Source organism: Hydra vulgaris, chromosome 11 (genome assembly GCF_038396675.1).
Source record: "Hydra vulgaris chromosome 11, alternate assembly HydraT2T_AEP".
Lineage (NCBI taxonomy): Eukaryota > Metazoa > Cnidaria > Hydrozoa > Anthoathecata > Hydridae > Hydra > Hydra vulgaris.
Genome location: NC_088930.1, coordinates 2,541,474 through 2,613,562, shown reverse-complemented (window position 1 = coordinate 2,613,562; position 72,089 = coordinate 2,541,474). Strand labels below are relative to the sequence as shown.

General features: G+C 27.7%; 2 protein-coding genes and 1 long non-coding RNA gene across 3 annotated transcripts in view; 1 reads left to right on the top strand and 2 right to left on the bottom strand.

Annotated features, from left to right (window-relative positions):
- The window catches only part of LOC100202574 (mitochondrial glutathione transporter SLC25A40), a 40,080-nt gene extending 29,892 nt beyond the window's left edge, over positions 1-10,188 (bottom strand). Inside the window, exon 1 of the mRNA XM_065809802.1 lies at positions 9,981-10,188. Coding sequence (XP_065665874.1) covers positions 9,981-10,059 — 79 coding nt within the window. The 5' untranslated portion in view covers positions 10,060-10,188. The remainder of the gene's footprint in view (positions 1-9,980) is intronic.
- Positions 10,189-28,750: 18,562 nt separating this feature from the next.
- LOC100203341 (acid-sensing ion channel 1-like) lies at positions 28,751-67,544 on the bottom strand. The gene is given in 6 exon segments (NM_001309727.1): positions 28,751-28,896; positions 29,640-29,731; positions 47,696-47,882; positions 47,956-48,012; positions 62,315-62,462; positions 66,801-67,544. Coding segments are annotated over 6 exon segments (1,374 nt in total).
- On the top strand, positions 55,155-56,254 carry LOC136087164 (uncharacterized). Its single transcript, XR_010641593.1, has 2 exons — positions 55,155-55,637; positions 55,759-56,254. It is a non-coding gene; the product is annotated as an uncharacterized LOC136087164 (long non-coding RNA).
- Positions 67,545-72,089: the final 4,545 nt, after the last annotated feature.

Sequence of the window (72,089 nt, the reverse complement as noted above, 5' to 3'; positions counted from 1 at the left end):
TAAAACTAATTTAAAATGGTTTGTTTTAGTTATTATAAGTTATTATTTTCAATTTTTTTCTTGATCATAACTCCCCCTCCCCCTCTTTTTTTTCAATCGAAGAAACCCCAGGCCCTCCCAATATCAAAATTGTGGTTACGACTCTGTATATATATAATATGTAAATACAACAAGCATAGGTAGGAAAATAAATGCTCTCAAAATATTAAAAGATAAATTATCACTTGCATTTTTGATAATATTGCATCCAGCTATTCTAAGTGAATTATGTAAAAATGAAATTAATAATTAAAACAAAACAATAATAATAATAATAGAAATTATATTATTTATGAAAAATAATTCGTTCAATAAAACATATTCGTTAAAGTAATTTAAATATAATCAAAATATAATTAAAATATACAAAATATAATTAAAAAATAAATATAATTAAAAAAACAACAAAACTCTTATATTAGTAATGTAACTGAAGGAAAATAAAAATAGAAAAATAAAAATAGAAAAATAAAAATAGCCAGAGAAAAATATTATCATAGAAAATATATTCCTTATAAATATTATCATAGAAAATATATTCCTTATAAATATTATCATAGAAAATATATTCCTTATAAATATTTTTTTTTTTCATAATATGGACACAGTGAGTGCCTTTTATATTATTAAACCAAAAGGGGCTAGCTACTTTTAAGTCTAACTAAAAGTTAAAATGTTTTATTTGGCAAGATATTATAGAAGTCCAGACCAATTGAGATTATATTTGATATTATTAAAAAACTTTCTAAAACCACATTTACCTAAATCTTATGGTAAGCCATATAAATGATAATAAAGTTTTTTATTTTAGTAAAAATTTACCAGCTAATGCAAGCTGTAAAAAAGTGGATATGACATACAAGATTGGGTGCTTGTTTAAAGCAACCAAAAATATGCAGATAGAAAACAAATAAGAACATGGATAGAACTTTTTGATAATATTATTAGTTAGTGGAAACAACAAATGAGTCTAGTCAACCCGAAACAATATTTTTATCATTTGATAGTGCAATGAAACAAGAAAAAATTTATTCACCTCCCCTGAAAGCCTAGCTGAAAGGGCTGCTACAGTCAAGAAGGCTACTTTATTGTGGTAACAATCCTCTCTCTTTAATTGTTGACGAAAAAGATTGCTATGCTAAGAAACAAGTTGAACACTGTACTACCCAGGAATAATATAATAATGTTTGTTTAAAATATTTATTCTTATTTTATATATATATATATATATATATATATATATATATATATATATATATATATATATATATATATATTTATATATATATATATATGTATATATACACATATATATATATATACATATATATATATATATATATATATATATATATATATATATATATATATATATATATATATATATATATATATATACATATATATATATATATATATATATATTATGGTGCTCACTAATTATTGAAGCTGAAAATATTTTGATAGGGTGTATTTATAGACCACCAAATCATCTGAAAAAAACTATACAATTAACCATATAATAAGTAATGCAAAAAATGATATCGACTGCAACAAGTACTCAAAACTTATTAGCAAAGGGGATTTTAATTATCCAGAGATACAATAGAATGATAATGGATCAACATTACTTAAATTGAACTGTGAACAGAGTACTATTTTTATAGACAACTTGAACGATATCGGTTTGGAATGTTGGTTTATATACAAACTGTTGAATTTAATTCAGCAGTTTGTATACAAAGCAACATTCCAAACCGATATCTTTAAACCAACAAATACATTGGATTAAATTCTATCCAGCAATTGTGAAAATTTGCCTGACTTGAAAATACACCCACAATTGGGCAAAATAAAACAAGCTCATTATGTATTATTATTGAAAATGGATATTTTGATAATAAATCAGCAAGGTCTAAGATATAATGGAAAAATATTCAAGTATGCTAATGGAGATTATAAATAACTAAACCTAATCTTTTCTAATATTGATTGGAGTTTTATTTCAGATAATAGTACTATGGACAAATGCTAAAAAAAAAATTCCTAATAAAGTATGATGATTTATGCAATACTTTTATACCTAAAAAGTCTTGGGTTCCAAAAAAAAAAAAATTTCAGACTCTTTCCAAACATACTTAAAAATATTTAAAAATTATCAAATTAAAAATTGCTGCCTTGTAGGATATGCATTTTTAGGCAATAGCTAGGAGAAGGCAACTCCAATTTAAAACACCCCCTGCCTTGAGGCTCTTGGTTGAGTAAAGGCTAAAGATGGTGTCTCGATAAAAATACTCATCTTGGGCAGATGTTAAACGCATCCGGCTACTGTCTTGTAGAAGGCCTCCTAGGCAAAGACTTAATGGGTAAACAGATTTTATCTGTTGACCAGCCCTGCACCCCTTCTTCATCTATTAGGCTGGCGCAGATGTATTTATAATATATTGTTTCCAGGTTAGGATGTTAAATGCTAAATCTTCTTGTAAGCAAAACTCAATAAATGGGTTTTGCTTGTGTCTCTGTTTTTATGACAAGGCAACACATTCAATCATTTCCTAATGAGGGTACAGCTCTAAAACTCAGTTTAATGGTTCTGAGGCTGGCTGGTAGTCAGGTTTCCCTGATTACCAGCCAGTCTCTGTGGTAGCTCTCAGAAAGGCTGATTCCATTGACAGCTTTAAAAATCAGAGTACTAACAGTGTCATGTTGCGCATGGATGGTACCCCTGTATATACTTTTGGTGTACAATGTTTGGAGCCCTTTGTTACAGCTTAATTCGGAGCCCTTTGTTACAGCTTAGGGTTTATTAATAGTAATGAGGCAATTGCTTGGACTATTACAGAGTGTACTAAGTACTATCTATGCTTCAAGTCAAGTTCTTTAATAAATTTAAAAATGACCAAAGTACTATTTTAAAACATAAATCACAAAGCTCTCTAAATCTATCTTTCACTAATATAGATGGTCTTCGAAGTAACTTTCCTTCTGTTTAGTCTAATCTCTTGTAAAGTTCACCAGACCTACTCGTTCTTTGTGAGACTAGTTTGAGTTCGAGTCATCTTGTGATCTTAGTGTTGATGGCTATCTTCCTTCAACTTGTAAAGACTTTAATTGTCACATGCTTGGCCTGGCCATTTATAATCGTAAGATTTCACTTATTTGTCGCAAAACTACTTTTGAATCCACAGACTATTCTTTTATGTTCTTTCGTTTAGCACCACTTCACTCTATCGTCTTTCTTTTCGTTCTATATCGCTCTGGTTCATCTCCAGACTGCACTCTTTTCGATGTTATTTCTGATTAAATTGATCAACCCTCTCTCTTTATACATCAGCCAATATATTATTGTTGGTGACTTTAATGCTCATCTCACTGAATAGATTGGTTCTATTCTCAGGGACTATGCAGGCATTAAAACCCACAACTTTTGCCTTTTTCAATCTTTAACGTAAATAGTTAACTTTCCAACTCACTTTCCAGACAATCCAAATCATTTACCTTCTCTACATGACTTGTTTCTGATCCTATTTTTTATTTCTGATCCTAACCAGTGCTCAGTTTCTCCACATTCATCCTTAGGCGCTTCTGATCATGGTTTGATCTCTCTAAAACTATCATCTCATTCTTCTTCATCACCAGAATCCTTCTATCATTGTACCTCTTACAACTACCATAAAGCTGATTGGGACTTTTTCCATGATTTTCTTCATGATGGCCATGGGTTAAAATATGTTATCTTCCTGCTGACAAATGTGTTATATGATTATTATGTTAAAATCTGTTATCTTCTTGCTGACAAATGTGCTTCTTACATAACTTCTTGGATTTAGGCTGACATAGTATCTTTTATTCCCTCTCAACAATTTTAAGTCAAACCTCACTCTTCTCCATGGTTTTCCTCACATTGTGCTGCTGCAATTTCCAATTGAAACCATTAATTCTATATCTATTAGCAAAACAATTCTCCGAAAACAGACGTCTGTTTACTATTGCTAGAAACCATTGTAAAAAGGTTTTATCTAACGCCAAAACCCGCTATTCTCAGGCTATGAAATCTCGTACTTTATCTAAAAAATTAGGCTCTTGAGACTTCTGGACCAACAGGCTTTATCGTGCATTAGATAAAGGTGGAGTGGCTAAGGCTATCGCTCTTGACATTTCTAAAGCTTTTGACAAAAAGCTGCTCTTCTCCCTAAGCTTTTCTCTTACAGTGTATTAGGTAACATCTTTATATTTTTTGAATCCTTCCTTACCAATTGTAGTACAAAAGTTGACCTCAATGGACAGTACTCTTCTTCATACTCTGTAACTTCAGGGACTCCTCAAGGTTTAATCCTTGGCCCTATACTTTTTTTAATTTACATTAACGATCTTCCAGATATTCTCACATCTAAGGTGGCAATGTTCGCTGATGATACTACCATATATTCTTGTCTTGATAAAAAACCAACACTCTCTGATTGCTTGGAGTGGCATCTGAGCTTGAAAAAGATCTCACATTTGCCACAGAAAGGGGCTCACAGTGACTGGTGAACTTTATTTCAGATAAAACACAACTTTTTTTAGCCAATCATTATTGCAATAATTTAAATCTTCCTATATTTATAAATGATAATATACTCAATGAGTGATCTATCCTTCATCTTCTAGGATTAACTCTTACTTCCAATCTTTCTTGGAAACTTTATATCAAATCCATTGCAAATATAACATCTGCTAAGGTTGCATCTTTTTATCATGCTCAACACTTTTTTACTTTGGTTTACATTCTTTATCTCTATAAATCTCAAATTTGCCCTTATGTATGAAATACTGTTGCAAATATTCCAAATATGAAATATTGTAGCCAACCTCCAACCATTATCACATCAGCGTAATATTGCTTTTCTATATTTTTTTTATTTTCAGCGTAATTTGCTTTTTCTCTTTTCTATAAATAGTATAATGTGCTCTGCTCTAAAGAGCTAGTGTCTCTTGTGTTATCTACTAAAATTCATTCTTATGTTACTCATCATTCAATTTAGTTTCATCCTTTTACTAGGACTGTTCATAAGTGCTCTAAAAATTCTCATTCATCTTGCTTTTTTCTCAAACATAAGTTTTTTAGAATTCACTTCCTTCATCTTGCTTTGCTGACCAATATAATTTGCAATCTTTTAAGTTGTCTGTCAATTGTTATCTTGCTCTACTAACTAAATCTTTCCTCTTCCAGTACCTTCCAACTCTAATAGTAGTTGCTATCAGCCTTGTTGAAAGCAAAGATTTTAGAAAAATAAAAGGATAATCTTTGTCATAGGCTGCGAGCAACAAATTATAAAAATACTAAATGAACGTAAAATGATTAGAAAGATGATACCAAGATCTCGCCAATTGCTATATCTGGAAACATTTCTAGTCATTAAATTTTTAGTTTATAAAAAACCATGAATAGTGTTTTAACGAAATGGTTTATTTATCATATTGCAAAAATTAATGGAAAAAAAACAACAATAAATTTACTACTGCAAAAAAAAAAAAACAGTCAAAACCTTCATATTTTTAATTACTGTTTTTTAACACAAGGTAATTTAAGGATTATAAATAAAAAAAAAAAGTTGTTAAAAAAATGTGCGATAGTTTAAAAATCAACGGATAAAAAATTATGCTAAGGCTATTTCCGCATCATATGTAAAATTAACCAATAACAAATAATGTTAAAGCTATTTGCGCATTGCATGAAACATTAATATTGATTTTAGTTTAGGAAGAAAGTTTAAGGAATTATTTATCTAAAATTAACTAATTGATGTTTCAAATTATAAATTAACTAATTGATAATAAAAATAATAATAAAAAAGATTTTAAAATAAGTTATTAAAGTTTTTTTGTTCGTAACTATAAAAAGTTGAAATTAATTTTTATATATTTTTAAACTCCTGTCTTTTAATTTTGTATACATAAATGCAACGAGCATTTAACTTATAAGAAAATATTGAATAAGATTTAAATAAAATATAAAAGTATATTATATCTTATTTAACGATTCCTTTATTTAAAATATTCCATCACTGCTACATTGCTTTAGACTGTTGTGAATAGCGGTTGTTTTTCAATAATTATATCATACCATATTGTGTTTTTTTTTTTCTTTTTTTATCTGATGATTTATAAAATGAATTAAAATATTAAAATTTAAATCATAATCTTTAATTATAATAAAATAATAGTAATAAAATGGATTTTTAATAAGATTTTATACTATAATTTAAGATCAACATAAATATTTTTTATTGAATAACAGCTATTGAGTTTAGTAATGAAAACAGTTTTACGGTTTTTAAAAAGCTAAAAATTTAAGGACCGGAAGCGTTTCTAGATATCGCAATTCGCGATCACCTAATTTGAGCACAAGATCTATAAAAAAATTTTAATTCAATAGGAAAATCAAATAAAATCAAAACTAATCCAAATTTATTTTTATTCATAAATCAAAACAAAATATAGAACATTACCCAAAATACAATCAATAAAAGACAACAATAACATTGTTACTGATAAAAAAAGTCATTGCAAATTTATTTAACAACTACTTTCATAGTAAATGACCAGGGCTGGTATTTGACTTTGGCCAAGGCCGGTTCTACGGAGTGGACTGCATAAATATTGATGCATATTGACTTATTTTTATATATCATGTCAGTATGCACCAATATTTATACAGCCCCAGCAATAAACCTGGCTTTGGCCCTAGTCAAATACCAGCCCTGGTCGTATACTAAATTTTCAATCAGTTTTTGTGAAAGAAGATAGCAATGCAATGAGTTATTTTAGAATTAAGTAGTCTTAATGAAAATAAATCTCTAGGACCTGACAGAGTTAGTCCATATGTTCTAAAAAATTGTGAGAAAACATAATCACTCCCAATTTCTCTTTTATTTAAAAAACAATTAAATTTATCTTTATCTCCTACAATGTGGAAAAATGCTAATATATACAACAGCATGGATTTGTAAAGCAAAAATCATGCGCCACAAACTTACCAGAATCAATGGACACCATTACAAGTGCTGCTTATGATGGTAAGGAGGTTGAGGTACTAAACATGGATTTTGAAAAAGCTTTCGATAAAGTCCCACATAAATGATTAATTAAAAAATTAGTAGCCTATGCCACTAAATGGAGGTTGCTAGGTTGGATCAAACACTTTTTATTTGATAAAAAACAAATGGTAATTATGAGTGAAAATATATCTAATTGATGTGAAGTATTTAGTGGAGTGCCACAAAACTCTGTATTGGGTCCACTTCTATTAATTATATACATAAATAATTTACCTAACCTATTAACTTCTGAATGTAAATTATTTGCTAATGACAGCAAATTAATTTCAATTATTGATAATGATGAAATCATTTTAAAAGCAGCAAACCAACTTCAAACTGACATTATTTAAGTAATAAACTGGTGTAATATCTGGGGAATTTAATTTAATAAAAAAAATATAAAATCATGCACATGGTACTAAAAATATACCATACAAGTATACTAATATCGACACATATAGAAAATACAAAATTAAAGAAACAAAATTAGAAATAGATTTAAGTATATTAATATCAGCTGATCTAAAATGGCATGAGCAAGCAAAATTAGCAGTCGCTAAAGTGCAAAGGTCACTGGGTTTAATAAAAAGAATTTTACTAATTTAAATTTGGACATAGTTAAGTAATTAAATTTTACACTAGTGAGACCTCATCTTTAATATTCAGTACCAGTTTGGAATCCAACTCTAATAAATGATATAACAGAACTTGAAAAGGTTTAAAGAAGAGCCACAAAACTTATTCCAGACCTTAAAAACCTTCCATATGAAGATAGACTACGGAAACTAAATTTAACAACTTTGGAAAATTGCAGAACTAGGGAGGATTTGAAATACCAATATAAAATATCAATCAACTTACAAACTGTGAATTGGATCAAAAATCCTAAACTGGCTTCTTCACTGACAAGTGACGATCCTTCATCAAACATACATGGACACAGTAAAAAAAATTAACTTAAAAAATTTAACTCAAGAAATAACTTTTCCCACAATAGTATGATTAAAAACTGGAATTCTTTGTCAAACTATATTAATTCTTCAAAGTCCGTGAATTGTTTTAAAACTAGTTTTGACAATTTATAACATTAGCAGCTGTTATAGGATCACAGTATGCTCTGCAACAATGTATATATTGTTGTTACAGTAAATATATATTATATTGTATTATTATTATTATATATAATTTATGTATTATTAAATATTTATAAACTTTTGTGAAACTAATTAAGTTATACAAATAGAGATGTTAATAACTATCATAACAAAACATATACGAAAAATCTTTTCAAATATAATCTAGTATATTTTGTCAAATTTAATAGATGACATTAAAAACATAAACATAAATACAAAAGTTTTTGTTTATAAATATTTATACATATTTATAAATTTGATTTATAAGGGACATGCAATGTAGGAAAATGTTAATTTTTTAAATGTTATACAAATCTAAACTTTAATTTGATTTTATTAAATTTTAACAAATTTATTAAACTTTACAGTAAAACAAAACATATTGGAAAAATATTTTCAATAAACTTCATAATTTTATAATTTTATAAAATATTTCATTATATTATTTTTTAAATATGATTTCAAATTTGACATAGGCATAACTTATGATTAATTCAACTAAAGTTGTGGAAATGGTATGCATATTAAGATTAACCCCTTTTATGGGGTGACCATATTACTACAGTTTACTTAAATTTTTCCACAATGTCTGTAGTATAAAAGTCTCAACAGCCATTGACATTGAGTCACTGTGGTGCTTGTTGACATCGAGTCACTGTAATTCGATGTCAGCAAGTTGCAAGTAACTAATTGCTTATCAAACAACATACCATTTGGCATACCTTCTGATCCCAAACTTAAATTAACTCATTCCTGCAAGAATTCTTCTTATATAATAAAATCTCATAAACCTCCTGATTACCTCAAAAACTAATTTAAAAACAAAAACAATCTGTTTAATCCTACAACTAAATGCAAATACCTTGATATTAATGAACTAAATAAATTTATTATTCCTTGTACAGAAATTTATCTTTCTTCTCTCTTATTTCTTCTCTCTTATTTCTCATCAATGATCTCTCCAGTTTAATTAGTACTACTAATTCTCCTCACATAGTGATAGGAATTACTGAGTCTAAAAGGATATAATATTGAGCATTGTCCAACAGAGTCAAAAACAGGTGGTGCACTACTTTACTTAAATTTAAATCTTGATTACATAAGTCATAGCGATCTCCAAATTTATGTCTCCAAACTTCTAGAGCCTGTTTTTGTTATAATTTGTTAAGTTATAAATCCACTTAAAAATAACAGCATTTTTAGATTTTTATCTATCCATTTTAATCCACTCCTTGAAAAGTTAAACCATGAAATAAAAAATATTGTACTGTTGGGAGATTTCAACATAGATTTATTGAATTATAAAGAATCCTAATTTGTTTCTAATTATTTTGAATCTTTATGCTCTTATTCTCTATTTCTAACCATAATTCTTCCAACACGTGTACATTATTTTGGAAATAAAGATTTAATTGTGTTTAACTATGAAAGCAATTTAATATTAATATTTATATGTTAATACAAATAATATTTACATAATATTTACATGCTATAATTTTTAATATAATTTACATTTAACGTAAATAATTATAACTACAACTAATCAATTACATATTACAATTTCATATTTTAGGATTTGAAGACAATAAAATACTAAATAAGCATTTACAATTATTAATACATAAAAAAAAAAAATGCATAACACAAAAAAAAAAGAGACAAGGAAACAGATTTAAAAAAAAACAATACAGTGATACCTTCAAAAATAAAGCAGAATACTTACTGATTAAAGCCACTAGTAATGCTCCAGCAGATGATGCAATCATTTGTTGGGTTGGATAAAGGTCAACACTTGTTGACATTTCTGAATTTAAACACTTAAGATGTTTTCTAACTTATTATATCGATTATAATAATACCTCATGATTTGAGGTATTGGAATGCTGTCTTTGATTTAAATATAAATTAGAAAAATATAGTTGCAAGTAAGTTCTAAAATAAAATATAATAAAAATTTCTAGAAATAACTTATCTGTATATATATATATATATATATATATATATATATATATATATATATATATATATATATATATATATATATATATATACACATAAAAAACTGGCCTATAACATGTCAATAAAAAAATATATCAAAATTAGTGCCATAAAAATAAACATCTAAACTAGTTTTAAAAAAATCCCTCATTATTTTCCAAAATCTCCTTTCTGCTTTTTTTCTGTTACTGCTTATAGCTATTGTTATTCTTTGTTATTCTTATTTGTATTATTTTCTTGATTATATTTTTCATTATACCAATTATTTTTCGCTTTTCCTATATTCTTTTTTAAAAACTTTTTTTTTATATTAAAATTTAATAAAAAGTTGAATTTATGCAACCCTTTACAGAAAAACTATCAAGCTGTCAAACTTATATATAAATAATTAATATAATTAGGAACAACAATTAATCAGATAAGACTCCTGCAAATCAGAAAAAATGACCCCACTAGGATTCAAAAAAACTCAATACTGTCAATTAGACCATTGCAAAAAAAGTATTACTATAGGTTAAAGAGATAAATCAAACTGCTATTAATATCATTCACTTGCCAATCTTATAAACATATTACTTGAAAATTATATATAACACATACTAAACTCTCAGGTACTTAATACAATACAAGCACTAAATTAACATTTATCAACTCATAACTTGCTGATATTCTTGGGAAAATTTATTCTGCAACTCAAATATCCTTAGTTTCAATCACTTTTAATCCATTTAATTTTGTAATCATTATTGTAACATTTTGTAATCAGTGATGACAATTTGCTTAACTAACTCGAAGTAACAGAAATAGGTTTTTTAGACTGCTACCTGATCTGAGATGCACTTTAACATCAAGAATAAAAAAGTAAAATTCTTTAGTTCTTCAAACACAATTTTTAAAAATTAGATTTATTATGCTTCATATGGAAACAAAATATGGAAACATGCGGAAACAAAATATCTTTAGTAGAATATTCTAACTCTTCTAAGACGAAAAAAAAATTATTCAGTTTTATATGTTGATTCGATGCAAACTAGCTGAGCTTAGAGGCCACTGAAAGTATTAAATAATTGTGCAAAACAAACCATCGCCTTTGTTAGAGTCCTTAACTTTGCACTCACAAAATACAATTAGAAGCCATCACAAGTGTACTCTGAGCCCTTATAGGCCCCCTTTTATAAGAATTCTAAATACAGTGCAACTAAAAACTAAGTTTCATTATGTAAAATTTACAGTTGCAACTAAAAGTTTTATTATGTAAAATTTGACTGAAAGAACAGTAAGAGTTATCTGTGAGTTTTATTTTAAACTTTGCATGCTGATTATTATATTTATTTTTGCTTATTACATTAGTAATCAATAAAACTAACAAAATGTCTAACTTTAACAATTTTAAAAATTATCTACACTATGTTATTCCTAGGTAAAATATTATTTAAATTTAATGAAATATTTAAATATTTTTCTTTTTTTTTTGACATTCAGTTAATCTTTATTAGCCAATTAAAGATGTAAGCATAACATTATTATTATTTATAGCTTTCTTCATTTTGCCCTATTACAAGAAAATAGGAACAAATAATTATTTTTTTTAAACATAATAAAAAAGAAACTCTTTAGCAATTGCAACTATAACAATATAACACTCTACTTTTATAATGTTTGTAAAAAACAATGTTTAATAAATTGCATAATAAACTCACATATTTTATATTTCGGTGCCGTATTTTTGTTTTAACTTTTTAATAAACGCATGCGTGTTTATAAATAGAGAAGGAAGGGGGGGGGGGGAGGGCAGAGCTGGATTAAGGGGCCTCGAAATAGTTTTAAGGACCTTTTTTTTTATAACTCAATTTTTCAGTCAATTTTTTCAAAGGTATTTATTTGTAAAATCATTGGGAGGGGGGGGGGGGCAAATGCCCCTGTTACCCCGTTGCCTCGGGCCAGGACCTTCTACTTTTATTTTTAACATTTTTATTTTTAAAATTTTAAAAAACCAAAAAACTTGAAATCTTTGTAGCGTATTCTTTGAGTGTAAATTTATACAACTTTATGTCAAAATTTATGGAATTTAAATTTTGATTGGATAATTTGAATAAAAATAAATAGAAGTTGCTTAAAAACAAAACGTTGAGGTACCATTGCGCGAGCAACAGCGTAAACAAAAATAAGCCTAATCTTGTGTAAAAATTTTTATTTTGATTTACTCCGCGCGAAAATACTTTGCTGTTAATTTTGTAAACTAAATTTAGAAATCTCTAAGAAGTTGACAAATTTTATTATACAAAGTTGCCTTTACTCATGGTTGTATTTGCACTTGTCTTTAATGAAGTCAACAATTTTTTGGAAATGAAAATTTCCAAAATTATCTTTTGGACATTTTCATCAAATAAGATTGAGAGCTAAGTAGTCGTAGAAGCAGTTCCTATATACGTATCAAAAAACTTGCATGATTGTATCATTCTTTCAAATATAATTTTTCAAAACTTAGCTCTATTTTTTCAACAGAAAATAAGAAAGTTTTATGGGTTTAGAAAAAGATACAATAGAGGAATAACTGATGTATCACATTTTTAATTAGGTTTTTGCAATTTATAAAACAGTTGCAATCGACTTCGGAAATACTGTCGATTACAAAAATTCCTCGTGGTAATGAACTTTAATATCTAAACCAATGTAAAATCAAGATCCAGGTAATTTAAAAATATTTTGGGAAATGTGTCACATTGTTAAAAACTTTTAAAACATAAAATACAGTTGAAACTAGTGGTAGAAACAACTTATTTTTTTTGTGCCATAAAAATTTATTCAAAGTCGTAAGCCATAGTATAAATACAAATAGCAGGGCCAAGAAGAAGGCATAATCACCAAGTCCCTTAGTCTATACCGTAAATATAAAACAACAAAAATTAAAAAACGTAACACTATAATATAATAATAAAACGTTTTTCTAAAGACTTAATAAAATAAATTTTTGTATCGGTTAGGTAAAATTAAAAAAAAAAAAGAAAAAAACAATAATTAGTACAAAGAAACTATATTACTAAAAGCATACAAGCAAATACGCATAATCCTGAAGCTTTCCTTTTACACAAGCATATACCTTGAAATGTGTAAATAATTCTTATAAGCCATAACTTTTTATATATATTTAAAAAAAAAAGATAAAAAAAGAAAAAAAAGAATTGAAGCAATAACAAGTGCCAAAATGCTTTTCTAATATCGTCAAGCCGATAATGACAAACCTCTAATTGTTGGGTAAGTTTAACAGTAACAAACATTAAAACTTCAGAAAAAGCTGAGCGCTACATCGTTCATCAGTTATATTTGCTTCATTTTGTTCTTAAACTCATTAAGCGTCGCAATTGTTTTAAGTTCATAAATTAGTATTTTATTCCATAATTTTGGCCCTCTAGTAGAAATTGAAAATTCTGTTGCCGCAAAATAACTTTTGGGTTGAATATAACTGTTATTTGAAAATCTGGTTAGATATCTATTCTGATTTATTTTGAATAATGGGTAAAATATTTTAGGAGATATATTTTTATTAATTTTGAACATAAATATACGAATTTGATAGACATTTAATTGATAAACATTCATTATATTTGAATAACCAAATAATGCTTGGGAGTGTTTATAATGGCCATCTTTGGAAATAATTCTGATTGCTTGCTTTTGTTTATTAAATAGTTTTTTTATTTTATTTTTATTTATACTGCACCAAGCAATGTTTGCATAATTAAGATGGCAATGAATGAACGAGAAATGCTAATGACGCTTTTTTATACTGGGGTTAGTATAAAAAAGCGTCATTAGCAACGGCTATAGCAACAATTTTTTTTTTGTCAAGTCATTATTAAAAATCTTTTCTTAATGATCAACAGCATAAAAATTTAAACATTTTATGGTTTGTTATGCCGGCTCGGTTTGTAATTAATTACTTAAAGTCCTCATGCCAAAACATTTATAAGTTAACGAGTTGCATTCATAGTGATTAATACAACAAGGTCTGTTTGCATTTCAACTAATGATAGTATGTATATACATGGGTTTTCAAAAAAAAGTGCTAAAAACAAAATTCAAACACCATCTCAATCAATTTGTGCAAATTTTAAAAAGCTCAGGTTTAGCCAAAATACAGACACTGAAAACAGTTAATACATTCTTTTGAACTTTAAAACTATGAAATTAATTAATTATATGATTGAGAAACTTTGTTTATATTCAAATTGTGAAAAGTAACATGGTTATTAATGATGATTCCACACTTAGTTTGGGGTTTTCTCACAAATTAATTATTAGTTGCAAAAAATGTAAATATGAGTAAATTTATTTAATAAATACACATTAAATAAACTTTATAAAGGTAATTCAAAGCAAGGAAGAAATTATTTAACGTGAATTTGAAAGATATAATATCTTTCTGTGAAATAGATAAAAGGTATGAGACTATAAAAGATTTTTCTCGTATAATGAGTATGTCATGTATGAATAAAAATGCATTCAGTTATGCAATGAAAATAATATAAAAGGCTTTAGCTGCATTATAATCTATGAAAAATGATTCAGATAAAATTAAAAATAGCGCAACAAACAAAATATCTACTGGAGAAGCTTTGATTAAAGTTTCTATTGATGGCACGTGGGAAAAACGAGGCCATAGTTCTTTGAATAGAGTAGTAACAGCTATAAGTGAAAAGAATTGACTTAGTAAATATTGCAAAGGATGCCAACTATGGAAAAACAAAGTGAATCATTCTATGTATAACTGTTCGAAAGGTTATCATAAATATCATCTGAATCATTTCAAATGTTTAGGAACTATGGAAGGTGCTGATTCAGTTGAAATACTTTCTAGATCTGTAAATAACTATGGGGTAACTTATAAGTACTCTTTGGATGATGGTGATTCTTTATCGTTCAATTATGTTTTTAATGTAAGCCTTATAGTAAATTTGGCATTAAACTGGAAAAACATTGAAAGTGTTGGGCATATACAAAAGCGTGTAGAAAATCGTTTAGGAGAGCGAAAAAAGCCAAATATTTTTGGAAAAGTATTGGAAACCTCACCAATAGTTCTATAAGCATTATTAAAAACTATTTGGTATGGTGATTAGAGAAACTGCAAACAATTAAAATTTAAACGATGATGAAAAAGTATACCAAATGAAAAAAAGTATAAAAGCTGTTCTAAATCATTGTACTAACTTCCAGACAATTGCGGCGTCATATACTACGTCCTAGAGGATTAAATAGTTGGTGTTGGAGGAAGAATTGTGAAGAAGCAATTGATAATTACAAGCATGAAGTAAATATTCCTATGTGAATTTATAATGTTATAAAGTAAGATTTCGATGACTTATCTGATGATTCACTTAAAAAATGTATTCTTGGAGAGACACAAAATTATAATAACGGACTTAATGACATAATATGGTCTCGATGTCCAAAAATTTTTTTTGTCAATATTTGGACAGTTTCTAAGTTTCAAAGCTAAACAATAATATAACTTAAAAAATCGTGATTTAGGTTTTCAATGCTTTATTTTAACGTAGTTAAGAGAATTTTCTGATTTTTTATGAAAGATATTCATATTTAGCGATATTTACGATGCAATAAATATACTTATTTGAATCAAATGGTGCTTTTTTAAAGTTTTGTTATAGTTCCGAAACTTGTTTTTTTTTTGTGGTTATCTACCTTAAAAACAATTGATGAATGGCATGTTTATTTTAGTAATACAATATATCATTGCAGCGAAAATCCACTTTAATTTTAATCATAAATTTTAATAAAAATACAAAAAACGCCGTCCTATGTCTACAAAAAAAAGTTTCTACTTAGAAAGTCCTCAAAACAATCCAGAATCACCTAAGATAACTTTTTTAGGCTGCTCCAAGAAGAACTAAGGGTTTTATCACAAAGCATCGTGGAAGAGCAGTTTAAGTTCACACCTCCTTCTTTATCAATGTTGTTTATCTGGTCAGAGCCGACACTGAACCTCAGACCTTTTGATTTTGAGAAAGAACTCCAATCACTGCACCACGGCTGTTATGAAGTTATTTTGCATTTTTACTAGTAATTGTTATAAATTGTACCTTATATGGACTAATTTCATGTATAATGCCTATTTTTTTGTTGTATTTATAATTACACATAGTGATTACGTATTTTATTGATAAAACAAAAAGAAAAATATTTTGTATGGATTCTACTTTGATAATAATAATGTTTTCATCAATTGATTGTTTTGTCAAAATAATTACTTTTTTATTGAAAATTGAAGTAGAAAGCTAAATATTTATAATGAAAAAAAGTATTGGTTAAAGTGGTTGGTTAAAGCGCTGCTAAAGGTTCGGAACAAGTATTGGTCGTGCCAGCAGCAGGCTTGTAAGTTCAAATCCTGGCTCCGCCTACTTAACGTATGAGTAGTACTTCGGTACCAACGGAACTCGTCTCGATTAGCTCTGCTATTACGATGTTTTCATCTTGAATACTCGGTCTAGCTCAGGCAGTTTTAAAATATTATAGCGTCTGTATGATATTTTGTCGACTACGATATATTTCCGTTAAATGAATAAAACCAGTTGTAAACTGAAATTGGAAAGTTGTAAACTGAACATTAGAAGTTGTAAACTGAAATTAGAAGTTGTAAACTGAACATTAGAAGTTGTAAACTGAACATTAGAAGTTGTAAACTGAACATTAGAAGTTGTAAACTGAACATTAGAAGTTGTAAACTGAACATTAGAAGTTGTAAACTGAACATTAGAAGTTGTAAACTGAACATTAGAAGTTGTGAACTGAACATTAGAAGTTGCAAACTGAACATTAGAAGTTGTAAACTGAACATTAGAAGTTGTAAACTGAACATTAGAAGTTGTAAATTGAACATTAGAAGTTGTGAACTGAACATTAGAAGTTCTAAACTGAGCATTAGAAGTTGTAAATTTGATGTGAGTAATAAAAAAAGAAAACATCTAGATTGTAAACAAGATGATTTTTTTTAATTTTCGATTAATTTTCGTTTAAATTTGTTTTTATATATTTCTAGTTTACCAAAACAACTATTAACTGATATTAATCTTATAGATGAAGTTAAAAAAAAAAATACATTATTAAATTTTTAAATTAATTTTATTTCTTTTTAATGCCAAACAGTAAATATTTTAATTGTAATATAAATGAACTATTAAATTGTAAATAAGACGATTTTTGATATAATAATTTATAAAAATATTTTTTAATTTATGTATTTACAAGCCGTGGTATTAGAGTACTGTTAGATTAGGTTATATACCAGCCGTGGTGTTAGAATACTGCAAATACCAGCCGTGGAGTGAGATTAGGTTATATACTAGTCGTGGTGATAGAGTAGTTAGAATACTTAGCTGGCCATATATGCAACATTTGTAAGGAAGGAGACGTGAACTTCCTAGTCAAATTTAATTTCGTGGTGCTCTGTGATAGGATTGTAAGGATTTCTTGGAGCACTTAAATAACTAAAAATGAATTCAGCCCAACTCTTAGACTTATAAGTAGAAATTTGTAGAAATAGTACATAGATGTGTTTGATGGAGTAATATCTATAAAAATTTTCTGAAGATGTGCAATGATACTATTACCCTAATGTTATTAATCATTGCTATAAACTGCATTTGGTATATGCAGTGGGACAGCAGCAGAATGTTCTAACTGATTTCTCGTCATCAACTGATGCAATTTTGAACATAAAAAGTAGCCATGCTGATACTAAGTCATTCGCTATCAGAAAAACATTTGATGAAAAACATTTGTCTTTTGTTTCTTTTTGCGAAATTGCAGAAATAAAGAGTCATACGGAGTAAGTTTTGAAGATATGGGTAAAATAATCTGGAAATCAGGTTATATAGCAAAAGCAAAGATGTGAGTAATAGATTAGCATTCTTGTTTCCAAAGAATCATGCATTTTCACAAAATATGAAGTATCACAGAAACTGCCTTTATCAAGAAACGCGAGTCTTTGAGAATTTAAAACAATCTCAGATTTTTTTAAATTCTCAAAGATTCCGGTCACAAATTGTTATCTGGAAAGCAAAATTTGAAGAACCTGTCAGGTTTTTCAAATTTTGCTTTCCAGATAAAAATTTGTGACCTGGAATTCATTATAATTGCCAAGCATGCCTTATTCTGGAATGAAGGAAAGGCTTAATGTTAAAATGGAAAAAGATATTTATATGTCGTCTCAGATTTTAGCGCCGGCTTTCGTCAAAAACTTTCATATAAACAAGTGAAACACAGTCTTTTTTAAGCTGAGAGTAAAAAAGACAGACGAAGTTCATAATGAAAGCAGATTCATTCATCATGAATTGTTTAGAAGAAAAGATTCTAAGATGAGGCTCCAAATTGTCAAGTGCACTTAAAAGGGTTTTTATTTTTAGCACTTGTCAAGTGCTAAAAATAAAAACCCTTTTTTGAAAAACGATCTTCACAATTATGTGATATTAGGTACATACAATCTCTGTGTACACTTATATGTCACAAAATTTTTTTGGTGCATTCCTTGAAGAGATCATCACATGGAAACAATATATTGATTATGCTGGTACTAAAGTTTCCAAAAACATTAGAATTCTTTATAAGGTCAAAATCTATATAAATAAAAAAAGTCTTATTTCTACTTTATTATGCATTCGTTATGCATTATTTAAAGCCATATAAATTATGCAAATATTGCTTTGGCAAGCACTGAAAAAAGTAAGTTACATTCTCTCTATCGCCGTCAGAAACAGCAATACGAGTAAATAATTTTGCTAATCGTTTTTCTCGCACACTTTTTTCTAAAATGAGAATAATTAATATTTACTAACTCAATATTTTTAATACTTCATGTTTCGTATATATGTAAGAATAACCTTTCTCCTGCCGTTTTTAATGATCTCTTTACCTTGAAACCTATCAATATATACGCTCTGAGATATACCAACCTTCTTTATGAGCCTTATTGTCGAACAAATTTTAATCAATTTCGGATGAATTATTGTACACCCCATTTATGGAATAAAGTTGTTTTTCCTAATTTTGATCTACCTATGTCTTTGCATCTTTCTAAAATTAAGCTGAAAAATCTTTTACTCTCTCATATTATCAAAATTTGATAATAATATTTGTATTATGAAAATACTGAACTTAATTAACTATACTATAATGTGGTATGTGTGTGTTATTTTATGATGTTGTACTTACCAGAGTTGTTACGACATAATATGTCTGGCAGATCTGTCGACATTTTTTCAGACATATTTTCTGCCGACATAAAATATGTTCCACATATTTTCGATTGACATATTTTGACATAATTTTATGTCTGAATTATTTTCTGCTGACATAAAATATGTCAGACATATTTTCTATCGACATATTTTGACATAATTTTATGTCTGAATTATTTTCTGCTGACATAAAATTTGTCAGACATATTTTCTATCGACATATTTTGACATATTTTTATGTCTGAATTATTTTCTGCTGACATAAAATATGTAAAATATATTTTCTATGGACATATTTTGACATAATTTTATATCTGAATTATTTACTGTTTGATATTCTTGAAGAAAAAATCAATCTAACAAATTTATTGCGCATTTCAACTTAATTTACAGAGTTAAGTAAAAATAGTTTAACAAATTTGTTGCTTTTTTTCAATCAATTATAATTAAAGGGGAACAAAAAAAAAATTTTTTTCTGGTGCCGAGCAAACAATTAGTTTTTTGGATTGCATTTCACATTTTGATTTCAAATATGCAACTCATTTTTTACCATCACGTCAAGTTGTAAAGATATTTGGGTTCAGATCTTAAATATTTGGGGTAAAGTTCCTAATATTGTCAAAAAAAAAGTTGTTCAAAAGTATGTCAACTTGGGTCTCAAAAAAAGCGTATTTTAGAAGATAGTATAGAGATTTTAGAAAACATAAAAATTTCTCTATAAAATTTTTTGGCAAAAAAATTATTTGAAAAAAACTCTTAAAAAAATGTCAACAAAATGTATTTCCGCAATAATACAAAAAATACTTATTTTTATTACAAACGAATAACATCTTTAAAATCTCTATGAAAATAAGCTTCTTTTAAGACTCAGGTTGACATACTTTTGAACAACTTTTTTTTCGACAATGTTAGGGACTTTTCCCCAAATTCTAAAGATTTGAACCCAAATATCTTTACAACTTGACGTGATGGTAAAAAATAAGTTGCATATTTGAAATCAAAATAAGAAATCCAACATAAAAAACAAATTGTTTTCTTGGCACCAGAAAAAAATTTTGTTTTTGTTGACCTGTGTTATTCTTCATAAAACTTTTATTTTAAATCCTATAAGCAAATATCTTTTGTTTCGTAAAGGTCTTTTTCTGCCCTTTTTAGCGATGTATCATTTGATAGTATTGAGTCAATACTATCAAATGATACATCGCTAAAAATACTTTGTCAATACTATTGACAATGTATTTTTAACGATGTATCATTTGAGAGTATCGACTAGTATTCAAGCATCATTTGATAATATTTGATAGTATTTGATAGTATTGATTAGTATGGATTAGTATTGGCGATTTACCTTATTAGAATGTAAAAACCATCTCAAGCTGAGTTTTTATTACTGAAAAAGGTTTTTATTAATATGACTAAACTTAAAATTATTCTCTTGATTAAAATAATATTTAAAAAAAAACATTTTTAGTTATTTTTAACTAATAGTTGATTCATTCAATAAATCATTCTCCATTTTTGACTTTAAATCGTAAGGAAAACGAAAAAAATAATTATTCCAATATATATTTCACTCAAAACATTTTATGCAAGTTTATGGCAGTTAAGTATGCTGTTATAATGCAATTGTCAATTATTTTATTGTTAAATAAATCATAACTATTATAACTAAAAGTATATTATTCGTAATTAGTTATAAATTATTACCGGTTAGTCTTCTTAACATGAATTTAATGAGTTGAATATAACTTTTGTGAAATATTTCAAATTCTTCAGCTTAAATGAATTTAATTTGGCACGAATTTTTTGAAATTCTGTGAACCGTTTTTTTCATAGAATCTTTTGAATTCAATTTTTCATAATGAGATCTTTTTCAGGGTCAACTAGTAATTAAAAATAACTGAAAAAGTTTTTTTTTTATTATTATTTTAATCAAAGAAATAGTTTTAAAGTTTTGTCATACTAATAAAAACCACTTTCAGTAATAAAAACTCAGCTTGAGATGGTTTTTACATTCTAATAAGGGAAAGCGCCAATACTTATCAATACTAATCAATACTATCAAATACTATCAAATGATGCCTCAAAACTAGTCAATATTAGTCAATACTATCAAATGTCAATATTAGTCAATACTATCAATGTCAATATTAGTCATAATCAATAAATAAATCGTAATCAATAAATAAGTCAATAAATGCCAATATTAGTCAATACTATCAAATGATACATCGCTAAAAAGGGCAGAAAAAGACCTTTATGAAACAACTGATGTTTGCTTATAGGGTTTAAAGTAAAAGTTTTATGAAGCATAATTGATTGCAAAAAAGCAACAAATTTGTTAAACTATTTTCACTTAACTCTGTAAATTAAGTAGAAATGCGCGATAAATTTGTTAGATTGATTGTTTCTTCAAGAATATCAAACAGTAAATAATTCAGATATAAAATTATATCAAAATATGTCAATAGAAAATATATTTTACATATTTTATGTCAGCAGAAAATAATTCAGACATAAAATTATGTCAAAATATGTCGATAGAAAATATGTCTGACATATTTTATGTCAGCAGAAAATAATTCAGACATAAAATTATGTCAAAATATGTCGATAGAAAATATGTGGGACATATTTTATGTCGGCAGAAAATATGTCTCAGACATATTTGACAGATAACAACCCTGGTACTTACAGTTACCTTTTAATCTATTGTTTTGTTTGCACTAGTATAAGGTTCTGGCAATAAGATCTTACTGGTCTTCTTTTAGATACTTAGCTTTTCAAATGTTAGCTGTATTTGTTTACTTTATAAATTGTATTAATTTTTATTTACTCTAATTATATTTTAAAAACGAACTAAAAAATATAATCTAATGTTTAAATTTGTTAGCTCTTTTGCTTTTTGTAATAAAATGTTTTTGTGTTTTTTAAAAAAAAAAAGCATTTTCTTAAAAATATCATTATAAGTGTTTTTTTGTTGCTTTTTTAAAAAAAATAAAGAAAAAAACATGTTTTAAGACATTCACATTTTTAGGTAAAATGTGAATATCTTTTTTTTTTTTTTTTTATACATGTTTTATTTTACAACCACAAAGTAATTACAAGTTACCAATCACTGATTGGCAGTAAAGATATACAAATTTAAATCATAAATATAAAGTTCAAAATATACGAGGTAAATAAAAATATAGTTGCTTACAACTCCGAGACATGAATAAAATAAATACCAATTACAACAAGATAATAACGTGTAAGTAAAAATAATCCGAGAAATATATCTCTATATTACTCCAATTAAAATAAAAAATACAATAAATAAAAATAATCTGCTGATTTTTTGGAGGAGAGTTTAGATGTTTCACTATAAGTTAATTTACCACATTTCAAGATAATGTTAGTGTATAAATATGATAAAAACAAAATTTAAGTAAGATTGATAAGAAGAAATACTTATTTGTAGTCATAGGAAGCTCGCAGAAGACTTAAGTCAGTCTTGTCATCGAGTACCTATTTCTTAGACCTGTAAAACACATAAAAAATCAGTTGCATACGTGGTATATATGTACGTGTTACATATATACCTTGTTATTAATACTATTTTTATTATCGATTTGTATTAAATGTTAAGTTACATTTATTTATTTATTTATTTAAATTTAAAAAAATATCTCAAAACGGAAAATTGTATCCTAACAGAAAGAAGAACTTTTGATCAGCAATTAAAATTTGAAATTACTGCATACACCAAAAAGAACCCATTGCGAAGTTCAGATTGTCCTATTCTCTACCGGAAAAGCAGAGGTAAGATTTTTCTTTTTTCTATCCAAAGCTGCACTTGATTTTTTTTCTGTACGAGCTACAAAATATTTATCAGAAAGAGGAAACTCTGTGGGAGGAGAAGTAATCGACAGTAAATGCAATATCCTTTAGGAGCAAAAAATTATAATGATCAAAATTTAGAAGCGGAGTTTGGAATTTCTTACTTATATAAAATTTGAAACTGTACAAAGCCTTGTAAATTAAATTCTTCTAGCTGCTAATTCTTTTATTTCTTTTCATCAATCAACATTGATTTCAAGATATTTTATGGCTGACCATTATATGAATTTCTTTGAATGCATTTATCAACTATAAGTTGATGACTTTTCAGAAGAAAAAAAAGATAGAACTGTATTAAGTGCCACAAGTGTTCTGTCCCCATGCAAAATTGAGGCTCTAGGTTTAAAAAAAACCACACCGGTGCATACGCTCAAAGAATGTAATCAGTAAGTGTTACAAGCTCGGTAGATAGTGGAGTGTTTACAACATACAAATAAAGAATTCGATTTGCTGTTGTAAGCTATTAAAAATTAACCATTAAGACAAGTTTTTTTTGCAAGACTTTCTTTCACCTTACGTAATCCTATTGCGTTGCACGTACTTAAAGGTACTGTTGATCTTTGCTAATATTATTTGTCACAAACTCAAAAAACACAAAATTATTTTTAAACACTTAATTATTTTTATTCGCTTTTTATTTTTACTTTTACATTTTATTATTATTTTTTTTAATTGCACTGTTATTATTATTTTTTGTTTATTAGTTTTTTAGTATCACTTTTTAGTATTTTTTTATAAATAATTATACATAATATAATATTTGGGCAATTCCGCCAGAAAGAGGAAAACAAGATGCAAAAAAGTTATGAAAACACATACTAAACTCCATAACTCTTTTTTTAAAACTATTTAAAATACTTTTAAGCAAAAAAGTTATTAAAATAGAAATTATTTTATCATACCATAGCATGGTTTTAATGATTTAAGGATTGTATAAACGTGTTTTAACGCTTTTTTACAGTCCTGTTTCGTAGCTTTAAAAATCATATCGTATACCCATAATTGAGAACTTTGATAATGTTATAGTGCATTTTTTAAAAAATAATATACATGGTTGTTAAAAATCATTTATACTTTTTTTCTTACAACATTTATTGTGTTGTTTTATTTGTTGTTTTCAGGCATATAATAACATCAATATGTGCTAAATACACGCACATTAAATGATTTTTTTTTTACATCGCCGTTTCCTGCATTAAGTCAGACAAAGTATTGTATTGTTCAGAAGTGGTAAAAGTATTGTATTGTTCAGAAGTGGTAAAAAGTAAGCGTTACGACCGTCACGCTACGCCGAGTTAATTTTTGAAAAAAGTCGAAGACTTTAATAATACTGCAACTTTTAAATACTAAATTCTATGATAGTATTTCACATTTCTGGAAAGTTTCAAGTCATTTCCATTTTTAATAGCTTAAAGAATGTCAAATGTTACGACCGCCACTCACGCAATTTATATATTCAAAGCAGAAATGTTGTGTCAAATAATTCGCCTCTAATTTTCTGAGCTGATCCTGAATTATTATTAGTATTAGTAATAACCAAATATATATATATATATATATATATATATATATATATATATATATATATATATATATATATATATATATATATATATTTGGTTATTACTAATACTAATAATAACGTGGAACGTGGAACGTGCTTTTGCGGTTATGGCATATTTTACCTGTGGTAAATCAATCATCGCCACATAGCGTGCATAGTTTCGTGGGTGAAGAACTTCAGGGAATCTGGAGATGCGAAGAAGCCTCGTCTCCAAAGGAAGTCATCGAAGCGGTGCGGCAATCCATCTTGAGGTCTCCCCGACGATCTGCCCGCAAGCATGCATCAGCTCTTGGGTTATCAGCTCGTTCTGTTAGACTGATCCTTCATGAGGAATTGAAGTTCCATCCCTACAAGATTGTTGTCGCCCAGGAACTGATTCCTCGGGACTTCGATGCTCGTGAGACTGCATGTAGGGACCTTCTCAATTTGTCTAATGACACGCTTGTGTTCTTCAGCAATGAGGCGCACTTCCATCTTTCTGGGGCTGTGAACAGGCAGAACATGCGGTATTGGAGCGATGAAAACCCACGAGAACTTCACCTACAACCTCTACACTCGCAACGTGTGACTGATTAGTGCGCAATATCCCGAGTTGGAATAATCGGTCCCTGATTCTTCAAAGAAAATGAGAGGACAGTTTCGGTGACATCTGAGCATTACGTGACGATATTACAGGATTTCTTCCTGCCAAAATTGAACGAGATGAGCTTGGACAATGTTTGGTTCCAGCAAGATGGTACAACTGCGCATACATCAAGAGCATCCATGGTTTTGTTGAACGAAGCCTTTCCTGGGCACGTGATCTCTTTGAGGGACAATTTTCAGTGGCCAGCCAGGTTTGCTGATTTTGCGCCTTGCGAATATTTCTTGTAGGGACATCTGAAGTCCGTCGTGTACCATGACACCCCCAACATCCTGAACCATCTCAAGAATAACATTCGTGAAGCCGTCGCCAACATTCCTATTGAGATGTTGGATAGAGTCGACATCAATTTCCGGATACGACTGACACAATGTATTAATAATAACGGGCGTCACTTGCGTGATATCATCTTTAAAACTGGCAAATTGTAAAATTTACTTGTTTTTGATTATGCTACTACAAAATTCATTTGTATATCATTTCAAATAAGCAAGTTTCTCTGCCCCACCCTGTATATTTGATATATATTTCGTCATTTTCATAACAAATTATTTAAAAATAGCTTATTTTAGTTAAGATGTAATGGGAGCAGGCGGAAGACAAAAGTTTTATTATTATTTTTTTTGTGTGTGTGTGTTTGTTATAAATTTGCCGTTTAAAATAATTACAACTCTCGCATTGGCAAAATATACACATGACGGGGCAAGAAGAAGACAAAATAGTCTTATCCCCAAGCTCTCGATATTCTGTAAATAATATAGCCATCAAATCTTGTCATTTAAAATGTTGTCAAATATAAAAAGAAAAAAAAAGAATTTTTTTTTTTAAATGTAGATAATAAATTCTAAAATTTATTTTCAAATAAAGTTGAACAAAAAGCAAATTAAAAAAAAAACAAATTTCAAAACTATTTATAAAAGTTATTAATTATTGCGATTAAGAATTTCTAATTAGGAAATATAATGAAAAGAGTTTAAAATTTTAAGGAAAAATTTTAGTTTTTCATGATAAGAAAATAAAAAATAAAGAATTATATTTTTAAACCTTTGCAAATAAAATGAAAATATACGAGACAATATTTTAAAGGCCAACAAATAAATATAGCTCTAGAAGAAGTCCTTCATGTTTTGATTAATTAAAATTATTTCTTTTAGTTTTGATTTAAAAATATTTATGTGTGCAAGCGTTTTGATGTCATTTCTAATTACTATACTCCATAATTGGGGGCCTATAGCTGTGATAGAAAACTTAGTGGCTTCAAAGTGAGTTTTAGATTGAATACCATTATTGTTTGCATGTCTAGTAAGATATTTGTGCTGTATTTTTTTAAATAGCGTTTTAAAAATATATGGCATCGTATCGTTATTGATTTTATACATAAAAATTAAATGATGATATATATTTATTTGATAAAAATTTAAAATTTTTAGATTAATAAATAGTGGTTGTGAATGAGAGAGACGGTCTGCGTTGGATATTATTCTTATGACATGTTTTTGTTTGTTAAATAGTTTGTTTAGTTTTTTTTTATTGGTGCTGCACCAAGCAATGTTAGCATAATTGAGATAACAATAAATAAAAGAGAAGTAGATATATCTTAAGCAAATTTGCTTTAGATAAGGTTTTACCTTATAAAGTATGCCGATATTTTTAGAAATTTTATTTTCGATTAATTCTAAGTGGTTCATCCATGTGATATTTTCGTCAAGTAGAAGACCTAGAAACTTCATTGAGTGTTTTCTTTTTATAAATTAATTCCCAATGCTAACATTTGGGAGCTTTAGAGGAATTTCGTTGCTTTGATAAAGGCGATGAAAAAAATATACTTACTTTTGATTATGTTTAATGACAATTTATTTGTATTAAACTATTCAGTTACTTTTAACATATATTACTATGGGAATAAAATAAACTGGTATCATCAGCATAGAGTCTAAAATATTCGAAGCTCTGCTTAAGTCGTTAATGTATATTAAAAACAAAAGCGGTCCTAAAATGGATCCTTGAGGAACTCTACAAGTGATTGTCTAATTTTCAGTTTTACATCATAAGAAACATGCCGCTTTCTATTAGACAAGTTTTAAACCAAACTATATTTGCATTCTTAACTCCGTAATTTTTTAATAACTGTGTCAAAGGCTTTGCTAAGGTCTATAAAAATACCTAATGCATACTCTTTTTTATCAAAGGCTCAAAAAATTCATGAACAAAATTAAGAATAACATGATCAGTTGAATGACCTTTTTTGAATCCAAATTGTTTGTTGCATAAAATATTATTTGTTTCCAGAAAAGAGAATAGTCTATTATACATTATTCGTTCCAGTATTTTCGAGAAGCACGGAAGAATGGAAATAGGTCTATAATTAAAGACCTTAGATGGATCACCCGAATTAAAAACCGGTATAACTCTAGCAGTTTTAAAACTTTCTGGAAATATTCCTTGTTTTAAAGAAAGATTAAAAATATGCAACAGCGATGTTATTAAATAATGCATAGATTTTATAACAACATTACTGTTTGAAAAGCAATTAATAACTCATTTTTAGTCAGTTGTTTTTTAAAACAAAAAATAAAAAAAGAAATTTTGTTTCTAATTAATTTTTTAAATGCTTGTTTACTTAAAAGCAAACGTGATAGTATTTTTCATTACTTCCACTAGCAACAGGATAAAATTTCGCCTCTAATTTGGAAGCCATAGCCAGCTGGGAGGCAGAAGCCACAAATTTTTTTCTAAAGACAGGCATTAATGGTTTGTCTCAGTATTGAATCTCCAAAATATTTTGTCTGAAAATAAATACTCTTGCCGCGGACGCCAATAAAGTGACGGAAGCCAGAACATTTTGCTTCCAAAAATATTTTGGGCTGTCGCCGCCAATGGCTTCCCGCCTCCTAAAAAGTCTTTCGGTAGAAAGTTACTCAGCCGCCGGAAGACATTATCGACTCTGGTCCTTACTGCTACTAAGGTAAGAACATCAAGACTCTTTTAATAAACGGTTTTAGTTTCATTCAATACGTTGATACGGTACAACTTACGTAAAAAGCTTAAATTTGAGGTTCATGCAAATCATGATCCAAATACATTGACGATATAAACACGAGAGCTTGTTTATGCAGTGTTAAAACAATTACAATACGGTTAAAATTACCCGACAATTATAAAGAGTGATTTCTTATAAAGTTTATCGTTTTAAACTTTTCAAAAAAACGAGTGTAAATGACCAGAACCAGACAGTCTATTATTTCAAAATATGACATTACTCCGGCACCAACAAATAATCCTATTTGACCACCAACATCTCCTAAATTAAAAAAAAAATTAATTAAATCAAAAATGACGGTAACAAACGTATTATTAAAAAAAAATCTTTGAGTAATACAACATAAAGAAAACGTTTAAATAAGTTAAATCTTTTATTTTTAACATTCCTTTTAAAAGTTTCTCCATAACTAACTATTTAGAAACGACTAAAAAGTACTGACGAAGCTGCTCACGATAATTTATGCAAAAATTTTTGATTGAAATTTATTATTTAGAATTAAAGAGTCGGCTAACGGCTCTCTTGACTAACTCTTATTCTAACGGTGTTCTTCACGGAAGCAAAAAATTATTTAAAAATAAAAAAATAACTATTTAAAAATATTCAAACCATAATTTATCAGTCAATGAATGTAAACCCTTTTCCCTAATTTACTAAGTTGAATAATGTAAACTTTACTGCGCCTATCCCAAAACATCCCATTGCGGATCGCCTTAAATTTGAGTTATTATACAAAATATATATCAAAGTTTTTTCTATACTAAATCAGCTTTTTTGCCCCCAAAGAATCGTTTGATATAACTTGATTTTCATTGTATTTTTTTAGTTCAAAAGCTTTAAATTAATTTAAAAATCAAAAGATTTAGTGGTTATAATTTAAGCTTTAATTTAGTTTCTAAATTCGGGAAAACAAAGATAATTATGGTCAAAACAACTACTTTCAGATTTAAACAATTGAGATTTATACAATTTTATTTTAATGAAAAAAATAGTATGATAAATACCAAGCCACACCAATGTGTCATAGTTTGGTTTCTGTTCAAGCAACTCATATGATAAATCATTGTAATAAATAACAACACGAAGTAAATTTTCCCTAAAAAATAAATAATTTTGTTACACATGGCAGAAAAAAAAAACACCTATAAAGTGACATAAAAAGGAAAGATTAAATTAATGATAACAATCAATAAGAAATAAATTGATAAAAAAACAATTCGAAAATCAAATTAATAACATAATTAAAAATAAATTAAGAAAAAATAAAAGCATTTATTTTGATAGTGATTGTAACCTTGACCTGAACATGAGTCGTTTAAATACAAATATAAATAATTTCTTTAACGTCATATATCAGAAAGGCTATATTCCACTAATTAATAAACCCACAAGAATAACTCGAGAAAGCGCAAGAATTAAAGATCAAATAGTCACCAATGAATTCAAATCAAAACGGGAATATTTAAATGCGGCATTTCAGATCACTTCCCTGTATTTCTTATCTCACAAAAATGTGATGACATCTATGCACAAAAAGTTGAAAAAAATACGCGAAATATAAATGAAAAATCCATGAAAAAATTCAATATTCTTTTATCAGATTTATATTGGGATAACCTCCTTGATATTGAACACACGGATAAGGCATACGATAAGTTTATCGATAAATTACAACAACTTTACAATACGGCTTCTCATGTAGTTACAAAATGTGTGAAAAAACAACAACATTAAATTCATGGTAACGCCTGGAATTATAAAATCGTCAAAAAAAAGCAACGGCTAGGGTAGGGTGGGGCAAGATGCCCTCCTTAACAAACTTTAGCGTATATAACAAATACTTTTACATTTTCTAGTAGTTTTTCTTTTTAATATCAAAGTTTACTTATAAAAGAAGACATTAATAAGATAAAATAACTACTTTATTACTGGTGATAAACTTTAAAGTAATAAAAACTAATAATTGTGTAAAGAGACATCTTGCCCCAGCCGTGGGGCAAGATGCTCCAAGGAGTACATCTTGCCCCAAACCTTTACAACAGTTGTTAAAAATAACTATCAGTTAAAATAAAAGCTATTAATAGTTTTTTATAAAAACTCTTTACATTTTATTAAAATAACTGAAATATAAACACTGCAATTATTCTATGCAATTGTCTTGAAGATAAATAATTTTTTTTTAATTTATATAACTAACATAAATGTTCAAATAACATATACATGATTATGGTTCACAGTATTGGCATAAGTCTGAATCATCTGGACCACATGAAAAGTGGTACCAAGATGTACATTTAGTACATTGTGTCTAATCATTAAACGGTGGCACATTGTATGGACAAGAGCATATGGTGCATAGAGTTGTATCAGCGATAAAACTTTCAGAGACAGAAACCATATCTTTCTTCCTTTTCATTTGTTTCTTTATTCCATTAGGTCTTTCTGCTTTCCGCTTTTCAGGCTTCTCCACCTTTTTTGTCTTCAAACTTATTGATTTCATTTTTTGCTTGATCACCTTATTAAGTACAGCTTTTTCTTTACGCATTATGACTGCTGGTTGCTATTCTTTTACATTGTTTACATGCTCTTCTAGTCACTTCTTGAAAGGTGAAGAAGTAAGGTTTTCAGCTGACTCTGTCTTTCTTTTTCGTTGTCTTAATACAGGAATTTTGGGACGCGGAGAAATCTTTTCCAAATTTTTTAAGGGAGACTTGCTGCTGTATTGTAGCCAACTTTCAATGGTTTAAAAAATGTTCAATGTAAAGGTTGCATCTTGTGTGTACAATGAGGTAGAAGAGTTATGAGATTGATCCTATTGTACAACAAAAGTTAATGGCCTCAAGTGTTTTGTGACTCTGATGACCATCAAGTAAAATTAATTGCTCATTAGTTTTAGATGCATGAGTCACAGCAGCAAAATGTGTTAACCATTCAATGAATAAAGATGAATCAGTCCATCCACTGGAGCTAACTCTAATAATTGAGGCTGAAGGTGCACCAACAGCCAGCCTATCAGTCATTGGTTTATGGGGAAATATAAATAATGGTGGGAAATAAGCGCCACTTGCACTCATTGCACACACAACTGTCACAGTAGCACCTCTTTCTCCACTAGTTATTTTTGAAACTTATCACTTGCCTTTCGTTGCAATTATTTATCCTGGCTTATGGGCATTTGTTATTCCAGTTTCATCCATATTCCAGAGCTGTTTGGCTGAAAACTTATGTTCCTCAAATAATGACTTGTATACTGAAAAAAACTGATTTACTTTGGGTTTATTGAAGCCAATGGCTCTGCTTATACTGGTGGTTTGTGGAGTTCAAATAGAAAGCTGTGGATTGCGAGACATGAATCCTCGTAGCTAATCCACTCCTGCCATTTTTGACTTTTTATTAAAATAATTATCAATTATCATTTGTTTAGCAAAATCATATGCTAGGCAACGCACATCTACTGATGTCAAGGCAAATAATGCTCTTTCCATAATCTGAACTTGTGTAACAACCTTTAATTCAAATTCTTTACTAAAAACAGGAAATTTTCCACCCAGAGACAAACCACCAAATACTTTAACTTTTCCATTTTAATGACGCGGTAATTTTTTTTGTTAATACAAAATTCTTATGCAACATTCTTTAGACTGCAGCCCATCTTCATTACATCTAATGCTGACTTTATTCTATCATTTGTTGCACCATTTTGTTTATTCTATCTGTGTTCTTCGCACAAAATTTCTCACCATTATTTGTAATATTTAAATATGTATCTAAAGAAATATTAAAACCTTAAAATTTTAATTATATGAACATACAAACACATACACAGTATTATATAATTATTTAATACATTATTAATTTATACATTACATAATATCCATAAATTAACTCTCTTTGAGTTAAATAAGAACTTACTAAAGTTACATGTACATACAAAATTACTCAAGGTTATTAATAATAACACGATGTTGCAATAATTAATATGATGTTGCAAGCTAAACACAGCTCCAATTAGTAAAAATTGTATTACACGCATGTAATAATACATGAAGTTGTATTAATACAACTTTATTCAGCTGAATGCAATGCATATTTGTAAAAGTTTTACAAATATGCATTGAATTGCAGCAATTGCATGTGATTCAGCTTCATTTAACTTAACATACACATTATAACATTTACTTAGTATATAAAATTGTTTTAAAAAGCTATTTATAAATATGTGTGATAGTTATCAACATATAAACATTGTCAATAACTAAATTAGTAAACGGGGTTATGTCCTAAACCCACGTTAGAAATTCCGTAAAACCATGACGCACAGTGATTCAGGACGATCAAAAAACGGCAAAAATTAAATAAAATTTGACATAAATTGTAAATAAATATTGTTATATATCAAAATAATAAGTTTTCGTGTCACATGATAGAGCCGAAAATATTTATTCTTGAAAATGTCACCGAAATATTTCACAACCGAAAAATTTGGATCGAACTACAAAATCCCTTCTTTTTTTATTTTAATTTAATTTAAAAACTTCATTTCACGTTTTTCGATCGAAAATTCGATCGAAATTTTTTCGGTTCTAAAATTATTTATAACATTTCGGTTGATAATTCGATCGAAATTTTTTCGGTTCTAAATACAATTATGACTTTCGATCGAAAATTCGATTGAAATTATTTCGGTTCTAATTTTTTGTGTGAATATTTTCGGTTGTGTAAAAAATTTCTCATATTCGGTTCTAAATTGAAATTTTCGATTCGGTTGAATCATAGGATGCCATAATTTTTGGGTCAAAGATTTCAAATTTGTTGATAATTTTATTTTTTACGCGCAGCTTCAACTTGTATAATGCGCGTATGCGCACATTAAAGGTATATACGCGTACAATTTTTTCTTTAAATTTTAGAATCTTCAAGACAAACACATTATCTTGATATATTACTCCATTTGATATTAAAAAAAAGGTTTTTAAGGATGTTAATACATAGGGAAAAAAAACTGTATTTTGTTACATTTATTTTATTATTTACATTACAATTAATTTAATAACTTCGTCTGGAAACGGTTTCCTCGATAGCTCTTATGTTTTCTAAAAGATATGCTTGATACTCTTGGACTAGAAGGTAGTGCACCTGATTCATCATTGTGTCTAATATTTTTGCCGTGTGCTTAAGTCTAGAATTTCCTATCTGTTTATTTAAAATCTCCAATGCATCTTCCGAATATACCCCAATTGGCAAAAGTAATTTATGTGATATAGAAGAACTATGCAGTAGCATTTTATGTACAGTAGGAGGCATAACATACCAGTCGTACAAACTCACTATACGTTTAGCTGTTTCAGTGTAGTACAAATCTAAATCATTGATAGATTAATAGGATATCCACAAGATATGATTATGAGAATATTATGCAATCTGTCAATTACATCACAATCAACTTTAGTAATTTCAGAAAAAACTTCACTATTTTTAAATGCTCTTCTGGCAGTATTGCCGTCATTGGTATTTCCAGACCCTGTTTTAGGCATGTCAACATATAGGCTTAACCGTTCCGTGAAGTTTGAATGAATCTCTTTTTTTTTTAAGTCTACAGATAATTTTTCCTCTATTGTTTTTGGCATATATTTTTTAATTTCAATTTTATAACTCAAATGGAGAATAAATTCCAAGCATTTTATCAAGTAATGCAAAGCTGAAATTCCGAGCCCCAAGGCTGACTCATTCTCAGTTTTTGCTTTTAATAAATCAATATTGTTCATTTCGTTGGGTTTAGCATCGTACACATTGCAGGATTGAGTGGATTTTGTCTTTGTAAGTGCGTTAACTACTTTATTATCAAACATTGTAAGATCAACTCTATAGCTGACGTTAAAGGTTACCTTTCTTCCTGCAATATCAAAAACTTTGCGATACGTCTTTAAGATATTTATTTGATTTTTTAGATCTGATTCTTCTTCTCTCGATAAAATTAGACTCTTTTTTTTATATTGTAGATAAAGAGGTTTACAAAAGTGACAACTTGAAGGATTTCCATTTTTCCAAATTTCGACATCTTCTACTTTGAGCAATAGAGGCACAAAAGCTGTACTAAAAAGATTTTCTTCACTTTTAAGTTCTATACTTGTGTTACTTGTCTCGTATTTCTGTTTATAAATACTTTGGCTTGATGCTCCATCAAAACCAGTCTTTCCATATAAAACTCCAAATATTTCGTTACCTTGACCACAATTAGGCATATCAATCATTTCAGTTATTCTACTCACAGTGTGATCTAACATGCTTTGAAGATAACACTTTGCAGAAATTTCAGAAAAGTGTATATTCTCAGGATAGCATTTCAATTTTTCCTCGAAAATATCGTGCAAGTTAGGATAAATATGCACATTGTGTACAAGAGCTGAGTTTTTGATCATTTGATATTGTTTATCACTGAGATCAGTGTTCATTTTTAACGCAAGTGCTTCCTCTACACTCATATTAATGGGAAAGGTTTTATCCAAAGTTTCAGCAACTTTTTCTATCTCTAAAACATTAGAAATATTGTTTTTTATAATGGAGGCTTTTTTTTATTCTCCAGCAGCATTTGCACTTTTTGCAGAAGCTAAAAATAGAGCTTCATGAATTTATCCACTCCTAATTCACGTATATTTGGGATAAGATCTAATCTTTTCATTGCTATTGTTTTTAAGAACCATCAATATAATAAAACGAATAAATCAGAAACATTTTAAATTACATTATATATTTTTTTACTTTACACTGTTTGAAACTTTATTTTGTTATGGCTTTAACAATTGTCACATTGTTACATCCTGTAAAAACACTATATTACTAAGTTAACTTTATATTACAGGAAATAATAAAGTTGTTCAGTTAAGCTTTTTCAAACATGTTGTACTTATCGAATAATAAATCGTTCTTTAAAATTTTCAATAAATATTTTAACAAACTTTTAAATAGTATATAATGACAAAAGCACGTTTTTTAAAACTATATTTAATATTTATGATTTAAAAACTATATTAGAACAAGTAATACAAGTAAAAAACTAAAGTTTAAGTTTTCCGCTATTTTAATTTGACAAAATACTTTCAAAAATGGCGGAAAACAAGGTTTTTAAGTGTTTAGCAACATTTGTATTTCTCTTATAACTTCCAAGACCGCAGTAATCCCTTTATATTTTGAAAGTAGAAATGTTAATTAACTAGAAAAAAAAAATATATTTTTGGAACTCGGTGGAACATTTTTTTAGCTGATATACAAACCAAAAAAATACAATTACTTGCTGCCTTTTTTTTCAAAAAGTCTTTAAACTTAAACAAAAAAATCAGACTTTTTTTTCTTTTCAGTAAATTTGAAATATATACAGCCAAAAGATTATCTTCAAAATTAATATACACTTTTATTTAAAATAAAACTACTCTTTTTTAGTTAAATAAAAATCTCACATTTTTCAGATTTTTTTGAAAATAATAACAAATTTTTTCACTTCTTTTTACTATAAAATAGAAAATAAAAGTTTTATTAAAAAATTATTTATACTTTTGAAATAAAAAACTATTGCAATTTAATATTATTTAAAAAAGGGCACTTAATTTAGAGAAAAGTTGTGAGAGGTTTATTACCATTTTTTTGTTGTTTTGATTGTGCGACGCAAGAAGCCCTTTGAGGGCATCACACCCCACGTAACCGAGGACATCTTGCCTTATCTATAGTGAGTGCAAGTTAAATACAAATAAAATTAATTTTATTGCTCAGTTATAAACTTTATTTACTATATATTATTGTGGGATAAGTTCTCTATAAAACATCACATTTTTTACCTTAATTGCATAAGTATTGCCAATCCAATAAACATTTGAAATTATAAGCAACTTACGAACAAAATACTCCAAAAAGTGATAAACCGATTTAAATCTCACCTAACAGCAATATTAAAAACATTTTTCATTATACAATTTTGGTTTAACTTTACCAATAGCAGGGCCATTTTTGGAGCGTCGTAGGCTCTAGGCACTTTGCATAAAAATGTAGCTGTAGGCCTTTCTTTCAATTTAAATGTCATGTACACGTTATTCAATTTACATTATTTTTTAATTTTTGTACGTAGTCGTTAATGGGCCTACAGTCGCTGTTAGTTATGATCATGAAAAGCCATTAAAAATTCAGCAATCTATGGTTTGTTATTTGTTTTAAACGTTTGTTTAAATTTATCAATAGTTTACATTTATTTAAAAATGAAATTCTCAGAGTTCCACGTATTATTTTAAAAAGTACGATTTTATTTGGTAGATATTTTATTTGTTATGATTACGTTTTTGTAAATTATTAACAAGTTTTGTTAAATGTAATGTTTTATGGTTCAATCTATGGTTTGTTATTTGTTTTAAATGTTTGTTTAAATTTATCAATAGTTTACATTTATTTAAAAATGAAATTCTCAGAGTTCCACGTATTATTTTAAAAAGTACGATTTTATTTGGTAGGTATTTTATTTGTTATGATTACGTTTTTGTAAATTATTAACAAGTTTTGTTAATTGTAATGTTTTATGGTTCAATCTATGGTTTGTTATTTGTTTTAAATGTTTGTTTAAATTTATCAATAGTTTACATTTATTTAAAAATGAAATTCTCAGAATTCCACGTATTATTTTAAAAAGTACGATTTTATTTGGTAGGTATTTTATTAGTAATGATTACGCTTTTGTAAATTATTAATAAGTTTTGTTAAATGTAATGTTTTATGGTTCAACCTATGATTTGTTATTTGTTTTAAATGTTTGTTTAAATTTATCAACAGTTTACATTTATTTAAAAATGAAATTCTCAGAATTCCACGTATAATTTTAAAAAGTACGATTTTATTTGGTAGGTATTTTATTTGTTATGATTACGTTTTTGTAAATTATTAATAAGTTTTGTTAAATGTAATGTTTTATGGAATATATTTAAATGTTTTCCCCCTCTTTAAATGGGTTAACACATTTTATTTTATTTTTATGTTTTATGTCTATTCTATACTGAATATTTATTATGATTTTCAGAAATTTAAGTCATGTCCGATGGTGATGGGTACAAGAGAAAGCACGAGTCTGGCTATATTAAACGACAGAAAAAGCAAAAGAAAGAGGATGCATTAAAAAAAAATGAAAGGTTCTTTGCTAAAATATGTTAATAAAGTAGATGCTACTTCTGGCAATGACACTTCAATAAACTCTTTCGTTTCTTCAACAACTCCAGGAATAGTAATACCAGAGCCAGAACCAATGCTGACTGACACTATGAAACAATGCGGTTGTGCAATGAGTTTTACAAGTGGAATAATTCCTTACTATTCCTTATTCCCAATCCTAAATCTGCTACTGTTGCGGAACCAACAGTAGCAGATTTAGGATTAGGAATAAGGAATAGTAAGGAATCTATTTCAAATAATCCTGCTGAATGGGAGATAAATGCTGATCTCATAGCTTATTATGCAGAGAATATCCCGTCACAGAATTTGAAATCTGATTTAAGCTTAAAAGGTAGACAATTTGGTGAAAAGATTAGATATGTACGCAAGGAATATTTTATAAGAAAACTGGTAAATGGAGAAATTGTCAGCAGGGATTGGCTCATATATTCGTCCTCAACTGGTAAAGTGTTTTGTTATATTTGCAAGATATTTGGTTGCAAAACCGGCAGTGCTGGTACTAATAATGCACCAAGGAATCAATTTATAACTGGTTTCGATGATTGGAAAAATGTTATTGCTAGGATAACCTCATATGAAAAATCAAAAGATCATTTTGCTGCTGTGTCAATGACAATGCAATACAAAAAGTCTACTCGAAATGATGTTGAACTTCAGAAGGAAAATGAGAAGTCTTGCAAATACTGGACTGAAGTCTTGAAGAGGGTTGTTATAGTGATAAAGTTTCTTGCTGAAAGAGGATAAGCTTTTCGTGGTGACAATCAATTGCATAACTCTTCTAACAATGGAAATTATCTTGGTTGTATTGATCTGTTAGCTGAATTTGATCCATTTCTAAGAGAACACATTCAAAGATATGGAAATCCAGGAAAGGGAAATGTATCATATCTTTCAGCAAACATATGCGATGAATTCATTAATATATTTGGAGGCAAAGTTTTGAAGCAAAAAATTTCTGAAATTAAGGATGCTAAATATTATGGAATTAGCATTGGTTCAACCCTAATATTAGTCATGTAGATCAGCTCACACTTGTTATTCGCTATGTACTCAAAAACAGAAATGTAGTAGAGCGATTTCTTCAATTTATTCCAATTGAACACCATGATGGAGAATACGTATTTAATCTTGTGGTTGGTATTCTTCAGTTTCATGGAATAGACATCAAAAATTGCCGATCACAATCTTATGATAATGCCAGCAATATGAGTGGAATATATTCTGGTGTGAAAGCTAGATTCAGAGAGATTATTCATTGAGCAGAATGGGTTCCATGTGCTGCCCACAGCCTAAACTTAGTTGGTTCAGCTGTCGTGGAGTGTTGTTCAGCAGCTGTAAATTATTTTGGTGTCATACAGTCAGTTTATAATTTTTTCTCAGCTTCAACGAAGAGATGGTCAACTCCTAAAGAACTTCTTAAAGAAAACGTATTTGTTTTACAAAGCTTATCAGAAACTAGGTGGTCCTCTAGAAGTGATGCCACAAGAGCTTTCTATGCAAATTACTTACAAATTCGTCAAGCATTATGTCAAGTCACTAACAGCAAACATCAACCACCAGCAGCTGTTCATGAAGCGAAATCACTGGTTAAACATTTAGACTACTTTGAAACTGCGTTAATGTGTGTGATTTGGAAAGATTTACTTTAAAAGATGAATATTGTCAATAAAGCCTTAAAGGAGCCGGGTATTGAGCTGTGCACCATCATTAAACTGTACGATGGTCTCATACAGTATTTTCATGATACACGCAGTAAGTTTGAAACATTCGAAGGCCAGGCAAAAGATCTCACAGAATCTGATTACAAAGAAGCTACACAACGCAAGCGAATACAGAAGCGATTTGATGACGAAGTTATGGATACAAGTAATCCCAGTTTAAATGTTAGTGCCAGTGATAATTTCCGTATTCAACAGTATTACGTTATCATAGACAGACTTAATAATGAGATGGAAAAACGCAGAGCAGCTTATAAAGTACTGTACAAAGAAAGCAGCTTATAAAGTATTGTGAAAGGTTTAACTTTTTTCTTGGCAACAGATCTTTGTCGAGTGAGGAAGTAGTGGCTAAAACCAAGGCACTAATTCAGTTGTATCCATCAGACCTCAAAGACAAATTTACCGATGAGTTTTTGCTGTTTTCTCAAATGTTTAGTGATGGTAAATTGGTGTCTGATAAGATTAAGCTGCAAATAGACAATAAACTCGTTGCAAGTTTTCCAAATGTTAATATCGCTTTCAGGATTTATCTCTCTATATTAGGCACGAATTCAGAAGGTGAACGTTCTTTTTCAAAATTAAAACTGATAAAAATCTGCGTTCAACTATGGGACAAACTAAGAAACATAATAAGTTTCTTAAAAAAAAAAACTTACAATAATGAAACTAATTACAAAAATTATAAACGTGTTTTTGAGATGGTTATTAAAAAGTCAAAAAAATATTACTATAACGAGCATTTAATAAAACATAAAAATGATCCAAAAAATACTTGGAACACAATTAAGGAAGTAATTGGCACAAAACAAACTGAAGGAAATAGCCTTCCTATAAATCTAAACATTGAAAATAAAACTACTAAAAATAAATCTTAAATTGCTGAAACACTTAATCAATATTTTGTCAGTGTAGGTTCCACTTTAGCGTCAAAAATAGAAGCTACTGAAGTAAACTTTGAGTCATGTTTTACTCCTAATAAGACCTCTAAGACGGATAATTATGAAATTACTGAAAAGGAACTCTTAGATGCAGTATATCTTTCAAAACTAAACAAAAGTGTGGGGTATGATAATATTAGTAGTAATGTAACTAAAAAGTTAAAAAAAATACTTAACAACCCCTCTTTAACATATTTTTAATATATCTTTAAAACTAGGTATTTATCTGGAGAAACTTGAAATTGCGAGGGTTATATCATTTTCAAATCAGGAGACATTTCTAATCCTGAAAATTACCGACCAATTTCAGTTCCTCCTTGCTTCTCGAAAATCTTAGAGCGAATTATGAATAACCGAATTTTATCTTTTCTAAATATAAATAATATTCTATATAATAAACAGTTCGGATTTCAGCCAGGGTATTCAACTGACCATGTCATTATGAATATTGTTCACGATATATTAAAAGCATTTGACAAAATAAAGTTTACCCTCGGAGTTTTTATAGATATTAGCAAAGCCTATGATACAGTAGACCATAGCATTCTTATAAAAAAAATTTGAAAGTTATGGAACTAAAAGCACATATTTAGAATGGCTCAAAAGCTATTTTAGCAATAGAAAACAATACATAGCACACGAAGAAGTAAAAACTGATAACTTGACTATAACTTGCGGTGTTCCCCAATGCTCAATTCTGGGTCCACTTTTATTGCTTATTTAGGTAAACGATTTTCATAAGTTTTCAAACATTTTAAATTCAGTTTTATTTGCAGATTTTATTTTATTCTAATGGAGATGTTAACCTTTTATTTAAAATAGTAAACAAGGAATTTTTAAATCTAGCGAAATGGTTTAAGGCAAACAAATTGTCTATAAATTTTATATAAAACTAAGTAAATGGTGTATGACACGGAAGTGAACGGACGTGTTTTTCTTGCGTAAAAAAAAAAAAAAAAAAAAAAAAAAAAAAATTTAATGTTTTTTAATTAATATAATAATAAGAGAATTGAAAATGAGTTCAAAACAAATCACTGACGTCTCGATAAAATTAGTTAGGGAAATTTTTCAAGAAATGTTCCAAAAACAACAAAATGATATAATATCGTTAATAAGTGCAAATTTAAAACTGACTAATGATCGAATCGATGGATTGCTGAAAGAAATTAGTACATTAAAGGAAACTTGTGAAATGTTAAAAAAAAATAACGTAAACCGAAATGCCGATCAAAATAAAACTAACAAGCAGTTGATAAAGTTTGAAAAAACACAAAAAGACATTGAGGAAAGTCTAACGTTTTATCAAGATTGCAATGACAAAAAAATGAGCGAGTTGGAAAAAAAAAAGTCATCGAATGCAAATATAGGTGAGAATGAAAAAAATAAATTTAGACAGCTGGAAGATCGACAAAGGCGAAATAATCTTCGAATTGAAGGAGTTAAAGAAAATGACAACGAAAGTTGGGATGATACGGAAAAAATAATAATAAACATTTTTGAAAATAATCTCAATGTAAATGGGGTAATCATAGAAAGAGCGCATAGAACTGGCATTATTGAAAAAAAAAATCCAAGAACAATTGTAATTAAGTTACTTAACCATAAAGACAAAGTAAAAATCCTAAAAAATGCCAATAAACTGAAAGGATCCGGAATTTATATCAACGAGGATTTTTCGCTGGAAACTTCCACAATAAGAAAGAAACTTCTTGAAGAAAGCAAATTGCACAGGATAAATGGTAAGTATTCCGTTGTTATATACGATAAGCTTATTGTTAGAGAATTTATAAAAAAAAATAATGATAAATGATTTTCTTACGTTTTTATATTACTTTTTGAATTTTAATATTGCTTTAAGTTATTTCTGATTTAAAATGGCTGATGAAACTGTTTTAACAAACATAAATTTTAATTCATTTGTATCAAAAAAGTCAATACTATTAAACAACTATTCGGATCCTGATATTAATTTTTATAATAATGATGAAATAATTAAAAATATTAACCCTTTATATTATGACCCAAATTCTAAAAAAATTGCTAATGGAATGGAGGATAACTATTTTTCAATGCTTCATATTAATATTAGAAGTATTCAAAAAAATTTTGAGTCATTAAAACAACTTTTATATAAAATTGGCATTAAATTTCAAATAATTTGTCTAAGTGAGACATGGTGTAAAGATAAAAACATTGAAAACAATTCTAATTTTCAATTACCTAATTATAAAGTAATTCATCAAGTTAGAGCATCTAATAAGGAAGGTGGGGGTTTGTGTATATACATAAAAAACTCAATATTATTCAAAGTTAAACCAAATTTAAGTTCAACTACTAACGATTACGAATCGTTATGTATTGAAATTATTAACAAAACCTCAAAAAATATCGTCATTCATGGTTTATACAGACCGCCTTCAGGAAGCATTAAGGTATTTGAAAACCACATTAAAAAAATAATTAAAAATAAATCGTCTATGAATAAAGCTGTATATTTTATTGGTGATATCAATCTCAATATATTAGATTATGAAAAAAATATATATATTAAAAACTTTTTTAACACCATTTTTCAAAATAGCTATATTCCACTAATCAATAAACCAACGCGAATAACTAAGGAAAGTTCAACATCCCTAGATCAAATTATAACAAATGAATTTATAAATGAAAATATAAGAACAGGAATATTTAAAACTGACGTGTCTGATCACTTTCCGATTTTTATCCTATCGCAAAAATGCATATATAATGCCCAAAATGAACGGGAAAAAATAATTAAAACACGTTTAATAACCGACACTTCTATTAGTCATTTTTATAAGCTTCTATCCTGTGTTAACTGGGACACCCTAAAACTAAATCTAAACGCCAATAAAGCGTATGATATTTTTCTAACAGAGTTTCTTAATCTTTATAACAAGGCATTCCCAGAAGTTACTAAAGTAATCAAAACAAAAACACTTTTAAACCCTTGGATCACCAAGGGCATTCTTAAATCTTCAAAAAAAAAACAACGCTTATATAACAAGTTTCTTAAAAAAAGAACTCTTAAAAATGAAACTACCTATAAAAACTATAAACGGCTATTTGAGTCAATTTTAAAACGCTCAAAGAAACGTTACTATTCTGAACAATTAATAAAGCACAAAAATGATTCTAAAAAAACTTGGCATATTATTAAGGAGGTAATTGGAAAAAAAAGCTTATACAGAAATTTACTTCCTCTAAATCTTAAATTTAATAACAAACAAATTGTAAATAAATCCTTAGTCGCTGAAACACTTAACCAGTTTTTTGTAAATATAGGTCCTACTTTATCATCTAATATAGCAACTACTCAATCACACTTTAGTTCGTACTTAACCTCAACCAACCTTAATGTTATGTCTAATTATAAACTTACAGAAAAAGAATTACTAGACGCAGTCTCTTTATTAAAACCCAATAAAAGTTTAGGATTTGATGATATAAGTAGTAATGTCATTATCAAATCAATAAAACAAATTACAATTCCATTACTACATATTTTTAATTTATCTCTAAAACAAGGCGTTTTTCCAGATAACCTAAAAATTGCAAAAGTTATTCCAGTGTTAAAATCAGGTGATCCTTCCGATGTTACGAATTATAGACCAATCTCAATTCTTTCTTGTTTTTCTAAAATATTAGAGCGGGTTATGTATAATAGACTATATTCCTTTTTAAATGTTAATAATATTCTTTTTCATAAACAGTTTGGATTTAAATCTGGTCATTCAACCGATCATGCAATCACTCACCTTGTTCATGATATATTTAAAGGGTTTGATGAAGACAAGTATACCCTAGGTGTTTTTATCGATTTAAGTAAAGCTTTTGACACTGTCAATCATCAAATCCTTCTATCCAAACTGAAAAGTTATGGTATAATAAATACTAATTTGTCCTGGTTTGATAGTTACTTGACTAATAGAAAGCAGTTTATTTCATATGATAGCGGAAAAACGGAATATAAGTCAATCACCTGTGGTGTTCCTCAAGGATCAATTTTAGGACCACTTTTATTTCTCGTTTATATTAACGACATATATAAATTTTCTAACATTTTAAACTTAATTTTGTTTGCAGATGATACAAACTTGTTTTATTCTAGTAAAGATATCAGTAAATTATTTCAAACAGTAAACAAAGAACTTGAAAAATTAACCCAATGGTTCAAATCAAACAAACTATCTTTGAACATCAATAAATCCAAATACACTTTGTTCCATCGTCTTCATAAAAAACAAGATATTCCATTAAAACTTCCTGATCTTTTTATTGATAACGCATTATTAAAAAGAGAGCAATCAATAAAATTTTTAGGTGTGGTTCTGGATGAAAATTTAACCTGGAGGGTCCACATAGGTCTAATTGAAAATAAAATATCAAAAAATATAGGTGTTTTGTATAAAGCCAAGCAGTTTTTAAATCTATCTTGTTTAAAAAACTTATATTTTTCTTTAATTCATTGCTACTTAAATTATGCAAACGTTGCTTGGTGCAGCACAAACGCAACAAAAGTAAAAAAACTGTTTAGTAAACAAAAACAGGCTATAAGGATAATTACAAACGTAGACCGTTTCTCTCACACTCAAACATTATTTAATAAACTTAATATTCTAAATGTATATAAACTAAACCTTTACCATATTCTTATCTTCATGTTTAAACTTGATAAAAAAATATCACCAATGTTATTTAATTCACTTTTTGAAAAAATAAACCACATATACCCTACCAGATTTTCAAAAAACAATTACATTCAATCCAAAACACATTATTCAGCAACCAAATTCTCAATTGCTAACCGAGGTCCTAAGCTGTGGAATACAATATTAAATAATGAGCTGAAATCTAATTATTCTTTAAACCAGTTTAAAGCAAAACTTAAGCAATTACTGATGATACATGAAAATGAATTAAAGTTCTTCTAAAAAGCTTTTTAAACTAGCAAACAAAAACAAAAATTAACCTACTAATTACTCTTTAATATTATATTTAATATTCTAAACAATAGTCTGCTATTGTAAATGTATTTCTTATCTTATAAGTTTTGAATTTACAAACGATTTTTTTAAGTTTTATTATTTGAAATACTAATTACTAAAAATATTGTAAAATTTTATAACTTCAATTTTTATTAAAAAAAGTTATTGTAAATTCTTTTTGTAATATTAATACTTATATATCATCTTATTTTACTAATCAGTTCTTAAATATAAATACTCTTTGAATTACTAAATATTTTAAACGTTATATATTTTATTTTTTGCATTTTGTTAAAACATTTTATTTGATGAATATGCATTTTTTTGGGGGGGCTTAATGATAAGATGAATTTTGTCTTCTTCAAGCCCCAGTCATGTAAATATTTGTTTTTATAAATTACGAGTGTAAATTATTTTCAATCGGCAAATACAATACTAAACTAAAACTAAACTAAGTATACTTTTTTCATAGAACACACGATAAAGAAAATATCCCATTAAAACATCCTAAACTCTAAAATAATTAGAGAGTCATCATTAAAGTTTTTAGGAGTTATACTTGACGAAAACTTGACATGCAGAAAACACCTAAGAACGTTAGAATATAAAATTTCAAAAAATATTGGCATTCTATACATAGCTAAACAATTATTAAACCAAAACTGCTTAAAAATCTTATATTTCTCTCTCATACATTGTTATATAAACTATGCAAAGATTGCATGGTGCAGCTCTAATGTAAGTAAAGTTAAAAAACTGCTTAGTAGACAAAAACACGCTGTCAGATTTATTTCAGGTGCAGGTCGTTTCACACATTCTAAGGAACTATATAAAAATCATTACATACCTAATGTTTTTCAGTTAAAATTTATCAAATTCTTATATTTATGTGTAAACTTCATAATAAAGTAACTCCTATAATATTTAATACACTTTCAATAAAATTAATCACGAGTACCCTACAAGATTTTCAAATAACAATTATGAGCAACCTAAAATGCACTATTTGGTTACTAAATTTTCTATTGCCATCAGAGGTCCTAAATAATGGAACACTTTATTAAATAACCAGCTGAAAAATTTTTCTTCATTTTCTCTATTCAAACAAAAAATTCAAACAAAAAACTCTTAACGATGTTAATGAATTAAATACTTTAAGGATTCCTTTTTTTCTTTTTTTTTTAACAACTATCTTATTAACTGGTCTTTAATTTAAATTTTCCTTAAATTATCCTATCAACTTATTTTTATTTTTTAGATGTAGGGTGAGACGGGGCAAAATGAGGTAGTGGGGCAAAATGAGAAAGATTGCATTTATAATAATCCTAACTTTGTAATTTATTGATTTAATGGTTTTTAAAAGTTTAGTTGTGTTCTTAAATTATGAATTGGTTAGCAGATATTACCAACCATAGTTCTCCAAGCTGTATTTTATCTTAATATAATATTATTGTTCATTTTTTAGTTGTTATACTTTGTTTTAACGTCATTTAACTAGTATAAACTTTGGTGGGTTGACATTAAAATACTTTTGGTATTAGCAGGGATGGGGCCAGCATCTTTTGGTCTTCGAGATATCTAACTTCCAGACATGGAGCAAACTCCAAACATTTATATAGTTATACTTATGTCAAATAAAGATGCTTTTAAAAAATTGCGATGACTGGAGCCTGGGAACAAAAAAGCCCCAAAATTTTAGCTCCTCTGCGCAAAACGTGAGAGCAACAAGTTGATGAAATATTTTTTGTACTATTTTCACCTAGACTTATATTCATCGAGAAATTTTAAGTTTCATAGTATAATTTCTTAGCATTCAAAAATTATGACCATATAAAGTTTGCAGCCCCTCAAATTGAGGGGGGTTTAAACTTTATATGGTCATATTTTTTGAGCGCTAAAATAATTGACTATGAAATTTAAAATTTTTCAATAAATATAAGTCTGTGAATGAATAAAATGCTGCGCCACCCCTGTGTATTAGTTCATAGTATAAAATGACTGTGAGCTCTGAGTCCTGTGCACACACTACTATCATTATATTGGTAACTTTAATTATGATTTAAATTAATTTCAGAAATTATTTTAAAAATATTTAATTCATTAAAAACAACGTGTATCAAAAACATATTATAATAAAAAAATTTGATAAAGTACTAAGTTTGAAGCATTTAAAAAAATAAAAACATGCTACCTCATGAAATGGAGATTGTTTGATTTACTTTTTACTCTGTTCAAAATATGTGGAAGTTTGCGAAAACGATTGGCAAGTGAACTAGCATATTGAGCTGTAGGGAATAATGCTCGCGATAAACTCATTTCGTAAGAATCGATTTTGCATGGCAATGGGCACCTTTGCAATTTATAATTGTCAAATTTAGCTAAAAATTAAATAATTGAATTAAATATTAGAAATTAAAAAAATGTTAGAAATTATTTTTAAATTTAGTTTACCCCATTCTTTCCATGTACAGTTTTCTAATACTTCGAAACTGCAAACTTTTATCTCACCTAAAATAAAATATTTATAGTTAATCAAACACACAATTTTTTTTTAGGCATTTTAATGCTCTTTTTAAAATATTTTACTATTCAATAAAAATTCGATCAAAAGGAATCTAAAACAAAACTTTCTTAACAACCCTATCCTTGACTACCATCCGCTGTCTAACAACACTCTTTTATTGATTAAAGTTGTATAACATAAAAAAAATATATATAAAAATTAAAAGCATTTATTTTTTTAAGTTTTGCTAGTTAGTGTTCAATTTTAAATTTGAAATGAAATAAAAGTTGCTAAAAACTTCTTTAATTATGTTTTTTTTTAATAATTACGCACAATCTAATATACAGAGTAAAGCATGGTCAAATGAAACTGTTAAGAGTTTTAATTTCTTTGACTAGGGTGGGGCAAATCTTAAAATTTTTCTATAACGAGCTGTTTCTATGGCAAAATGTAATGTTGAATTGAAATGGGGAAGAATTTTTGGCTTGCGACAGCGATTTCGGCTAAAATGTCCTTTTTTTTCAAAACGGCTGCCGACAATCGGTGAAATATTTTTCCGCAAATATATGCGTGTAATATATCATTCTATATGTTTTCTTAGGTGCTGGACCCGAATATTACAAAAACTTGTGTGTTAAACAGCGTTTTAGGTTAAGAACATGTGTTTTCTGTTCAAAAGTATTGCAGAAATAAGTGAGAAATGTTCGAAACTTAGTAAATAGTTGCTAAGGTAAACGTGGACCTTTGTACCCAAGTACTTGACTACTTAGGCGCCGATGTGGAAATGAAAAAAAGAGGTGAACATTTACGGAAATGGAAAAAATATGTGAAGAGAAAGACAAGGCAAGACATTAGTCAAATAAGAAAAAACGATCGGCTAGGGAGGAAACCAGTTAGCAGGAAAAAGCATGCAGAAGTCGCATTATATGGATGCCATAAACATGGACGATGTTAAAGGAACTAACTCGGAAGACCAAGATCAACACTTTGTTGCTGGGCTTCTAATCATGTCAGAAACACCGCCTTCAAGTTTGAAGAACAACCCTACTAGTCCAGGAGACATGTTCCCAAAGATTCCGGTAAAAACTAGTCGTAAATGTTTGGACGAACGTATAATAAGGTGCACTATCCAGCGATTATGCCAACACAAATTCAGTCGCAGTGACGTTGTTGGAATCGTTGTAAAAACTGCTAATATCATCTCTGTTTAGAAATGGAAAATCAATTCAAATTAGCTAGATGAAGAATTGAGTGATTATGAGTAAAAATCGGATGAACCAAAAAAGAGCATAGTTGCCGACTCCCTTTTTAGGGAGTCGGCATCTATGCTTGTCGGCTAACATTTAGGATCTCAGGATATGGTAGCCTACAAATTCAAGTTTTAGTGTCTTGTAGTGTTGGTCGACTCTTCTGCGGATGAAGTGAAAGGTGCTATATATTTTTGAATGTCAAACCGCTCCACAGTGGTCTGAAAAACTTGATTTTTAGCCATAATTAAAAAAAAAAAAATCTGTAATTTTTTTATTATTACTATTTTTAAACACAACATTATCAACATTATTTGTGTATAAACTTAAAACAATATGCATATATTTATAGATTTTTTTTAAAACAAATGTTATAGTACAGAATAAAATAAAATGTTATAGTTTGATGAGCAATAATAAAAATCTTTCACTATTGTTTATTTGTGTAAGTTATTTATGTTTAAAATTAGCATAAAATAAAAGTTTTTACCTCAATTTCAACTTCTTCCTTAAACTAAAGTCCACATGCATGGACTTGATCAATATGGTTTTATTAAATCCTAATATACATATATTATTCAAAAAAAAAAAAAGTCAGCTGCATATATAATTATAAAAACCAACTTAAAGCTCCCAAAATTTACTTATTTTATGTTATCAAAAATATTAATGTCTTTATTTTTGTTTTACTTCTATAAATACTTGTTCAAAAACATTTTTTTTTTCTTCAAACAATCTTACTTGCTACTTTAATTGTTAAAAATGGTTAAAATATTCATTTTTATTTTATTTTTATAAAATATTTCATATGTATAACTAGTAAATTTAAAATTCGTGTACATGCAAAGTCCACAATTAAAACATTACATTTATAGTATATTTTGAACATCTATTATCGTTTAATAATTCCTAAAAAAATCAGCTGCATATGATTAAAATAAAGGGACTTATATTCATTGCAAACTATACCGTATTGACACTATATTTGTGTTGTTTTTATATCACATTATTAATTATATCATAGTATTGTGCGTATACTTTTATTGTATACATTATTAATTATATCATGTATTGTACGTATATTATGGTTTTTAATTTTAGGTATTGACTTGTATATCTTGAGATTGATTATTAAATTGAAAATTAGAATAGTAGCTTTTCATAAAAAAATAAATACCCATTTTATGACTAATTTTAGGAATTATCTATTATACAAAAATACTGATGAAAAACTTGTGAAAATAAACGGAAATCATTAACTACGATTTTTAACTAAAATATTTAGTTTTGGCTTGATATGTACTTGATAAGAAATATTTTTTTGGTGGGGGAGGAGGGGAATTTGCCCTTGTTCCCCCTCTCTCGCAGTAGTCCATATATATATATATATATATATATATATATATATATATATATATATATATATATATATATATATATATATATATATATATATATATATATATATATATATATATATATGTATATATATATATATGTATATATATATATATATATATATATATATATATATATATATATATATATACATATATATATATATACGATGTATTATGAAACCACAAGCAAAAAAATGAAAACTTTCTGTGAATTTCTTGACTGGGCCACTTTTGCGATATCTGAACAACAAAGCCTTTAAATCAAAAACTGTTTTCAGAGTTGGATTCAGCATTATTGATTTAGTATATAAATATCAAAGTTTTAATTTGGCCAAAAATCAAGTTTTTCAGAACACTGTGCGTTCCGAAGATCGTAGATATTGAAGCCACGAAGCTAGAAGCTGATTTCTTAGCGGTGATTAAACGTCAAAAAATGAAGGTGAAAAACATGGATAAACTTATGAAACTTTAGCTTCTCGAAAAGTAAAAAGAACATAACGGTCATTACTCCAAAAACTGTCTATATTTTGAACAACCTCAACGAGAAACAGCTGATCAATGAAAGTACGTATCTACGTCTGACGATAGCGCTTGAAATCAAACAGTGACAACAAATAAAACTTGATTCTGGAAAGTTCAAAATGGTGAATTTTACAATTGACGAAGTGAGATGTTCCATTCGTAACGCAATAAAACCAGTAAATGAATTATCAAACAACATTGATACACTACTCAGTTCAGTCCTGTGAAAAGTGATGACGTGAATGTTCATTCATGTGATTGATAATATTGATCATCAAAGTAGTCCGAATTTACGATTTTTAAACAGCTTGCAGGATTTTTACTTCATTCAGTTGATTTGTGAGTCGGGTCACAAACTTTTTATCAAATATTACATTGGCGCCTCATCCTTTTTAACAGAAAAAATACCAGATTATCTTGATTTCGGGCTTGAGATACTTTGTATGCGTGAAACTACTGCAGAATTTAATTCAGCAAACTCAAAAATCTTTAAAAAGAGATATCAGAGGTCCTGGTTGTGGTACCTAAAGTTTGAGAAGTTGGCTATTTTAGGTCGCAATCTTGAAAAAAATGCACTTTTCTAACCTAAATTGTAATGCTAACTGCAATTTATTTCCAGAATCAAGTTCATCATCAAATTTTGTTTCAGTAAACACTCGGTAATGTGAACTTTTTAAAAAATGTTTATTATTTGCTATACCCTACTTTAACGGAAAAAAAGATTTTTAATTGCGCATGATTTAGAAGCATTTTTAAATATATTATAATCAAACAAAAAACAATTTTAGTTTTTTATAAAATTTGTTTTAATTGAAAAAGAATAAAATATTTCCTGCTATAGGGTAGACCGGGCAAATGCCGACACACAAGGCAAATCCAACACCCTGCTCTGTAGGTGTATTTTGCGAGTAAAGCGCTGTTGTATAGTGCTTCTACCTGGCGGACAACACTAAAACTAACGCTCAGTGAGTTTTATGCGAGTACGCGTACTGCTTGTTTTGCTATAAATAAGTAACTAGTTTTTAAAGTCTTCCATGTTAAAACTCGTGGATGAACTGAGGTAAGATTCTAATTGTTAGTATCAATAAAAAAACACTTAGTTAGCTATAAAATACATATTAAAACCAACATTTTGGCATAGCCGTTTTAGGATTTGGAGCTAGCAGTAGTTTGTAGTGTAAGGTTTCGATTAAACTGTGATTGTTTTTTTAACAATCAAAATTTAATCGAAACCTTACACTATGAAACCCTACACTATGAAATCTAACACTATGAGTTTTTGCGCTTTGTAAAAATGTAAGGTTTACTATTCTGACTTGTTGAAGCTTTGCTCATAACATTACTGCACTTTTTATAGTTGACTTGGTTTGCTGCCATTGCTGTTAATGAAGACGTCATTGTTACACAATTTATTTGATAATCATTATCAAGTTAAGTTTACGTTTCATGCAACTTTTAAAATCATTTGCGCCAAACTTTTTTGACATGACCTTGTCCTATGACAGGGGGTGTAACAGTGCACCGCAACAGAGGCCGTACTTAGCATTTTAATTTTAAGAAAGTTTTTTGTTGAATGTTATTTACATTAAAGAATATATAACAATTAAATTTCTTTGTACTACCAATTGTTATTTAAATTTATTTTAACTTATGAATTTTTCTCAAAATAATTTTGTAAAACCTAATCAACATAACTCATAGCTACTAACAGTGCTAGTATTGCAGCGGTTAGACGGTATTGATTATTCAATTGAGTCATCAATTAAAATGGAATCGGAAAAATGGTACAATATTTTGAAAAAAATTTGATGTCATGGCAAACATATCTGGCAAATACAAGGAAGCACAAACTACAATAAAAAAATAATGTCAATCGCTATGTTTTCTCCTTGTGGCTGCCTGACACTTAATCTATGTGGCAATGATGCTACTAAATAGGTTCCAAAAACCATAACTAATTTTAATACTATGCAAACAATATACATTTTATTTAGTTCCAGCTCAAAGTGATGGGAAATAATATCTGAGCGTATTGGTTGTTTCCTTTACGGCATACCTGATATCAAATGGTCAGAATGAGTTGAGAGTCTCAAACCATATACCTGTCAGGAGTAAAGCTGAATTTGAAAGACTTGAATTTGAAAGGCTGTTGAACTTTATTAATTCTATTTACAGTAAACAGACTTGATCTTTATAAAAAAATTATTAATTGAAAATCATTCAAACTACTTCTACAAATCTGATATTCTTTACTAATTATTATAAAACTACAATGTTTATAAATCTTGCTGTATTAGATATCCCCGTTTGTCGTTATAAAAATGAGCTAGTCGAACACCATTGCCTAATAATAACAATATAAAAAATAGGTCTAGTTGATTTTTAAAGGCACTTACTAATATGACAGATACAGTGGATTTTGGAGAAAATTCTAGTCAGGTACAGCACAATTACAAAGAAGAATTATTTGCACACAGGTAGCTACTGCTTAACGTTAAAGTTGAAAGCATTGCCCCGGAGTCCTCCGGCAGGACCCTGTACAAAACTTTACAAATTTTGATTTTGTTGAGGCCGTGGTACATCTTGAACTTGAAAAGATTGAAAAAATGAGGTCGTCTCTATACTTTTTATTCTTCATTAATTAAATGATGATAGTAGCTAGTACTTGACTATACTTTACTCTATACTAAAGCTTAATATGTTCTTAATGGCTCTTTTTTGAACTACTTTAAGAGCGCCAATATCTCCGCGATAAAATGGGTTCCATGCGGGATACTAAATCTTGAGATGTGGTTGTATATAAGTTGTATATAGCATAAAAAAGCTGTTAATATATAAATAGTAGAAGGTTCTTTTTAACATAGATTTTGCAGTATTAAATTGGTTTCACAACCTTTAAAAATAGGTTTACCAACTTTTCCACCCCTTAAATTTGTTTCACAATGATGTCGAGGTCAAGCATAGAGCTGGCCTTGCCAAGACAGTGGTTGTTACAAAGGTGTTCAGTCATAATGAGGATTCTTTTAAACAAAAGTTTTAGATTTAATTGGGCGGGTTGGATTTGGGTTGCCAGTAATTCGGGCTTGTTTTGCTTTAATTTTTTGAAGATTGGTGTTCCCAGTAAAATTTTTTATAATAGCAACTCTAGTTGTTAACCTAGATTAAATAAGCTGAAAAACAAAGCTGTTAGTAAGACTGTCACTGCTGCTTGCAATGATGCAGAGACTGGTTTCAATTCTTCAAGTTTGATTTTATTGAAAGTGTTTTTTCTTTTAAAATCATCATTGTTTGCTAAACTCAGAATGATACCAGATACGGTCTTTGGAAAGACAATCATGCCACTTAGAAGCAATTAATTATTTTTGTGATTATTTAAAAAGTTTAGTCTTCAAAAGAAAACAAAAATGTTCAAAAAATTTTTAAACATTTTTGTATTGTGTTCAAATTTTTGTTCAACGTTCAAAAAAAATTTTTATGTATTGTTTGTTTCACCCAAGTGACGTCAATAGAACGTCGACAAACATCAAACACTTATTTACAAGAGTAAAATTACAAAAGAATTACTAAAAAATCATTGACTAAAAATATTAATTATTAACAATAATCATTAACAAATATTGATAATGTACATTAGCTTAAAAAAATAAACTTGATTTATTGAAAACTGATTTTAAAAACATTTTTAAACTTGAATTTTACTGTTTTATTATCCCAGTAAACACAGATTGGTTCAAAGTAGGTCAATATTTAGTCGAAATCGGTCGAAAAAGGGATAAAACGTTTAGCGACCTATTATTGACTAAAAATCGACGCTTGATTTAAAACTTTTTTATATATACGTTTACTAAACGTCGATCTAAAGTTTAGAATAACGACCTACATTAGTCAATATTGTAAACCCTTCATCAACCTTAATTAAACGTAAACATTTAAAGATTTAAAACCGACGCTTTAGATTTTTTAATATATACGTTTTTTAAACGTCGACCAAACGTTTACAACATTGACTATTATAAGTCGTTATTCTAAACGTTTGATCGACGTTTAATAAACGTTTATTATAATATAATATAGTAATATAGCCATTGGTCAGAAGTTTCACATAAAAGCTTAAATCACACGATTTAAATAGACATAATTAAAACGAAATAAAAATCTTATTAACAATTTATTTTTTATTGGCTAAATAATTAAATTAGACTTAAATGTGTTTTCAAGATTCACTTCCTTACAACAACTGAAAGCAAAACGACTGATAAATAAATAATAAACGAGTGTCGGGTGCGCCATTTTAATTCATAAAAGTTAAAAAGTTCTTATCACGACAATCTACCTTCCTAAATGCCAGCAAATCAATAGACTCCGATGTTTCAGAAATTACTGATGGCAACATTGACACAGTTTAAAAAATATGAGTTGCTGGTCTCTCGTTATGAAAGTCCTGCTGCAAGATCTTTTTTCGTAAGTTTTATAAACAGTTTAAATTCATTTTGTTAACGTTAGTATGATTGTGTAACAGCAGTTATTCATCTTTGCAATAATCAAGAGGTTTAATAACTAAATATTTATTTTTTTATTTTAGATGGATTTTAGCTCAATTTAGTTACATTTGCTAGAGAAAATCGGTGAAACGGAGCTAGTGAAAACCACTGCATATGTTGTGTCGCAACGTTTCTAATTTTTTAATATAAAAAATAATTATGGATGGTGCAGGATATTTCAGAAACTTCCATTCAGAAAATCCTCTATATGTAAAGTTGTTCTGTGTAATTCCAATTTTGATTTATGAATATACATTTAAAATGCTAATTATTTTACCCTCGTTTTTTGCGGTTACAAATCAGGTTACACAATCAGACGATCAATCGAAATCAGACGATTAGGATACGAATGTAGAAGTTGATGTTGCACAAGCAGTTACATAATGAACAAGCGGTAGACGGTATTTTAAGAAGGTTTTTGATAATGCATAAACCAGAGAAAACAGTGATCCAAAATAATTGTTTATAAGTTTATTAATTTTATTAGTAATCTTTGACTTAATCTTAATGAAAACTTTTATTTTCTGCTAATGAGAATTTAAAAAATCTTTGATTGAAATTGTTACTATAAAATTTCCACTGCCAAATGCTTGATCAGTTAATTTTTTTTAAACATCGAAACATAAACAATTATAGCGCACAAACATTTTTTCTCTAAATCCCCACTATATAAAAACTTTTTATATAAGTTTATAACTTTATATATAGTTTTATAAAATAAAAGTATAGTATAAGTAGTATGGTATAAAAATATATAATCATACTATAATAGTTATAAAAAATATAAAAATAAGAGAAGGTTTTTTATAACTTTATCTTATATATAAATTTCATTACTTTTATAACTATATCTTACTTATAAATTTTAAGACCTATATAGCTATATTACTTATATAAAGTTAAAAGGTGATAACGCAATTTTAATTTATGTTATTTTTAAAACTTAAATAAATTGAAATTACGTTAACTAAATCAAAGAAACTATTAGTCAAGATCTAAAAGTTTAATATACGTTCACAAAGACTAAATCTAAACGCTTCATATACGTTAATTAGACTAGATTTGAACGCAAATTAGACAAAATCTAAACGCTTTATATACGAATTATAATCCTATAATAGACGTCTAAAATACGTTTGAATATAGACGTTTTATGGACGTTTGTTCTAAACGTTAATCTGGATTTCATTCCAAACTGATAATCGACCAAATCTTAACGTTTTGTCAAAATGTTGTTTTGACGTTTAATAGACGTTTGTGTGTGTTTACTGAGATAGTTCCAATTGCGAGTGAACACCTGTTGCTCATAATTATAAGAAAATTGCTTCTAAATACAAACATACGGGCTGATAACACAAAACAATTTTATATACTATACACACAAGGGTGTGTTAATTTCAGACTTTTAAAAAAAATAAAGAGGTAATAAATTTGCGATATAAGTAAAAATTGTGAAATTTTACAGAGAATCCAAATCTGATTTAATTTTTTAAATCTGAAAAATATTTACTTAGGTGATTAGCTATTTTCATGAAGTATTAACGGATTTTGTTTTCTTATAAACGGAATTACAACATTACCGGACAATATTGTCCTTAAAATAAATAGACTTTTAAACAACAAAACAAAGTTACATTTAGTTTATAAAATTATTTTTAACTCAATATGTATACAATTTTAAACAAATTTTTTTTTAAATGTGTAAAATGAGTTTCAATTTTTCAAAACAAAAAGTTTACTTAATATACTTTTTTTTATCTTAATTATGATTAATAATTATGGTCAAACTATTTTTTTATCTTAATTATGATTAATAATTATGGTCAAACTATTTTTTTATCTTAATTATGATTAATAATTATGGTCAAACTATTTTTTTTATTGTCGCAATAAGTAAACAATTGTTAACTGTGCATTGTTAAGTATAAATTTAAGAACTTTTACTCGATTGCTTTCATTCTTATAAATTTTTTTTTGATTCCTAAACAATAAAAAATATTTCTTAGTGTTGCAGGAAAACAGGTAAAGGAAAACAGTTTCTAGTTTTAAAATTACTAAACAACAGAGACGTTATATGATTTTGAATTTTGTTAAGAGAGGACTGCAAAGATATAAAAAAAGAAATTGTAAAAGAGATGGCCAAAAATATACTACCAGCTTTATTACACCAATGATCGAGTGCAAATTTGGAGTTTATATCACCTAAACATAGGGTTTTTCGGTTCCGGGTACCCGGACTCGGACTCGGCGAGTCTGTGGGTAAATACCCGGATCCGATACCCGGTTTAAGGCTCGGCGAGTCTCATGGTTTGAATGTTTTGCCTTGTTTCGTAGGCAGCGGTGCGTGATCGAGCTGAATCTCAACCTTTTCTATAAAAATATAGTAGTAGGGTTTGTAAATCTAACTTAAAGTTGAACTTGGCCACAGCTTTTTTGATGTTTTGAGAACATTCAAGTTTATGTATGTTTCCATGTATGTCCGAATACACACTAAAAGAATTAACGTCCTAACTTAAATTTTTTCTAATCGAATGTTTTTATATATAAGCGAATGCTTTATATAGAACAACATTTAAACACATATAATATTAATTTTAAAAAACATATAGCTGGTTCAACTGGCGACGGTGCAAGTGTAATGATAAAATTTGGACGAGAATCTCCTAGTCTCTATAATTTGTGTTTGAGTCACACTATACACTTAGCTGTTTGTGATGTACTATATAAAAAGAAAAATATTTTAGCCTTGCAAAAGGAAAATTAAGTTGATGGAGATAGAAATGAACATGATCAAGATGGTATTAATGATGATCAAAATAAAAATTATTATTCTGACGAGAGCGACGATGACGTCGAAGAGTACGGACAAGTTGAATTAACAAATTTAGGCAATGCAGAAGAAAATATAAAAAGTGTTCGTATAATTGTTAAATTTTTTAAAAGTTCTTCTGTGAGAAATAATATTTTGCAAGAAAAGATCAAAATAGTTTTAGAAAATGAACTTCAGCTAGTGTTAGATGTAAGAACTCGTTGGAACTCAATTATCAAAATGATATCTAGATTTTTAAAATTATTTTATATCATTAAAGAAGCTCTGCAAGATATTGGAAGTAAACGTTTAATAGAAAATATTAATATTGAATTATTAAATGGTTTGGAAAATACTCTAAAGCTAATTAATTTAACTGTTGAAGCTCTTAGCAGAGACGATGCTAATCTTGCAACAGCCCAATTAGCAATTGATTTTATGTTAAGAAAATTAAAAAATGGTAATTTAAATAGAGAGCTATAAATGAAGATGAAAGCTCGAATAAATAGACGTAAAAACCAAGAAGTAGAAGAGCAATTAGATTCTCTTGTAAATGGTACTATGTCTTCAAAGAAAATACAATTATTTACAACAGATTTACTGAAGAGATTATTTAGTGAGGATGAAGAACAGCAAAATACGCATGAACAAGGGCATTCAGCTGAAAATAACAAAAATACTACAGGAAACACACTACCATTAACACTGGAGGAAGAACTACATAAAATATTTAAAGTGCAAAATGTCCAATTTTGCCAAGTTGCGGAATAAATTAGCTGATATTAAAAAAGAACTTTTATTATTTTTAAAAACTAAAAAAAGAACTGTATATTTAGAAAAATTGTATCAAACGTTAATAACGATAAAACATTTTCTGTAGCATCCAACTTCTGTACAAGAATTTGTTCTAGATTATTCGACAATTCATAAAATGCATTATTTTTTTTAAGGTTTTATTTTTTAAGTAAAAATAATTGCTCTGTTTTGTATTAAACACTAACAAGTACTTTATTTTTGTTGAGTTTATTTTTGCCAGTATATTTACATGCATTTTATAAAATGCGATATTTTTAAAAAGGTAATGTCAAGTTTATTTGGTAGTTTAAGATTATAATAAAAGTATAGAATAATATATTTACGTTAGACATTGAACAGTCTAAAAGTTGTTTTATTTACCTTAACGTATACCAAATCCATTTTTAAAAATCGGCGTGAGAACAAAAAATCCTTTCATGCTGTTGTTAAATTGCAAGTTAAAAAGATGTATTGGATCCGGACCCGAACCCGGACCCGATAAATATTCTTAGACTCGACTCGGACTCGTCAGGTCTAAAAGTGCCGGGTTTTCCCAAACCCTACCTAAACATCACCTAAATTAATTACTGACAAAACAATTTGCGATAAAGTAGTAACGCTATGGAACAAGGCTTCAGCAATAACATGTCCAAGAAAAAAAGGAGCAAAACAAATAGTAAGTTTTAAACAAAAACTTGATAAACTTTTTAATATACTACTATCACACTTATTTATAATAAACTTTTGTATCACAATTATTAGAACAAATAAAATTATCACATTTTACAATTGGGCATATGCATACTTAGTATGCAAATGCCCAAATGTAAAATGAGATGATTATATTTGTTCTAATAATTGTGATAAAAAAATTTATTTCGGAAACGAAGATCTAAAAAAAGGTGATTCTTCTTCTAGACCAAGAAAAGCTCCTGTTCTAAATTTTAATGCTGAAAAATTGGTAGACCTGATATCATGTGAGTCGCCAATTTATGAACCAGTCTTAGCTACTTCTCTTACAGTTTCTAAAATCAATGTGTTTTTAGTAAACCGTATGTAAGTGCCATCTTGGCTACGTCATGGACAATCTGTTGAACGTTGCGTAAAGCGATTTACAGAAGCTTCAAGTAGAGTATACACTCATAAAAAGAGGGAAGGATTTGTCTGAACTTAAGAGGTGAGTAGAAAGTTAATGCTTAAAAGTAATAGAAAACAGGACTTTGAAAGTTTCACACAAATATTTTTGTATTAAATTTATAATATTTATTGAAATAATTTGGTTTTTAAAACAAATATCTTGCTGTATCTCTAACATCAATACCAATAAAATTATTACGCGATGTTAGGCCAAAATGTATTTAAAGTACATCGAAAAATATTTTAATATTCAAAAAATAATTTCAATCTAATTTTAGTTTCACCCTAAAAAGATCTTCACAAACAATTTAATTATTATTATCTTAGAATAATAGTAACATCACTTGCTACGTCACTTGCTACGTCACTTGCTACGTCACTTGCTACGTCACTTGCTACGTCACTTGCTACGTCATTTGCTAAATGTGCACGAGTGCAACTTCAAACGGAGGTTTGCAAGTATAGGCGTATGATTGCTGCACGCTTAAGACAACTGTTTATCATTCAGCGTATTAAGTTGAAACATGGCATTTATTTTTTTTTATTTACACTTTGCCGATAAAAAAAAATTTACAGTCGCAACTTATAAAAAAATAATTACATGACCAGGGCTAGAAGAAGACAAATTTAGTCTTATCATTAAGCCCCATTAATTAAGCATTAATCCAGGATAATCATAGTAAAGTCCGAGAATTACCACTCCAATATTTTAAAGCATAATATGCTGTTTGATTTTGAAAAAAAGTAGCATTCTCACTTCTTTTTTACACTTATTTAATCTGTTGTGCTATTTGCTCAACCAATAAAGTCATAACTAACTTTCGCCATCTTTAAATATAATTTCTATTTGTAAGATCGCTTTTTTAACTTAATAAATCTTATTTAAACGTTTCTGATATTATGTTTGTACTTTGTTCTTACAAGTTCTGGTTTAAATTGAATAAAAAGTAAAAACACTTATCCAAAGATAAGTTTTTACTTTTAACTTCGACAGTCTGTTACCCTTTTTGAAGGTTCATCAGGAAGAATTTCTTATTGCTTTGTTCTTTAACAACATTAAGCACTCTATTTGTAGGTTACACTAATTTAACTAATTTTAATGTATTTAAATATATATATATATATATATATATATATATATATATATATATATATATATATATATATATATATATATATGTATATATATATATATATATATATATATATATATATATATATATATATATATATATATATATATATATATATATATGTATACATATATATAATAATAATAATAATAATAATATAAAATATACAATGTGTATGTTATATATAGTATATATATATATTTATATATATATATATATATATATATATATATGTATATATATATATATATATATTTATATATATATATATATATATATATATATTTATATATATATATATGTATACATATATATAACTATATATATATAATAATAATAATAAATATACAATGTGTATTTTATATATAGTATATATATATATATATATATATATATATATATATATATATATATATATATATATAATATATATATATATATATATATATATATATATATATATACTATATATATATATATATATATATATACATATATATATATATATATATATATATATATATATATATATACATATATATATATATATATATATATATATATATATATATATATATATATATATATATATATATATATAAATATATATATATATATGCATATATAAGTAGTAGATGAATTTATATATACGCATATATATTATATATGTGTATATGTATATGCATACATCAAAAATAGGATATCAAGTAACAAAAGCCTAACCTGGCATAAAAAAGTCTTTACATTTACAAATTTTGTAAACATGGTCAGTAAGTTGTTCAAGCCAGCAGGTATGCATTGAGTAACTATCAAAGTACTTTAACTTTATGGAGCCACATTTTGTTTTGTATGGTGCTTCTAAGTTTAAAATCTAAACAGAGTAATATTATAACATAAATACAATAGAATAAAATGCTAAAAACTTTTTGTTTTTAGTTTTTTTGCTTTTGTTCATCATTTTGTGATTCTTTTTCACAGTTTTTAAGAAAGCGCAATAAAAGTGTTTAAAACGTTAAAAATCTTTTAAAACCTACACCTTTAAGGTTTTTTTTAAATATAGCTTGGTAAAAATACTTAACATAATGAAAAGAGCCAACAATTACTACCAAACAATTGATTTTTACCAAAACTACCAAACAATTGATTTTGTTTCGTTACGAAAATCATTTGCTCCTTGAAGATTTGATGCTTTTTTTCAGCATTAAAATCTATATTTTACTGATTTCGTTTAACTCCTACCAAACAACACAAATAGAAAATAAAGCAAATAAAATAAATAAATAAAATCAAAAAAACCTCAAAATGAATAGAAAAAGAAAAATTTACACCAAATTCGACAAAAACTTCATCAACAAAATTACCAACAACAATAACAAAATCATCAAAAAAGAAAACCAACAATAAAAAAATAAGCTTAAATAAACAGGCAACATTAAAAATAACAGCCATAACTAAGCTTTTAATATTTTGATTTATTTTACAATATTTTTAATCATCAACAAAAGTGAAAACATTGAAAGCAACATCCAGTTTTGAACCCAAATCTGACACTCATAAAGATTACCAACAATGTGAAAGATCAACAGTGTGAAAGACAAAAAGGAAGAATAAATAGCAAAAAAGCTGTAACAAAATTATTAATATATGAAGAAAGCAGCACCAGTGTGTCATAAAGAGGTTGTCACACTCTCACACCTTCAGGCTTAGAGTACTTCTGAATAACTAGTTACAGGCTCAGACTAATTTTATAATCGTTAAAAAAGTTATGAACAAAATAGCATGACTTTATGGTATAAAAATTTTATTTCGTTTAACTTGAGTTTTTTATTTTTGTGAAGAAAATAAAAACGTTCCTTTAGTGATAATTCAGCAAATGCCTTGATTAAGTAATGAAAAATAAAACTCCTCACCAATCTTTTGTTATTTTATATGTACTAGTCAACTACATACAAGAAACTTACTACTACAAATTTGAAGGTTCGTGTCTTAAAAAAGGTGGATTATTGTTTTACTTCCCAAAAGTACGGCTTTAATGATTACCAGAACCGTATGCAAATTCTTGTTCATCACACATGAGCATTAAGCTGTGTTAAAAGGTTTTGAAATTTGAAAGAACTAAAAATACCTAAGATAAACCAGACTACAGTAAGAGCAATTAAATGCATTTAAGATCTTTATGTACCATTGTAACGTTATTTGGTTTCAAAAAGCAACACTCAACAGATCATGCCATAGTAGAGTTAGTTAATCACTTATCTAATGCTTTTAAAGAAGACTATTATACGTTAGGAGTTTTCATTGATCTGTCGAAAGCTTTTGATACGGTGAATCATTCCATTCTAATAAAAAAACTGGAATATTACGGAATAAAGGAGACAAACTTACTCTGGTTTGAAAGTTACCTTTCAAACAGAAAACAATATGTACAATTTGAAAATTTAGAAACGACCAAAAAAACTGTAAATTGCGGAGTCCCACAGGGTTCTATACTTGGACCCTTACTTTTTTTACTATACATAAATGATTTGTCTTCAACATCAAACCTATTAAATTTTATTTTATTCGCAGATGACTCGAATCTTTTTTATTCTCACAAAAATATTGAAACACTTTTTACAGTAGTAAATGAAGAATTAAAAAAAGTAAATGAATGGTTTATATGCAACAAATTGTCTTTGAATGTTCAAAAAACTAAATTTTCTCTTTTCCACAAACCAAGCAAAACAAAGGAAATACCATTTATTCTTCCCAATCTTTTGATGAATAAAACTAACATCAAAAGGCAAATATCTGTAAATTTTTTAGGTGTGAACTTTGATGAAAAGCTATCTTGGAAAGTGCATATAAATTCTATAGAAAAAAAAATTTCAAAAAGCATTGGCATGATCTATAGAGTTAAGCCACTTTTAAATTTTAAGTCCTTAAAAAGTTTATATTTTTCCTTTATACATAGTTACTTAACTTACGGCAACATCATGTGGGCAAGTACTAATTACACTAAGCTAAAAAAACTTTATAGCAAGCAAAAACATGCTGTTAGAATCATATTTGGATCTGGTAGAGCGGTTCCTTGTGAACCTCTTTTACGTGTAATTGGTGCCCTGAATATTTTCAAACTTAATATCCATCTTGTTCTACTGTTCATGTATAAAACAAAATACGGACTGTCCCCCAAATTATTTGAAACTTATTTTAAAGTAATACACCATAAATATGCCACAAGATTTTCCGCTAACAACTTTGTTATACCAAAATCTTATTCTAAACAAGTTTCTTATTCAATTCAGAATCGCGGACCACTTTTGTGGAAAAGATTTCCAAACATTGTTTCCGGAAAAAAAAAATCTCTTCATCAGTTTAAAACTGATTCAAAACAGTTTTTTTTAAACGCAGATTTTGATTTATATTATTATAAGTCTTTCTTTTAAAAATAGATCAGATATATAATTTAAAAACTGAAAAACAAGTTAATTATTCGTATTTTCGTAATTATTCGAAATAAAAAAAAAAAAAAAAAGGTTAAAATTTTTTGACAATAATCATTATCAAAAATCACATTTTCTCGCTTTTTATTTTATTTTTTGTGCGTATTTATATATATAAAGTTATTATATATTCACTTTTACTTTTACCTAATCTAGTCATGATATTTTACTTTATCTTTTATATATTTTACTTAAAATATATATAAAGTTTTATATATTAATTCTTACTTTTACTCAATCTATTTATGATATTATGTATTAAACGATATTTTACTTTATTTATTATATATCTTTTGTAAACATTCATTTAATTTTTCTTTTATGTTATATATTCTTAAAGCAACTTTGTAAAAATTATAAATTGTAACACGGTGCTTGGCGATAAGGCAAATTATGCCTTCTTCTTGCTCCGGCCATTAACTTAATTGTAAATTTATGGAAACTGTCAAATTTGTTAAACGGCAAAATAAAATAAAATAATTAAAAAAAAAAAAAAAAAATAGTTATTTCGGAGCACCGTGTGCACCACTATGTGCACCACCATGTGAATCGTGAAAAACAAAAAATACTCTTTAAAAATTTTCTATACAAATTTTTGATAATTGTTTAATAAATAATTTTATTTTAAACAAATTTTTTTATAATAAATAAATTTTATTCTTTTCATTACTATATATTACGTGTTTGATATAAGAATAAAACAAAAGAGAGTAAATGGTGTTTAATTTAATAAAGATTTTTACGGGGCTTAAGATTAGTTTTGTGTTACTCCAACCGTATATAACTGTATAAAATAAACTATAACAATAATATAAATGATAATATCTAGAGGTTAGTATGATTATATATAAACAATAATATAAAATGATAATATCTACCGTTTGTATGATTTTAAACATTATCGATTAAAAACAAAAATATTTTTGTTTTTAAAATAATAATCGTATAACAATTTAAACATTGGAGCAACACCTGCATCTAGTTATTCAAAATGTATTTCTCAAAGTATTAATTAATTATATGCATAGTTACGTTGCTTATAGTTATATTGAGAAATATTTTTGCATACTGTCTAATATGTGCATACTGTCTAATATGTGCATACCGTCTAATATGCGCATACTGTCTAATATGTGCATACTGTCTAATATGTGCATACTGTCTAATATGTGCATACTGTCTAATATGCGCATACTGTCTAATATGTGCATACAATCTAATATGTGCATACTATCTAATATGTGCATACTGTCTAATATGCGCATACTGTCTAATATGTGCATACTGTCTAATATTGGCTACTTTTACTTTTTTGTGTTTCAGTTTTGAAGAGTTTTTAATTTTTCAGGTTTTTTAAAATAAATTTTATCTGTCAGCCTACAAGCCTAAGTAGAAATTGTTTTTGGAGTTCATAGTAGAGTTTTATGTTGTGATAAGGCTAGTGCCTATTTAGGTAAAATCATTAACGACTTTCATTTTTCAAACTTGGTTTTATTTTAAGATAAATTGGATTTTTTGTCTGCTTATCTGGTTTCTTTAAGTGAAATGGTTCTTTTTTTTGAATGACAATAAGAAGCAATTCTTTTTTGTGAAAATTTTTAGTAGCCTCGTGTTAAAGTGTTTTTTTAAACATATGTTTAATAAACTTAATTATTTTATATGTTTAATGAGCTAAATTGTTTTCTAATTAAACAACTAAACATAAATTATAATCTTTTAATTACCGTTTTTTTTTCAACTTGTATGTATGTTGTAAATCCAGGAGGTATTACGGGTCCACGCTTTTTTATTGGAGTTTCTTCTTGGTCGTGAAGTATTAAATGTATACCTGCATCTAATTCGTCACCGTAGTATTCGTAATGTTGAACGTTTATGGTAAGTATTAGACTTCTTTTCATCCCAACACCATTTACTTTTAATAATGAATGAGGAAATTTCCCGGAGTTGAATGTAAAACAAAGCTCACCTTGGTTCCAACTAAATTCCGTAAAATTATGAACAGAGCATTTATTACCATCAAACTCGCAATCAACTAACATTTCTTCTATTTTGTGTCTTGCTTTTAAAGTAATGTTTAAATATTCTTCTCCTGAAATACTTTTTTTGTCATTAGATAAAATAGCTTTATCAAGTTTTGTTCCGTTAGTTGCGCTGTCACGAAAGTCGTTAAGGTTACAAAAAGAAACTGCAGGAAAATCCATTTGGTTAACATGGATTTTCATTCGAGCTGTACTAAACGGATAAGAAAAATAGTTTATTGTACTTTCATATACTTTTTGTACAGCATATCCAAAAGCTGCAATTGTAATAAGAAGCCATACGGTACGACAAATAAAGTTTTCTCGTTTGTCAAAGACATGGGAAAGTCCGTGAATAGATATATTTTCACCAGCATATGCAAGATACAGTTTGATAGTTCTACTTTTTTGCTCCTGTGGACTTTTGATTTTATCTTCAACTTTTGCTATATTTCAATTTTAATTGTGTTTTGATAAACCCATATATATATATATATATATATATATATATATATATATATATATATATATATATATATATATATATATATATATATATATATATATATATATATATATATATATATATATATATATATATATATATATATATATATATATATAACAAAGATAAAAACAGTCTTCAACTATCTTTTGTTGCAATCGTTTATTTATTAATTTTTATCATTGATTGTTGTCTTAAACAAACCTTTTGAATAAAAATGATATATATTAATAATTACTTACGAGTTGGTTGGCTCGGAAAATATCTACCCATATCTTCTTTTTTTTAAGTTCTGTGTGATTTTTTTTTGTTTAATTTGAAAAATATATAACTTAAAATGTTCATTTGCTTATATGCTTATCTTCTATTTTAAAAACTTTAATTTATTCATTTATCCTGTTATAAGTTTCATTTATCCTGTTATAAGTTTACCACGGAAATATTTTGCAATGACTTTTTTTTTTCTTTTTTTTTTAAAAAAAAATTGATATTGCGGGAAGGATGACAAAACAATTTTTTATAAAATAAAATTGAGAAAATTTTTTTTAATGATGTTTGTTGGTACTTATTACTTTATTAATACCATATTAGATTATATATTTTACGTATTTTACAAGTACATTTACAAATAACTAAACTGTAGTAATAAGCATGGAAACGCCAAAAAAATCCATTTAATTTGGTGGACTCACGTTTATATGTTTTAGGCTTAGTTTGGACCATATGATTTTATTTGTTTATATTTTTTAAAGCAGTATACGGTACTTAAAAAAGAAAATTTTTTTTACCATGTACACTGTAAAAAATTATCTTCAAATAATTTAGCTTAAATAATATTAACTTTTGAAAAGTTTTATTTATTTGCTTTTTTAAACAATTGGGATAATCTAAAAATAAATTTTATCTAAAGATAAAATTTGCTTTTCTATCCAAAAAATTGATTAAACTACTAACTTTTTTTTAATTTTAATGATTTCAAAAAAAACTAAAATTATTCTTAACAATATTTATAAGTAAACTTGACATAATATTTAATTGTACGATGTTTTTGATACTGATGGTGAAGTTTTCTTAACTTAAAAATTTTCAGTAAGAAAAATTAAAATTAGTATTGCTTCACTGTTATCATTTACCGAGTATATTTTTTTTTCTACTTTTTATTTTTAATTATTTATTACTACATTCTTCATAAACTTTATTTTCAGCTGCATACACTTTTATTTTAATTATTTATACTTATTTTAATAAAACAAAAATAGATATTTGAATATGATTCATTTTGAAAATAAATGACTTAAATCTTGAAACGGAGTCAAGTCAGTGTTTTACAAACGTACAAACATTTCCACCGCATTCCGATTAGAAAAAGGTACACGTTGATTTCTAGACTATATATATAATAATACTATAATGGGCAATGCTCTAAAGAGCTAGCGTCTCTTGTACCATCTATTAAAATTCATTCTCGCCATACTCGTTATTCAATTAAGTCTTACCTTTTCTGAGACTGTTTCTAAGTGCTCCAAAAACTCTTATTCCTCTAGTTTTTTTCCTCGAACATCAGTTCTTTGGAGTTCACTTCCTTCATCTTGTTTTACTAATTCATATAATTTGCAATCCTTTAAGCCGTCTGTCAATCGTTATCTTGCTCTACAATCTTTATCTTTTCTTTTCCAGTAACTTCCAACTGTAATTGGTGGTTGCTTGCAGCCTTGTTGGAAGCAAAGATGTTTAAAAAAAAATATCAATATGAGACATAGCTCATTTTAAAACATAGCTCATTTTCATTTACCATAAAGGAAGGATAAGGAATCAAAAATTTCTTTCTGGGACATTAATTACGTAAAGTAATTTGCTCCTTTATAAATCGCCATATTGCATAAGAAAACTTGTTTCATTCCCCTTGTCGTTTTACTCTTCATATTTATTATTCAAAAGGTAAACTTAATTAAATGTTTAAATATAGTAGCTTTGATTTTGGTGGTAGAGCTTTTGCTTTGTAAGCAAATAATTTGGAGATCAATCCCCACAACGTGACCCTGGAAGTAGTACTTTAAAACTTCTATAAGTGCGCAGCCGCCTTGTTCGTTAAAGTTGTTAATAAATTGCGAGAAGCAATTGGTAAGTAAATACAGTAAAAAAATTGTAGAGCTTCTAAAACAATAAAACCGGGTTTTCACTTTTACATTAGTGATCTTTTTACCATTTTCATAAGGAATAAAGTAACCGTGTTATGAACATGTATCCTTTTTGCTTATAAATAAAATTTTTAATACTTTTAGAAAAACAAAACAGAAAACAAAAAACTAATCAAACTGAGTTCAAAAACAATTTTCTTTATGTTGATAAAACATCGGTTCTAACCAAAAATAGATAAAAAGCCATGGTTAAAATTTAACTTCCGAGATTTTTTGAGATACCAAAGAGATTTTTAATGCCAAATCAAATTGTTATCAGAAAATTTCTGAAACATCTGCAAGTGTTCTGTTTTGACAATGGCAATCCACATTTTATCAAGAATCATGAACATATCTAATACAGAATGTTTAAAGGGATCAGAAACTACTGGAAAATTCTAACTGAAAGCTGAAATAAATTGGACATCACCTCAAAGTGTTTACAATAAAAGATTTCATGACACAGATCTTGTAACTGGAGCTCAAAATTAACAATCCTTTTTCCAAACTGCAACTGTTCCATTGAAATTGGAAAGAGGGGACACCATTGTATGATCAAGCTTGAAGTTCTTAATGCCCCATTTTTGAAGTCCTCTTTATCTTCAATACCAAAAAGAAACAAAGGAATTAATAAGAGCTAAAGAGTTAGATGTTAGGTAGCAAATAAAAAGTCTTTAAGGTTTTTTTTTTCTCTAACCAGAAAGCAAAGATAGAAATAAAAAGAGATGACTATGTTGGACGACAAAGCAGTGAGTGCTATAATAGATACAAACTCAATACAATCTTTGAATTTTTTTTTGTCAAGCCTAGTGGAGTAAACAAGCGGAATATAATTAGAGCAAAGGTATGCAATGAGTAATGTCTAGCTTTAGAACTATGCGCACGGTCTTTTTGGATACGATTTTTTAAATTCATTCTACAGTTTGAACATAAAACAAATACTAAAAGATACCAGTCCGATCTCAAGAAGATAAGCTGTGTGTAAAAGCTCGAATACTAGAAAAAGTTTACCGAGGAGTTCCGCTTTGTGGTTGATACTTCTTAGCAATGATTTGGAAATACCAATAAAGTAAAATAGTAAAATATTTTTGCATTTAAAAAGTATGACCATATAAAATTTGAGCAGACGTGGTGCAGTGGTAGTGCACTTGCCTTAAAAACAAAGGATTCGTGGTTCAAACCCCACTTCTCGGCGAGTTTTGAAATATCGGTAAGGAAGGTGGCGTGAACTTCCAATTAAATGCTCATCCGCGGTGCTCTGTGATAAGAACGTAAGGAATTCTTGGGACACCTAAATAAATAAATTTAAAAAAAAGTTAAAACTCCTATTTCAATTAACAATAGAATAAATCAAATCTCTTTTAATGAAAATGTTTTTAATTCTTCGAAGCGTGTGTATAAAGATGCACTTATAAAAAGCGCATTTAAAGGTTTTAAGCAAAATAGAAATACTAGTATGTGTTTTTTTCCCATTTCAATATACACATTTCAATATACACATTTACGCAGAATAAAATATCTCAAGATCTAAAGGCGCAATTACAATTAAGTTTTTAGAATATACTCATTATATTAAAATGCAGGAGTTGCTTTAGAATTAGATTCTAATGTAAAATAGTTCATAAAACAATGCTTGACCACCTGACAACCACAACTAGTTCAACATGGTAACTCTTCCTTTACTCCTCAAATTTATGCATACTATGATTATATATGCTATACTACATGATTCTAGTACAACTCCAACACCAATATAGGACCTATGTTATTTAAAAGTTTTGGAACAAATAAATTGTCCTATCTTGAGATATAGTATTCTGAGTGTTTTTCTTTTAATGTGTTTTTAGATTTGGGTAAGCAAGGCAAAAAAATTTTTTTGTTACGAATTATTTTAAAATTTGTATATTTTAGTCTTTTATATTTAAGACTTTTAATTTGCAATTTTTTAATACATTAATTAACATTTTAATAATAGCTTTAGTACAACCAGAGGTTTTAACAATTTCAACCAATAAAACTGTATATATTATTATAAGTTGTTGTGCATCACCTTCAGGGCCGGCGCGAATTGGTGACATGTGGAGGGGCGCCATTAAAATTTTGCCAAAAAAAAAGAAGGGCTGGTTTTTTTAAAATTTGCCGTCTGACTAGTCAACATTTGCCGACTGACTTTCTAAATTTGCCCACAAACTTGTGTAAAGGGCTTACATTTGCCGACTATATGAACGAGAAATTCATTGATGGAGAGGAAAGGGGGGTTATAACCCTCTTCTCCCCCTCTTCCCCCCCTCCTTCATATATATATATATATTA